The sequence below is a fragment of the Acomys minous genome (assembly GCF_964271855.1).
Source record: "Acomys minous genome assembly, chromosome: 11".
NCBI lineage: Eukaryota > Metazoa > Chordata > Mammalia > Rodentia > Muridae > Acomys > Acomys minous.
The window spans coordinates 82,487,936-82,560,024 of NC_140492.1; the positions used below are offsets into that span (position 1 = coordinate 82,487,936).

The 72,089-nt window shown below is 38.7% G+C and overlaps 1 long non-coding RNA gene and 1 pseudogene across 2 annotated transcripts; both read left to right on the forward strand.

Annotated features, from left to right (window-relative positions):
- The first annotated feature begins 4,889 nt into the window (after nt 1–4,889).
- LOC311608347 lies at nt 4,890–25,531 on the forward strand. Its single transcript, XR_014782914.1, has 3 exons — nt 4,890–5,085; nt 22,934–23,016; nt 25,425–25,531. It is a non-coding gene; the product is annotated as an uncharacterized lncRNA (long non-coding RNA).
- Nucleotides 7,531–13,869, forward strand: LOC311608833 (small ribosomal subunit protein eS25-like; annotated as a pseudogene). The gene is made up of 3 exons: nt 7,531–7,633; nt 7,915–8,026; nt 13,196–13,869. The product of its transcript is annotated as a small ribosomal subunit protein eS25-like (transcript).
- Nucleotides 25,532–72,089: the final 46,558 nt, after the last annotated feature.

Below are 72,089 nucleotides of genomic sequence, written 5' to 3' on the forward strand. Positions count from 1 at the left end.
ATTATGGTATAAGGAAAACTTACTAGGTCTGTAATGTCCCGTGTGTGTGTGTGTGTGTGTCATGCATGTTCTTGATGTTGTTGTACATGAATGTGGCAGATACATGACAATGTAGATGCACCCATTAAAGGCCAGTGGACAACTTCAGGTAGCTTTATCTTGCTTTATCACCTTGGGAGAAGATGTTTTAGTGAGTTACAGAATCACTGTTTTGGCAGTACTAGTTGACCAGGAAGCTCTAGGTATCTACCTGCCTATCAACTATAGAACCCAGGCACATGGATTACATCTTATTCCTTCACTGGCATATTTTTGTTTAGCTCTAATAATCATGACTCTTAATTTTAAAAAAACTGTTTATGTATGTATTAAGTTAAATTCTAGAGGTCAAAAATTACTAAAATGAGAAAACCTTTTTAATGAGAAGTAACTTTCGGCAACAACCCCCTGTTCAGATGTAGCAGATAGATGCCTCATTCTCCACATGGGAAAGGAGTGAGGGGCACGTAGTGGCTCTGACATGAACTCTGGTGCTCAAGATTTGACCATTTCCCCTTGGTAGGGAGGCTTTGTTGGCACACAGAGGAAGGGGATGAGGCTATCCCGATGAGACCTGGTAGGTTGTGGTCAGAAGGTAGGGGAGGAGATGCCCCTGTCAGAGGTATAGGTGAGGGAATAGGGCAAAAGAGGGAGGGAGGGCGGGAATAGAAAGAGACAAGCAAAGGGATAACAATGGGGATAGAATATGAGTAAACGATAGTAATTTTTTAAAGAAAAAATGTGTGTGTGTGTGCGTGTGTGTGTGTGTGTGTGTGTGTGTGTGTGTGTGTGTGTGTGGTGGGGGCACTAATAAAAGTTTGAAATCTCTAGGAATTCAAATCCAGAGACATATTTAGAAATTTAGCTAAATCCTAAAAGATCAAAAGGTTCAGTCTGTACTCAAATGATATTGTAAAGTGGCTTCAGTAGCTCCTGGCATCACATGTAAACCTGGCATTTATAAGACCAAACACCCTCTCCTTAAGACTGAAAGACCAAGGGAACATTTGACAGTAGTTACTCTAGATTGTCTCTCATAGACTGAAGTGGCCTTTCCTGTGCCAACTCTTGGCGTGGGAGAGTAGAAACATCGTCATTGTCCTGTATTAATCATTCATAGTGTGCTATTAGGACACCAACCCCTTCTGAATGGCGAGTTAAACTTGTCTTAATCTACCCATCTGTGTGATTAGAAGAATGCTTTTCAAAAGCTGTAGCAGGAAGTTAATTACTAAACACATTCACCTCTTCTCTCCATGGCTTGGCTGTCTGGATAAGTAGTTCAGCTGCCGAGGTACGTGCTGTCTTATCCTCATTGCCCGGCTGTCTGATATGATGAATGATTTATATGATCTATTCAACATTCTAAGAAATGTAACTACTGAAGTTTTTCTACCTTGTGTTTCTAGTACAGGCTTTCAATGCATAATATTCTCATGCCTGAGTGCCTGTGCTACTTCTGTTGCTATCTCTCAGGGCTCTCCTGGTAGTTGCTGTCTTGGAAGAGAAGCACACAGTTGACAGATAGGAGAGCAATATCCCACCTACCTCAGAGACTAACACCTGTGCTGTAGAAAATGATAGGCATGGGGCTCACACCGGGAGATTATTTGAATGAATCCAAAATAAAATAGAGAATTAAATAAGGATGAGTCAAACTTATTGATTTGAGTCATATGAAAGAATTTCTTTGCTTTTCTCTACAGGAGAATGATTTTTCACAAACTCCTTTAGACACCTAAGACTCCCAAGGAGGCATACTTATTTCCAGCTTTACTCTGGAAATTCAATGGGCATAGCTGATCCAACTGGAATCAGTGGGAGTTCCTGTGTTGGAGAACAGGATTTTCCTATTAAAGTTTTCCTTTAACCCTCTATATTTCCCTCCACCTGCTAGACTGTTTAGAGACTCTTACAAAGACTTTCTACTCAAAGAACAGGTGTTGAAATTGTGCAATACTTATAGCAGGATATCTCACACTTTATTTCATTAAATGCACATTAGCATGGAGGAGAGCTGCGCATATTTTCATTTTATTGAGAGAAACTGAGCCTAGAGAAGTGGGGTAAGTTGTAGATTACAGAATTGGCAAGTAATTGACCTAGATGAAATATGAGCCTGGACCAATCTTGTGAAAATTTATGGATGTAAATCTTATTTTACCTTGGGTTACCTATTGATAACCCAAATATTATGCCTATTCCAGAAAGCGGTATAAAGCTGCCCTAATAACTAGGACCAAATTACTACGAAGAGAGTTGAACTGTATTCAGTATTTGTTCAGAGTCAGAGGTAACAGCTTATTCTCTGGTAGTAAACAATGGCAGGAAGTGTATTTCTTTTCAGAGGAAATAACACTGTCTAGCTCATGCTCAAATAAGTTCCATAATACTGCATATTCATGAAAAATGGGAAGAAATAATCCTTTAAATTGTCCTAATGAAGTACAATGCCAAGCATATTGGTGTGTTGTTAATATCTACATAATCACTTTCATCAATCAATGCTTTCTTTATAGCTGAATTTATGGAGAATTTTCTTCCTAGAAATAGACAATACAAAAACTTTGGATATGTTGCATAGTTTCCCCTACATCATAGAAACATTTGTAAAAGTTGCATAAAAATAAGATGTGAAACATGTCTTTCTATATTTTTCTTCTTCAAAGTGGGCCTAATGTTCAAAGCCATATATAGACAACTTGGAGGCAAGGGGAGATATTCTAAACATATAAAGACAATTTCACCATGAAAAATCTACCAGATAAAAAAGAAGATTCAAAGACATGTATATTGCTCACTTAAAAAAACAACACAAAACAAAACTCTACGGTGAGCAAAGATGTAGTTAAGTTGTAAAGCACTGATTGCTTCATGCATGAAGCAGCACATACAGAGTGTGAGAGATGAACATACGTAATTCCAGTGCTCTGGAGGCCAAGGTGGGAAAATCAGAAAGTTAAGTGATCCTTCGCTACGTAATGAGTTTGAGGTCAGACTGAGTGCATGAAATCATGGCTCAAAACAACAACAAAAAATTTTAGTTGTTGTTGTTGTTTGCGTGCTTGTTTGTTTGTTTTGCAAAACAGGGTAGACTTTATAGTCCAGGCTGGCCTTGAATTCATAGTGTTCCATCTGCCTCTGCCTTCCTGAGTGCTGGGATTAAAGGCATGTGCCACCATGTCCAGCTTATATTATTTTTAAATACAAAAGCAACATGCAGTTTGCTGCTTTATACTGAATAGTGCAAAGAAGGTAAGATGTTACTAATTCATTATTTTTCCCAGTGTGCTACCATGAGTTATTTAATTTTAAAATTTTAGTGTACATTCATTAAGGTTTTCCTAAAAGACCATTCTAAATGAAAAGGTTATTCTTTTTAAAATGATTTCTCCAGCAGCATCATTCAACACGTGCATCTTTTCCGAGTGATGTATTCCTGGAACTCATTTCTACTAATAGCAGAAACACACTCTCAATACTTTACTTCTGTAATCATTCATCTATTTTCAGATATTTAGACTATGCTCAGGACCCTATGATTATAACTAAGTTAAAGTAAATGCCAGTGTCTCTGTGCCTTGCACTGATCATCGTTAGTTCTGTATTTTAGTTCCTGAAATGAAGACACGTGAGTAAAAAAGATGAACATATATGTTAGAGTCTAATGGATAGTGACACATGATTTTGTAAATGTTGACTCTAATAAGATGTGTCACTGACTGTCTAGCTTGGACTCTTTCTAAGAGGCATAAAAGATGAATGGGTTTTTATTTTAATCACTACAAAACTTATGCCACCGAAAGATTTGATTGTAACTTTTACTTTTGTTAACAAATGTGGATATGCTATTTCAATAATTGGTCAAATAAGAAAAAAACATGATGATAAAGAGATGTGGAGGAACTATTCCTATACAACCTTGCTAACTAACTAGAATAGATGCAAAGTCTCGACCCTTTTTTCTTCACTATATACATATGTAGTTCAGCAGCTCTGCTCATGTCAAGGGATACTTCCTAAAAATGGGACACCCAGTATGTTTTTGGAGGTCAATACAGCCCAAACAAAGAAAATGCAAGTCTTGGCTGTGTGTTCAACCCTTTCTCAGCAAATAGTTAGTAAAGGTGATAACTGGCTGATGTATTCATTAGCAATAACTAGTTGTATTCTGTACTGTTTTCACAAAGGTTAGTATCATCTCTCCTTTTAAAGCTGAGTCTCTCAGGGTTTTATTGCTGAGAAGAGAAACATGACCATGGCAACTCTTATAAAGGAAAGCATTTGATTGGGGCTGACTAACAGGTTGAGAGGTTTATTCCATTATCATCATGGCAGGAAGAATAGAGACATGGCCCCGGGAAGGAGCTTAGAATTCTACATCCAGTTTCATCAGGCAGCAGGAAGAGAGAGACGCTGGGCCTGGCTTGAGCATGTGAAACCCCAAAGCCTATCTCCAAGGCCACGCTTTCTCCAACAAGGTCATGCCTCCTAGTAATGCCATTCCCTATAAGGCTACAGGGGCCACTTTCATTAAAACACCACAGTGAGTGTGTAGTGAACTGTTTAGTAAAGCCTTTGTGTCTGGTTTATGCGAAATGTTTCAGTAAGGCCTTTGCTATGTTTGCACGAATCCCTAGATGCTGAAAATTTGTTTTGAGACTGTTTGAACCTTTAAAAAATATTGTCTCTTTAGAGAATCTGCACTTGATGATACATGAGAGCTTGAGACTGCACAGAACTTGGTCCTAAGACATTCCTAGCAAACCTGGAGTTCTTACTTTTGATTATGGCTAGCCATGGTCAAAAGGGACTGGGATTTGTGAAGGCTGTCTGCTCTTGTGGGCTACAATAGCAAGGTAACTTTGGTAGTTGGAACCTTTCCCAGCCCCAGTTAAACTTCTACAATGTTTGAATAAATAACTGGAGTGAGCTAGCTGGGTGTCAGTCTTTCACGAAGAAGCTGAACCCCCTGTGCTCTTTAGAGAAATGAAGGCTTAGCATCTGCAACCAACATCAATCAAGACGAGCATATTTGAACATGATGTAAGTCATTACTTTGTTTTAGCATTCAGTACGGACCTTCTCTGTGGGTTTGATCTTGCGTAGAAAGCCACAATTGTCAGCACCCTTCTTATGAGTGTGGCCTGGTGTTACAGAGCTGTGATAGCCTGTGTTGTCTCCCCTGTGTCTTTATTCCACTGTGGGTGTAGGATCTCCTTACTAAAGATGTAGGAAGATGAGATGATGAGCCTCACGCCCAGAAGCAACAACACTCAAGTTTCTAAGAAGCAGTGAATGAAAGCCGAATGAAGTAATATTTTAAAGTAGATTAAGATCAAATGGTGGGGCTGTTGGCAGATCTAATGCTATGACCTACTCCTAGAGCTACGCGAAAGCTCAGCTTGCATGAGCTGGATCATTGGAGAGTAGATGACTGGATCAAATGTTATATATATATATATATATATATATATATATATATCCTTCTCCTGAAGCAATGGCTTTTACATCCAAAATATAGATATCCTAATTAGGGTAAAATTAACCGAAAACATATTTATGAAAACCCTTAGTCTGTGATAAACATGGTTTTAGATTACATAGTATACAAATATATTAAAAATTGAGCCCTGACTGTAGTTTCATGAATAATGAAGACATTTCTTCAAAGCAACTCATATTCTTTTACCTACAGTTATTGATCATATCTCTCTTTTTTTTATTGGTTTCAACATAGCCTAGAGTCAAATTTCAGACATACCTTTAGCAACTGTATAGAACTATAGGGTAGATACTTTATTCACCAACCTGACTTCTGGCTTGATTTTACTCTTTCTTCTTTCTCTTTCCCTTGGCTTTTTTACACATTTAAAATTTATTTTGCCTTGCACACAAGTTTATGTTTTCACAAATAGTTTTTGTTAAAATTCAGAATACTCATAAATAAGTAACTGAAGCCTCAACTAGAGCTTCTCTATAAGGAAACACAGGTAAGCTCTTGCAAAGATAATTTGTTGAAAGGATAAGGTAGCACAGTAGCAGTAGCATTCTTGGGCAAATCATTCTGCCTAGGGTAGAAGGAGTAAATAAGGTGATTTCGAGCATTGTTGTTGGTAAGATTATTAAAATTTTAGTCACTGTTATAGCAGAGACATAAATCATAGGAGCAGACTGATGAATAGCATAGGGCTGATGAGTTCATTGCATCAGAGCTGAGCTACTGGTAAAACCAAGTCTCAATCTCCTTTGCTCCCTTTCTGGGAAACACGGTGATTGGGGATGTAAATAAGGGGGAATGGGGAAAACTTAACCAGAATTCATATCCACAGTTACTTAAGAAACTATGAAAGATGGAGATAAAGAGGATCCAGTGACAAATATTTTTAAAGGTGAAGCTTAACCTAAAATGTGTAATGTACATCTTTAAAAAAAGAAAAGAAAATAAGAGTCTAATAGCAACAGAAAATATGCTTTATATTGTACTATGTCCATGCATTGATGAAGAGTATCTATTGTTAAATCACTGTACTTCCAATTACTACTGACTTAGTGCACTTCAATCAGCAACCAAGTCAAACACAGAAACATTCCACACCTGTTTACTTCCATTCTAAAAATCTAGACTGTTCAATAAATAAAGAAGATGTTTCTAGGTCTAGATGGATGTTTTAAGTTGATAGAGATGAGATATGATAGATATTCATTTACATTCATAATTTTAGACTCACCCAGATAGAAAAGATTTTTTTTCAAAGCTGTCAAATACAAATAGCCAAAACACTATGAATGTAACACTTATATAATTCCTGACTGTTTCATAGTTCTTCTTGCTGTAAGTAGTTTATTGTATATATGCATAATAATATAAATGTACATGTAAAAAATCAAAATATAAGTGAGTATATACCATGCGAGTCTTTGTGCTTCTGTGTTAACTCACTCAGTATGATCATTTCTAGTTCCATCCAGTTGTCCACAAATTTTGGGATTCTTTGTTTTTAATAACTGAGTAGTGTTACATAGTGTAAATGTACCACAGTTTCTTTATCCATTCTTCAACTGAGGGACATAGTGGGGGAGGAGGTCCCCCTCAGTCTTAGACCTAAGGGAGGGGAATAGGATGAAAGGAAGAGACAGGGAGGAATGGGAGGACACAAGTGATGGGATAACAATTTAGTTGTAATCTGAGTAAATTAGTTAAATAATAATAAAAAGGAAAAAATTAAAATATAAAAAATTAAATTTAATTTAAAAAAACTTCTATACACTGTAAACTTCATGTAAAAAATGAAAGAAATAACCACTTTCAATCCTGTGTGATTAAACAAATGGAAAAACTATTTAATACAGTTTGTACAATGTTCAAACCATATAAACATGAAGGGAGCAAATACCTAGAATAGTGAAGGAGAGCTGTAATGTTTTACACTACTTTAGCAATCCATTATGTTGTTATTCATTTTCATGAGTATATATCAGGGAGTGATCATGGAATCTAGGTCAAGTTCTGGGATTTCTGGAAAGAATCCAGTGGGCCTTAGAAGCATGAAACTAGGACAAGTGAGTCTTGAGTCCCCGTATGGAATGACAGGTCAGTAGTGCCTATGGCTTCCATCTAAGTGCCTGGGTTCAAAGGATACATGAAATAAAGTCTGTAATGAACTGTATGAATGAATGAATGAATCAATCAATCAATCCTAGCAACTCAATCTACACTTGTACATTTTGAAGAAAAACTGCTGGCACTTCAGGCAATTTTAGTTTTTTGTTTTGAGGGGTTGGTTTGGTTTGGTTTGGGTTGGGTTGGGTTGGGTTGGGTTTGGTTGGGTTGGGTTGGGTTGGGTTTTTTGCTATTGTTTTCTTTCAAAACAGAGTCTCCCTCTGCCATGAAACATGGCAATGAATTTGTGATCCTCATCCTCCTCCACCTTCTGACTGCACTACAGATGTGTTCTGCCCTTACAGATGTGTTCTGTGTGCTAGGGTTAATGCCAGGCTTCTAAGTTAGAAATTTTAACCTTAAGGATATGCTTCCTTTTTCGACCATGCCAACCCTTTTAAGTTAGTCATAAATTCCCCTTCTATCACTCAGTATATAAAGGGATTTTGTCTCAGCTTATTTCCAACTGGCCATGTTTAAAATAAGAACTAAGATCATGAAGTCATGGAATATGTTTAAGCAAGCAGAAATATGTTCACAGTTCAATTTTGAAATTAAGGAGAGCACACAGAAAGATTGATAGCAAATAAATGTCTGACATTTTTTATAACCATTCCTTATTGAAAATTGTATCATTCAATCCATAAAAGAGGTCTTAGAAAACCACTTTCTCACGTTAAACCTGATCAGATGGGAGGTTTTACTTACATTAATAAATCGAATGAACAGTTTTAATTAAAAACTCATGCTATTTTCAAAATAATGCTGAAGAGTAGATTTCTGATCAATTGTAACTGCCAGATGGGAGATTTTCATAAGCTGTTTTTAATATTTCACTTTCATGAGCACATCACTTAAACATGCTGCCTACTTATTTCAAACACAAACGCTACTCAATCACAGTATTAAAATAATGCAATAACTTAAGTACTTTTCTATAATTTTTGTTTATAGACTTTAAATAAAAGGAATGAAATTCAATAATTGAATTACCAAAGCATTTCATCAAATTAATTAAGTCTCCACAGCCAGGGTGCTGATGAGGAATTATGGTGTACCGGTTAATAAGTTAAAATTGTGCTGAGATAGCAATTTAACAAGTGTCAGTGACAACTAAAATGAGAAAAAATAAGGCACATATGTATTTGCATGTGAATTTTATTTATATTAAGTTTTATGAAACTAAGTTTTATTCATATGTATAATTAAATATGTTGGCATTAGTGTGAAGAAGGAGACCATTACTTATGTAAGATATTTTACATTTGTCTGCAAATGACATTTTGCTTCTGGAGGTAGGCTTGAATGAACATTCATCTTTGGATCTGATTCTCACAGTATGACGCTGACTTAAGGGAATTATAACTTTCCCCGTTTAAACAGAAATAGTGAGAAGCAAGGTTTTTCAAAGTGGTTCTAATTACTGAGCTAAGTCTGGAGATTGCCATGATAGTAGCCTCTGCCTTCCCTCCTTATTCCATGCCTAAGAGGAGGCAGGAAATGAAGAACCTGGCTGGACACCAGGCTCTTGGGGTACACATCAAACAATGTCTAGAACCCTGTTTTTACTATCACTTGAGATTCTTCATAAAGCCATAACTTGTACTGATTTTCTGCTCCAGGAGGCAGCAGGAATGTTAGTACTATTGTGATTAATAAAATATCCAAGGCACAGCAGTCATAAGATAAGAGCATCTCGCAATAGGTCATTAAATAGATTCTCTGCTCATCTCTATTTACCGTCTCACCTACATCCTTCTTGTCATTTCAACTTCATGAGCACTCACACTCTTTTTTTTTTTTTTTACTATTTTTTAAATCAACACCTCAATGGTTATCCCATCCCTTGTATCCTCCCATTCCTCCCTCCCACACTCTCTATTTGAAGAGAAGTCATTTTAAGATTTTCCTGAAAGACTTAAAAGAGGTTTAACAAATTTACCTAATAAACTCCTAAAAAGTTTCAAAAGATACCAGTTACAGTGAAGCATTGGAGCAAATGGATACCAGATATAGTAAGTAAGCACAACTAGGAAAGAATTCATTAACAAATGATGTTTTCATCAAACTTCTTCCAAAGTATGGTCACGTGCCTAGCAAAAAGAATCCGGATCTGTTGAAATTGGGAAAAAGTACAAACAGTATAGAAGAAGTTTTTTCTACATGTTTAGGCCTCACTGCAGAGAAAGGAAAGAAAGAATGCTGTGTCCAAGGGGATTGGGCTATTGGTCAGTACCCAGAAGATCCGATTATAAATATCGCTTTAACGTGTTTTTTTGCAAACTGTCTATTCCCTATACCTTATTGTCCTCATTTGCATGTCACCTTACCAGGTTTATCCTGTCACCTTCTTTCTGTACCACATCTCTATTGGCTTTCTCTACATCTGAATAAGCAAAGCTTTGAAGGTTAAACCACCATCATTTCTACCCTAGGGAAGTTTAGAAGTGGATTATTTTGGTTTTAGCATGAAGTTGAACACAGGTTAAAAACATAAAAAGATCCTCAAGTTAAATATTAGTGACAAATTTTATTAGGCGGTTTGAATTCTCTGGTCGTCTAAAATAACTTCAAACACTACCTACCTTGAAATACTTTAAATATGTGAATTTTGTTTAATTTATTATGATAGCATAATAATTAATACTGTTAATTTAATATATAAACAATATAATTCAGCTATGTTGGTGACACTGGACTGAGGTTCTACCCCAGGTTAAGCAATGCTCTACCTGAGCTATGCACTCCAGCTCTGTCCAACATTTATAAGACACTCTTCACTGTGCTTATGAAGTCCAGTAGTAGCTGTTATCTCTTCCCTGAGCTCATATTCCTTTATGAGTAAATAAATTAAATAAATTAAATAAAAGAGTAAGGAAAACAAAGCATGATATCCTCTTTATTAAAGATGTCTACTTTAAGTGCCTACCATGTACCACTTAAAGAAAGACAACACCCAGAAATACATAGACTTGTAAAAAAAAATTCATAATTCAACCTCAGATTTTATACTCAAGTTCCTTTAAAGATTAAAGTAATACACTAATATTTATAGGCTAAAGTACTTCTGAAAATGTGCAAATACTTACACTATTTGCTAAGGTATATGCTTGTAATTAGATAAGAAATACTAAAATAGCATTTAATGAAATTATACCTCTCTAATCTGAGTGAATTAATAACTTTCTGGAAGCAACTTTTTAGTAAGTGCTGGGGTTTCTCAGGTGAAATGCTGGCACGCTTAATAAAGTAGCAGATATCATAACAATGAACACAAAATGTAAGAGCATGTCCATCTTTCACTGGGCATTTGGCAACTTGCAAGGGAAATCAAGACGTTGGGTCATAGTACACTAAATTATTTAAAAGTTAGGCATGCTTACCTCACGCCTCAGACTGAAACAAATTCCATCTGCATTAAAAAATTGAACTGGAAATGAAATTAAAAATATATGAAATATTCATCAAGTCTTTGAACAATGGTATGGCTTTCTAACTTTGACTATGAAAATGATGCATAAAGAAATATGTTACTAATATAATGTTTTAAAAACAATGCATACAGTAAACCTAGACACCCCCCCCCATTCAGATCTAGCAAATGGTCAATGCATTCTCCACAGTTGTGTGGAGAGCGGGGACTGCCTCTGACATGAATTCTGTTGCCCCCTGTTTGACTACTTCCCCTTGATGGGGAGGCCTGATGGCACTCGGAGGAAGGGGAAGCAGGCTATCAGGATGAGACCTGATAGGCTATGATCATATGGTGAGGGCGGAGGTCCCTTTCTGTCATAGATCTGGGGGCGTGGGGAGGGGGGAGAATAGGGTGAATGAGGGAGGGAGGAGGAAATGGGATACAAGTGAGGGGATAACAAACAGCATGCAATCTGAATAAATAATTTAAATATAAAATAAAATAAAAACAAGTAAACCAATGAAAATGGAAAGCTTAATGTTCTGGGAAATTTGCAACTGTGATTTTTTTTTTTTTTTTAGAAATTTGGTTGTATTTCTATATTTACAATTACAAAGTATAACTGATGAAAAGTAACTAAAATTTAACTTCCAAATAGGCAGGTACTTCAATAGATAATTAATATTAAATAAAATACAGTCATCAAATACAAATACCAAAGTGTTTTGACCTTCTTGCAGCCAGAAAAGGTAAACTTAAGCAACTGTCACTGATATCTAAACAACCAGTAAAATAAGTGAATACTTGTCCAAAATGCTTAATACATTAGTGAAATACGAATACTTTTTTTTTAAAAACAGAATCCCATCCCATAGAACAAGCTAGCATGGAACTGGCTCTGAGGCCAGGGAACTTACCTTGAACTTCTACCTTACAATGGCCGGTTTTACAGATGTGTGTTATCATATCTGGCAAGAACATTTTAGGTGAAAATGAATAATAATGGTTTTGTAAGTACTATCTTCTACTAGTTGGACCCACATAAATTTTATGTCAATCTAAAAACAATAACATAAGTGTAACCTTTTTTAATGCACACACACACACACATACACACACACACACACACACACACACACACACATACACACACACACAAAACATTGTCTCTATACTCATGGTTTAGGCCTGATCACTTAGGCTTAGGTGTAAATATAGTTTTTAATATCTTCAGATGGGGGGATGAGATGAGAACCATACAGAGACTTTACCGATACACCGCTTGGGCTGAGCCTAGAGCATTTCTCTCTATCCCTAGGACTAGCCCTGGAAGCTTCTAGACTCTCAACAATCTAACATTTTGCAAGCCCAGACCTTGAAGCTTCAGCTTCCTGCCTCCACCTGCTAACCTAGACCTAGAATGTTTCAGTCTCTGAGACTTTTCCTTTCTAGTTCTTTCTGAACTCTGGCCGGCTGGTTCAACTCAGACGTTCTGACTCAAAACTCCTCTCCAAGCTGACTGATTAAAACTTGCTTCTCTCTACTTCTCAGTTTTCCTGTTTAGAAAAACTGTCTCTGAACTTCACAAACTGACCTGCACCAAACTGCCTGCACTGAAATGTACTGTACTGACTGCACGATCTCTACTGCATTCTTGTATTCTATGACAGTACTGTGCTGCCTCCATGAACTCCCTGACTCCCTCCCTCTCTCTCTCTCTCTCTCTCTCTCTCTCTCTCTCTGTCTTTCTCTCTGTCTCTCTCTGTCTCTCTCTGTCTCTCTCTGTCTCTCTGTCTCTCTCTCTCTGTCTCTCTCTGTCTCTCTCTCTCTCTGTCTCTCTCTCTCTGTCTCTGTCTCTCTCTCTCTCTCTCTCTCTCTCTCTCTCTCTCTCTCTCTCTCTCTTGCTCTTAAATAGCTTTCCTCTCTTGTCTCTTCTCATGAGAGCTAGGCATACCCGATATCCGACTCACTCAGTTACTTTTTCTACCCCTTAATTAGATGTCATTGTTTGGCATTAAAAGTATGTACTAAGGAGGTCTCTGGGACTGTTAGCCAGGCAGGCTTCCTTTTTTTTCCAGCATCTTAAGTGAGGCTGCAGTGGTTGTCGACAAGAAGAAAGATGCTGCAAAGTCAGCCAAAAAAAGACAAATACCCAGTAAATAAGTCTGGCGGCAAGGCCAAAAAGAAGAAGTGGTCCAAAGGCAAAGTTCAGAACAAGCTCAACAATTTAGTCCTGTTTGACAAAGCCGTGTACGACAAACTCTGTAAGGAAGTTCCCAACTATAAGCTTATTACTCCAGCTGTGGTCTCTGAGAGACTGAAGATCTGCGGTTCCTTGGCCAGGGCAGCCCTTCAGGAGCTGCTTAGTAAAAGACTTATCAAGCTGGTTTGGAAGCTCAGAACCCAAGTAATTTACACAAGAAACACAAAGGGTGGAGATGCCCAAGCTGCTGGTGAAGATGCATAAGCAGGTTAAATCAGCTGTGCATTTGGGAAAATAAAACTTTATTAATTTTTTTTAAAGTGTGTGCTAAATTCAAGCCAGAGGGCTTAATGTTGTATAATAAGGGCATGTCTGTATTCCACCCAGGTCACACAGACCTAGGTCTTTGGATGTGATCCCTTATCTGAGCAGCATGTTTTTGGATTAAAGTTCCTCTACACTTAGGCAATTTATCAGAGGTCGCATCCCTGAGAAACTGACTCTCCTCTCCTCAGCAACCATTGACTTTGTTGCTCTTCAACTAAGACCAGGACATTGTGAATCCCCCACCCCCACAGCGTTGCATGCTCACTTGCACTAGTGTGCCTTTGCTCAGACACCCACGGCTGCTGGGAGTCCGTGGTTACAGTATCCCTGCTGTGTCCAGTAGACTATGTCATAGCCATTCTCCTGGCCTCTGACTCATACAATCCTTCTGTGCATTTTCAACCATATTCCCTGAGCATTTGGGGAAGGACGCTCCCTGGTCACTTTGACCAGTCGTGGTTGTATGTAACAGTCTCCACCTGCTGTGGAAAGAAGTTTCGTTTTATTAAGGGTGAATGCTGCACTCACTCACGCACATAAGGATAGGTATTTATAAGGCACCTGAGTAGTAAATTAACTTAGCAAAACGGAAACAGTGTTTTCTCTTCCAGGAGCTATCACTCTCAGCCAAAGATTCTTAGCTATGTTTACAGTAACAGCCATGAGTTCCCAACCATCCGAGCAGGCTATTTGTTACCCCAAAACTATTAATACCAGTACTACATCACTAAGCATATATTGTCAAGCCAATTTTTATTGTAGTTCACAGGACTCACAACTGAGGAGCTCTGTTGATGACTTTTCTCCCCCAGCAGCTTGCTAACTCTTTCCCACACAAAGAGAGCTAGCCCTCAAAGAGATTTCTCCAAATCCTGAGACCAAAGTGTGTTGTCATGGCTTCAGCACCAGAGTTCTTCCTCTGAGTTCTGGCAGGCAATTTAAAAAGCCTGTATCCTTTTGTTGGTCTCTTGACCTTCCCAATAAACAGCTTGAAAGACTTATCTCTTGCTTGGTGCTGGGATTGTTGTTATATTCTCTATGGTGCAAGGGGAGAAACTTTACCCAGTTAAACTGTAGTGCATATCTGTGGTAACTCAAGTTAAACCGTAGTCTACACATTTATAAGGAAATTTCCAGATAACTAGATAAAACTAAAAAATGTTATACAGAGTGAGGTAACCCAGACCTAGAAAAACAGAACTCTAACTTTTGAAGTTTAGAAAAATTCATGTCATTGAACAGTATAGTGATGCAAGGAGTGATAAACAAGACCAGGTTTCCAAAATGAATTAAATTAAAATTTCAAATGCAAATAGTGTTTCATAAAACTGGAAGTTAGTTTAGCCTGGGGTAGGAGAAGAGAGGCAAAAAAAAAAAAGGTAGAGATATGCAGAAAAACATGTATCTCTTCTTTGTTTGAGTGTTTTGATAAAGCCCACCCCTAGTGTTTATAACAATGATTCCTGCCCCTGAGCTACTACAAATATCTCTCCTGCACAACACTGGGCCTTCATAATGACTCAGGATGTGCAAGTGGAATTAAATTGATCTTGTTCATATGATTTGATAGATGTCGTAACAACTAAGCATAAAATGACTGATATTGGGACCTCAAATGTTCATTTTTCCCTTACATACCAAAAAAAATGTTTCTGGGAATTCAAATTGTATCTTTGAAACCTGGGAGCCACCTGAGTTATTAGTACAGATTCTGTGCTCTCCACTTCCCTTCCCTTCCCCAGTTACCATCTAGGGAGTGTCAGTAATAGCTACTATTCACTGAGCCCCAACCCTCCCATGTGCCAGGCACTTTTCATCTTTTATCTCATTTATCACTAACAGCAGCCTTGTAAGGCACAGACAGTGGTTCCTAGAGGGCTATGCATGGCTCCGCATGTGCTAACAGCAACTCTTGTTTTCTGCTTCTAAAACAAATTGGACCGCTTCTCAGAAATGCTGTGTGGGAAGCATTCTTAAGGATTTATACCTGTGCTGTGATCTCCTCACACCTCCTCTGGCAAACGATATAAGAAAAGTTGCAAAACCAGAAATAAGTAGTAGATTATTACAGCAGAGAAAAAGAAGCCTAGATATTGTCGATGACCTGGGTAACAGTCCTGCCTCTTCTTTGTTGCTTGGGTATCCTAGATGAAGTCTTTTGACCTCACGTCAAGTTCTGGACAGCTCGTTCTAATGAGCCAGAATGAGAATCATTTTAGCCAAGGGTTTCAATCATTGTAATAAAACAAAAGCTACCTCAAATATTCGTAGGCAAAAGGTGGACAGGTTTACCTAAATTTCTTCAGAATTTTGAGCCGGAACCAGGAACCTGAATAGGGGACTAAAAAAACCACAAGAAATCATAAATGTATACAGTAATTTTTAACATTAAATTATTCATCAGTGCTTACAAATTTGAAAAGCATGACTAACATAGTACATGTCCAAAGTATGGATGCACTAGATGATAAATGTGCTGCCATTGTTTTTTCACCATTGATAATTTGAAAATAATCATTAATGCATCTGCCCTGCAGAGGATATAGATCGTTTGGTACAGGAAAGCAATATGTAGACATTGCTACAGGTTCTGATATTAGAGCCAACTTAAGACCTTTAAAAAGTGACTCTAGATGAAAATGTAAAATCTAATGATGAAAATTAAATAACAATATTCATATAACATTTTGTTTGGTTCCTGGTGATTGGTAAATTTTCAGCAAGTATGAGTTATGAAGTTATTTTTGAAAGATTATATGTTTTTAAATATATCTTATTAATTTATTCATATTACATCTCAATCCCATCCCTTGTATCCTCCCATTTCCCCTTCTCTTCTATTTTCCCCTTACTCCCCTCCCTTATGACTGTGACTGAGGAGGGGCTTCCTCCCCCCGTATATGCTCATAGGGTATCAAGTCTCTTTTTGGTAGCCTGCTATCCTTCATCTGAGTGGCAGCAGGCCTCCCCATCCAGGGGATGTGGTCAAATATGGGGCACTAAAGTTGAATAAACATTCTAAGACAAAAGGATGGAAGACTTGGAAGAAATCAGACACGACCTTGACCTTAAAACTTCCAATGAGAACTTCTGTTACTTGGGAGCAGCCAACCTCACTTAACTGTTCTTTGATCCTTGGTACTGTTCCTTTTCACTAGTTTTGAAAAAAGAAGTAGAAATAAAGAGATAACTAAGGTGGCCTCATTTTAATGGTTTGCTGTACATTTTGAACATTATACCCTTTACCCGTTATCTTACTATACAGGCAAATTCTCAAACTCTTCCCCAGAAACACAGGAGGAACAGTGTAGAGACTCAGTCCACTGTGTGATACAGAGAGAACTTTTCTATATGACTCTAGACTTCTTACAAAATGTAGAATAGCAAATCAGAAAATAGCACCTCCATGTGGGGATCACTTGTTAGACTGAAAACTATGTCTGGATATTCAAAGCACAGCTTTACCTTAAAACAATAAAAATTGTAGAAAACGGGACCAGGCCATTAATACAGAGATTTTCAAAATGTTATGGAAGTGTTTTCCTGTAGCAGACAAGATAATCAAACAACTGTCCATTGTGTACAGTGATGTAAAAGTCACACGAAAGGAGGAAGATTAAAACATGCAGAGTGGGTTCCAAACAATTTCGTGTCTCATATAATAGGTACTTTAATGTTATCATAGCTTCTATTTCCTCATGCACAAAGGTAACACTGTGCATGTGCACACTCTCACAGGTGCACCTAAACATGTGTGTACATATGTGTGCAGGAAGTATGCCAGCATCACATATTTTCCTCTGTTGCTAATCCCAATTTGTGAGGCAGAGTCTCTTACTGAACCCAAGGCTAATTGACTCAGCCACACTTGGTAGCTGGCTAGACCCAAGAATTTCTTGTCTCTGCCTTCCAGCGTAAGTGTTAAGGGAACTTGTTGGTCCCAGCTTTTGCGTGGATCCTTCTCAGGATCTGAACTTGGGAATCTCATGCATGCGTGGCTGGCTCTTTACCAGTTGATGACTGAGCTCTGTCCTCAGCTCCCAGAAGACCTCTTTGTAAGTGGAATTTTATTCATAGGCCAAATGAAAGTTCAAGCATTAGTCAGATGACGTGTGTGAGAACTGGAGGCAGGGGGTGAACAGCTGTTTGCTCTGCTCCTTTATAAATTATCGAGGTTATTTCCTCAGCTAGAATTATAGAGCATTGATTACTATATTGTACCAGGCAGTAAACCTTGATGAATAGTAACTCATTCCAATCTTTTCAGCACCCACAGTGTTAACTGAGCTCACTCTTTCAGTCAGACAGGAGGCACTCAGTGGCAGCTGAGGTGCTAATCAGCATATTTAACAGAGAGGGTTGGGCTGGGGGGGGCGGGGACATACAAGATACTAGGAGGGGAAAAAATGGAAGCCCAATGGTAACATGGCCCAGATGAGATTTCTATTACAGAGTATACCAAAAATAAAGCCATTTAATACACTTTTGTCAGTAGATCTATGTCTCCTGCTTTGAAAACAAATGTGTTGGCTTTCTGTCAACATTCCCAGGGCTTAGCAGCAGGAGGTCATTACCCTTTGACAATGCTCAGTTACACAGAGATTATCTCCAATTAAGTGCTTTACTATTTCTGTGTTGGTGAAGAAGGCGGTGCTTTAAGATAAATAACTATATACGTTATTCAGTGGCATTGTCCCATGGATTGAGATTGGATGATTTATATGTATGCACAAGCATGAACCTGAATAAATAAAGTATTTTTAATGTCCTTGGACTGTTTTTAAGACACAGTATACAAATATTCTGACATTCAAGCAAACAATTCACAAAGATTTTCTCACTGAAAAAAAAAAACAATAAATTCATTCCTATGTTGATGCAGCCAAGACAGTCTAAGCATTTCAAATTTCAGAACTAAAGTAAATACAAATGAAACATTTATCAATTATAGCACATTATATTTTCTGACTCATTTTGGAAGGTATTATGGTAATAATTCTGGACAATGGCCAGAGGCTCAGAAAGAATTTTTAACACTCTCAATAGACACATTTGTAGCCTTTAACGGTACAGAGTGCTGGTCTTATCAGCACATAGCAGAGAGAAATGATTAAAATGTTCCAGGCAAATGCAAACTTAGTTGTCCTGAGGTAGAAATGTAGCATCATTCTGGGCTGAAACCTCCAATTATATAAGATAGGAAGTCACAGGAAGACATCAGATTCATACACTGTCAGTCTACACGACAGATGGTAGTGTCTGGCAATGCCTTTTTATAACAGAAAATATTATTATAAAAATATCCACAAAAGACATTTTTAGTTCTTTGACTTAATATGTGTAAAATTTGGAGATTTTTAAAGAAAGCAAATGTTTAACATTCAGCGGAATGAAACAATAGGTTTCTGTTCAATCTATGTATTAGCTATTGTCTCTCTCTTTTTAGGAAACTTTCTATAATTAGAAGCTATTTAACAGGTTCATATTTCCTTTTCCTAGTTATTTAAGTACAACACAAAACTATGTTTTCATACAAAATATCATACTTAATATGTTGTGGTATGCTATAAATCATAATGTAGCCCCTTTGCTCTGTTATTACAGAATTATTGTTATCTCAATAGCTCCTTACAGATAAAGTTTCTCGAAGGTAGAATTATCCAGAGAGCCACACTTCTGAGTGGCATGTTCTTAAGCATACTTTGTTAAGTGTCAGCATAATTAGCATATTCTTCTAGGGTGTAAAAAGTAACAATAGCTGAAAGGTGAATATGTAGGCAAACGGTCTATAAAACCATTTGAGTACTGGGAATCTTGTCCTCGTATGGAACAAGTGGGAATAGCAGATTTTGTGATCCTGTTTTGAAAATGAGTGGGGAAGGTTTAGAGTCCCTGGTGGTTAAGCCAGTCCTGCCTCATATGCAGACACCTTGTTCAGTGTTTATAGTTTGGGGAGGAAAGCCAGCCCAGGGGTCGCTAAAAAAAAAAAAAGAGAGAGAAGAGAAATGGAAACATTCCAGGCTGGTTTTGGCAAAGTACATAAGATATATCAATATAGCAAAGGAAATGTCCCCAAAGATTTCAAAGAATCTTATGAGCTGGAAAACATCTCTATTTTCAGAATTGTCACACTGTAGCAGTGTGTATTCTCAGACTTCCAGTGTTAGTTCTATCTCACCAGAGAGAGCCCAAAAGGTGGGCGATCATATCAGTCACAAAGAACAGATGCGAATGTGTGCATATCCCATTGCTAGGTGGAGAAAGAAAACACACCAGGAAAATAACTAGAACAAAAGTACTATTGTTAGGAGTTTTAACAACAGGAAGGTCATTTCAGCAACATGAGACAATGTTAATGTAGCATAAGGGCATGAGGGACAGTGTCCTCGTCATCCCTGAATGCATATTGGTATTCTGATAGCTGAATTCAACATAAACGACTGGAATGAAAATAGCCAGGCAGTTCCTGTAGCCAGATACTCCTTACATTAAGCTTTATCCTTGTGCATAAAGACTACTGAGTTTTTGAAAAAAAATTTATTGCAAATTAAGTTGAGAACTAAAAATAGTAGATTAAGCCCTGACATTTTTAAAAATAGAAAAGAAAGTCTTAAGCAGATTCATCACTGACTTGATCACCTGTGGCATTGTGTGTGTGTTTGTGTGTGTGTGTGTGTGTGTGTGTGTGTGTGAGAGAGAGAGAGAGAGAGAGAGAGAGAGAGAGAGAGAGAGAGAGAGAGAGAGAGAGTGCATACACACACACACACACACACACACACACACATCACCTGTCTCATATGTAGGCCTGTATAGAAAGTTCTGCCTCTTGGCTAAAAGGGCCGCTAGTATTGTCACCACAATTTAGCCTTCTAACATCATTCATTAAAAAAATGTGGCAAGCCTATTTCCCAACCACATGCAAATTGCTGATAAACTGCAAGACTTTAGAAAAACCAAAACTAAGAACTTCAAACTCACAGCTTAATGCTGTACGACCTCCCACTGATAATACAATATACATCCCTTTGACATAAACCGAAGTTCTGTACTCCGGTATCAACTGTAAAAGGATTTTATTTACCCCATTGCCGACTCAACGACTATTTCTTGTGGCAGAATCTTTCCCACAGTAACAACTCATTTATACATGTTTGTGACAAAATCCGTTGCCTTTGGAGACCAAGAAATATAATAGAAAAGGGCTCTGTGAAGTGCATTGCTCCAAACATCCAGTATTTATGTGCAGATTCCACCCTTGGAAACACATCATGCTCTACGTGGGGCATCTTTTGTGCTCCACCAGCTTCAGCAGCCTATGCACTTTGGAGACAGAGTCTTAAACATTCTAGAATTTATAGAAAAAAATGAGTCAAGATCAAGAAGCATATGGCTAGTGGTAGACTATAATACACAAATAACTTGAATACACTGCCTGGAACCCGTCTCAATGAGTTGCTGCCTAGGTTAGGCAGTTTTTAGTATAATATACCTTAGGGGCACACTCATTCTTAAAAACAGCCTGGTCAAAAGTTATTCATTGGGACAACTGAACCCTAGAAACATCCTTTACTAACATATAATTTACTTCTTACTTCAACTCATGTTTCCTGAGATCCCTAAAGTATAGGAAGCATTCCACCAGATGAGGTTAATGAAAGTATTCACTCAGAAGGAGAAAAAAAGTAAAGGGCAAAATGAGTCAATTGAACAAGTAAAGATTCATCTCCAAGCTGGACTATTTTTATTCCGGGTGTGCAATTTTTTTTTTTATGACAGGTTATTTCTAAAATATCATGGATTTCCTTTAAACTCCAGATAATCATCCCACCAAGAAAGGGAACAGGGGTTGTTTAGTGGATTGGAAGCACCAGAGGTACCCATTTTTTTTCAAATCCTGTGTCTCATTGCTGATATTCAGACAGGCTGCCGCAGGCTGGTCTCATGCGGAACTGGAGTCTGAGCCTCAGATTCCAGTTGCCCAATAATTGTTAATCATCACGTTCAAAGTAATTTTCAAATTTTTGACACAATAAAACATGACAGAAAATATATGGTATTAATGGTGTATACATTCTTGAGTTGATAGATGAAAATTTTAAAGAGCAAAGGCAGTAGATATTTAAAAAAATTTCTGAATCTGTGACGTTTTGTTAATCAATCAGAACACTGTTACTGTAACAAAATACATAGCATAACTGGCATTCAAAGAAAAATATCACTTTGTTTTATGGTTGAAAAGGACACAGTTATGATCCATTCTTCCCATTGTTAACCCCCACAGTCATGACAGAGGATCAAGGCCTCCCGTTTCATGGTCAGGATGCAAGAGCAATAAAGACTGATTTCCTACAGCCCTAACTGAGCACATGCCCTACTGATCTAAATAATACGTGGTAGATAGGCAATTTAATGTTTACCCCACTATCTTCCAATAGTACTTTTCTGGGCCTGACACCTTTGTAACATGAATCTTTGGGAGACAATTAAATCAAACTATAAAACCATTAAAACTCAGATTGTTTTATAAAACAAGTAGAAAAAAGATAGGTGATAGATAGACAGGCAGACAGATAGATGACAGATAGATAGATAAATGGATAATAGATAGATAGATGATAAACATGTGTATGTGTATTTACATTGCAGAAAACCATGTGCAAATTGTCACAATACTTTTCTTTATAAAATCTGCCTCATGATTAAAAAAATGTTTATCCCAGTCTCTATCATAGAAATAAATATTTCTTAAATCATTTATAAATGAAATGAGATTTTAACCATGGACAGTCGCGATAAAATTATGGAGTGAAAGTGGCTCTTACGCTTCTCCCTTTTTGCTTTTGTGAACTGGTACCTCCCTTACCTCTCACACCATGGAAGAGAGCCAAGCCCTGACACGATTGATGATTCTTTGTTATGCTTCCAGAAGGGAGCCTAGCATAGCTGTCCTCTGAGTGGCTACTCCCAGCAATGGGATGCTGGGACTCACAGCCAAGCATTGGGCAGTGTGCAAGGATTCTTCTGGGAGAATAGGGGGAAGAAAGAAGGACCCAGAGGATACAAGAGCTCTACTAGAAAACCAGCAGAAGCAACTAACCTAGGTCCTGGGCATGGGTTGCGGGTGGGGGGTGGGGAATAGAGACTGATGCACCAACCAAGGACTATGCGTGGACTTTACCTAGCCTCCCTATGCATGCATAGCTCATAGGCAGCTTGGCTTCATGTTAGTCTCCTACAAAGGAGAGTGAGGACTGTCTTTGATATGGATTTTGTTGCCTTCTTTTAGATCATTTCCCCATGGTGAGGTTGCCTTGCCAGGCCACAGGGGAAGAAAATGCTCTCAGTCCTGATGTGACATGATGAGCCGGGGTAAGTTGTGAAGCTCTCCTCATCTGAGGGTTAGGAGAGGGGCACAGGGGAAAGAGGAAGTGAGGATGGGACCTATAGGAGAGGAGTGAGGGGCTACAATTGGGGAGGTAAAGTGAATAAATATATAAATAAATAACTATTTTTTAAATATACAAAGAAGAAAGAAAAATATGACATGATATCTTTTAGAAAGTAGATAGAACTAAACATCATTGTGTTCGGTTATAAAAACCAGACACAGAAAGACAAGTACCAGTATTCTTTATCAAATATGCATTTGGGGATTTAAATGAGAGAGAGAGAGAGAGAGAGAGAGAGAGAGAGAGAGGGAGATGGAGAGAGAGAGTGTGTGTGTATGTGTTGAAAAGGAAAGGATGCTTTAAAGGAGAAATATTTTAGCAGGGAGAAAGGGAAGAGGCAATTAACTGGGACAATAAGGACAGAAAAGAGTCAGGACAGTGGGGAGGCCTGGTGGCACTCAAAGAAATAATAAGCAGGCTACCAAGATGAGACTAGATAGCCTATGACCATATAGTGGAGGAAGAGGTCCCCCTCAGTCATAGACCTAGGGGAGGGGAATACAGTGAAAGCAGAATAGAGGGAGGAATGGGAGGATGCAAGTGATGGGATAACAATTGAGTTGTAATCTGAATAAATTAATAAAATTAAAATAAATTAAAAAACAATTGTGATGTAATATGAATGAATAAATAAATGATTAAAAAAAGAAAGAATAGGGGAAAGGACTAATAAAAACCAAGTATATGAGGAACCACAATGACAGCTATTACTCAGGATGGTAATTTTAAAGACTCTTCAAATAAACACTATTTGATACTACTATTTGCTGTGATTGTATCTGATGATGTCCAAGATAACAAAATAACCTACAAGTAACATTGGAGTTCTTGTGTGACATAACTAGGTTCCACTGATGCTTTAGTACTAAGTCAGTGAAGTGAACTTGGGTTCCCATAATTCTCCTTGTCTTCCTTTGGAACATCTTTCTCTGGATGTCTAGTACATTTATTTACAAAGTTATGTAAAGAGAAGAGGAAAGGAAATGAGGAGAGATGAACACAAAGTGTTTCATGAATCTTCAGGATTTGTGAAGACACAAACTCAGTTGTAGACCTTTTTATCATCTCTGTTGTTTGTTACAATTGAATATATGAATGCTGTTTCTTATTTTTATATGTTTAATTCATTTACTTATTCTTAATGTATTCTCTTTATATCCCAATTGTAGCCCCCTCCTTCATCTCCTCCTGGTCCCACCCTCACGCCCATCTCCTCCTTCCCACCTCCCCTAGTCCTCAGAAAGGGAGAGCCCTCCTCCTCCTCTGCCATCTGACCCCAGCTTGTCAAGTCTCATCTGGACTGCCTACATCCTCTCTCTCTTTGGCCTGGCAAGACCGCCCTTCCAGGGAGGAGTTATCAATGAGAGGGTAGCAGAATCCATATCAGAGGTCAACCCTACTCCCCTTTTTATGGGACCCACATGGGGGGCTGTGTTGCCTATGGACTACGTCTGACCAGAGTGTCTAGGTCCTCTCTATGCATGGTCCTTGGCCTCTGCAGGCCCCTTTGGGCCCAGATTTGTTGGCTTTGTTGGTCTCCTTGTGGAGCTCCTGTCCCCTCTAAATCCTTCTATCCTCCAGCTCTTCCATAAGACTCCCTGTGCTCTGCCCAAAGTCTGGCTGTGAGTCTCGCCATGCGCTTTGGTTTCCTGCTGGGTAGAGTCTATGGAAGGCTCCCATCCTGTTCCCTCTCTTTAGTCTATTCCAGTGTCTATTCTAACTGAACACTGTCTCTTAGAGATCTATCCACTACATTTTTCCCTAGCCTCCAAGCCAGAGGATTAATACTTCCCAAAGGGGATCTCTCACTGCAAACCCCAGCTGCAGCATCTTTGGAATCTATCTTGCACTTTTGCCGTCACGACAGGGGAACTGGTCTCTAGGCGTGGCCACTTCTGCTGTACAGTGGGAAACATTTGCCCATCTCAGTGGACCTCAGCACAGGGCTAGCTAAAATTCAGTCTGAAGCTCCTTTCTTTCCAGGCCTCCATGTCCCCTCTTTCCACTTTTCCCTTTCCCCTCTCTTGAATTCATTTTACCTCCTGGGAGTCCTTTGGTCTTGTCATTCTGTCGTGATACCCGCTTCAGAACACCTGACAATGACACTCGTGATTACAAAGAATCCGGGAACGTATTTCCTTACTAAAATATGCTAAGATGAATAAAAGGGAGTGAGGGAGGAAAGGAGGGAGGGAGGAAAGAAGGAAGGAAGGAAGGAAGGAAGGAAGGAAGGAAGGAAGGAAGGAAGGAATGAGAAGGAAAAATACAAGGCTGTATCTGTTGTATTTGAACAAGCCGTAGGTGACCGGTACTCTTTCTACTCAGCAGATGGCTACCTATGTACAGTCAATGTTGTTCCATCATGTTATCACAGATGAGCATTGCTGTAGCAACAAGACGGAGAAGTATAAATATTCCTAGTATCTGTGCCAGAAAAGCCGGTATGTTCTCTTGTTTCGTGCCTACCTGGAAAGAACAAGCTGCACCTCCGTTTCCATGCTGCTTGTAAGAAAACCAAACCTGCTTCCTAGCTGAGCACACTTGCAGTTTTTGCTTACATTATAGATCCCTCTCAATGTATTAACTCACTAGCGAATTATCAACCAAAAAGAAGATAACCAATCTGAAAGTAAAGTTTAAGTGTCTCAGAAAATCCTTTCTCTTTTAAATTAAAAAAAAAAAAAAAAGACTAATATTATTGGGGAAAAAACTATCCACGCACAGAAGTGTGTGGCTTCATTTCACCGGCACCATTTCCTAATTCTTTTATAAACTTCTGTTTTTCTTTTGCTCTTCAACATGGCATATGTGCTTTTTAAAAATACTCTGGTAAGGCAACGTGACAGTTGGTAGCTGTCTGGCTGTTTATTCAACATATGTACCACTTAATGCACAGGTCTCAGTGATGCGGTCCCCAACGACGATCCAACTGGGATAAAAGTCAACAAATAGAGCTTTTCACAGAGTGCATTGACTTGGGGAGAGTTAAATATTTGAAAGGTGTTTAGCAGTTGAGATTTAAAGTGAATGTCATAAGAATTACAGGGTCAGTGTCTCCCCTTGCACAGCAGAGGCTCTTGATTTCACATAGGAGCCCCATATGTCAGGAAATCACCTTTTTAATTAGATCTCTGTAGCCTTGTTCTGACTTACCACTGTCACAAGCCTTGGATAAAATCCTATTCCCAGGAAACCTTTCAGCAAACAGTTAGCTGAGGGTTCTTATGAGATGTTGAGACAGATTCGCCCAGATTGCAAGCAATTTTAAATTAGCTGCTCTGGAAAGGGGTGGGTGTGGTGTTATCTCAACATCCTCATATGTTACCTGAGCCTGTTTCCTTAGGGAAAGCAAAACCTGTTCTCTCTGGTTTGTATTTCTGAAAGTAAAATTGGTCTGGGAATCTGTCACTTACTCTATCTTACCTGGACTAACGAATAAAGAAAGTGTGTGTGTGTGTGTGTGTGTGTGTGTGTGTGTGTGTATGTGTGTGTGTGTGTCTGTGTGTCTGTGTGTGTTTGTTTACAGTTTGTGGAAGGTCAAAAGACGGAGTTCTGTATCAGCTTTCACCTTTCACCTTGTGGAGAGTCTCTCATTGGCCTTGCCAGGCTGGCTGGCCCATAACCTTTTCAAGATTCTCCTGTATCCTCCTCCTACCTTAGTGTAAGAGAGCTGGGCTTACAAAGGTGCTGAGATCCTCATACTTAACACAACAAAGACTTCTCTCCTGAGTCATCTCCCCAGGCAAAGTCCATCTTTTCCACAGCCCTGATGAGATGGGTCTGAGTGGAAATGTGACTTGTCCACATGGCAAAGATAAACACCACAACTCTATTATATCTAAAACTGGACTCAAGTTTAAAGAGTGTAGTACAGTGCCCAATAATATCACATGTAATTATTCTAGAAGGTATAAGGCAATATCCTTGGCATGACGCCCTCAAGGGGCTGCTAGAGTTATTGTAGAGTTCAGCAATCAACCATTGTAAAACAACCTCCTCAAATTAGATGCATCAGACACAAACTGTTTTATTGTCTAGACTCCTGTAATCCCTTCCTCTTGGCCTACATTCCTGCAACTGAGATGAAACTAAGCATCATTCTTAGAGCCAAGCAGGTAAGTCAGCCAGCCAAGTAGCTAAAGGATGGAGTCTCTGTACTCATAGATTCTGGTGGAATGCCCCTTTGCATAAAGTGAGATCCAATACAGCACGCTGTGCACATAAGCAGAATGACCTCCAACTGACTGCATGATACGACCTGGAAGTGTCGGGGGGGGGGGTGGCAGAGTTAACTAACTCCCGGTGAGAATAAGTTTGAACAGTGAACAGGGATGACAAGACTAAGCAGATAGAAGTCTTCCTCTTTCCCTAAACCCCCAATATGGATTATCCCATAAGAAATCTGCTTTGTGCTCAATGAGTACTACTTAAGCCACATCATGGCTCATTATAAAGCACTGCTCATATGTGGACAGAGCATTTTAATTATTTCTCACATCTTTTCTTTCCCAGGCTTTCCTTGTGTTGCTCATTCTTCCTGTTCTTGATTTGCATGCTGGAAATAAAGATTGGCTCTTAATTCTCACTCTGAACTCCATATTATTGGGGCAATGGCAAATACAATCATGTTACCAAAATCAGAATATTACATGGGATAGTTGACTTTCCTCCATCTTAGCATGGAAAATTTTTCAGGTTATTATTGAATTTCAACTGTTACCCTTGTTTCATTTGAACATAAGTATTTAGATGACAGCACCTATAACCTAATTTTATTTGCTCAAAGGGGAGAGAATCCTATTAGCTCTCTCTCTCTCTTGCTGGCTAAGGGAAGGAGAGTTGTATTAAAACCAGTGATGCACTCAGAGGCAGGGAGGGAGCTATAACTTATCTAGTGCAATTAAAACACTGCTGCCAAACTTTCCCAAGCCTCCTTGGAAGTAAGAGATACCACCTGCTGACCTCTGGTTGGCATTGGAAATGTATTTTTAAAAGAGGGCAAATAGGGCTGGATTGGTATCTGAAGTAAATGTATTTGTCCTTTCTAAATATGACACTCAGAGCAATAACTATCTATCCCACTAGCTTCAACAACCACCTAGTCACCATAAAGAAAAAAGTAAGGAGAAGCAGAGTCTATGTGCTGAAGGTATTGAATGAAAGAAGTTTGACCATGTCCCCTGGAGGGGGAGACCTGGTGGCACTCAGAGGAAGGACAGCAGGTTACCAAGAAGAGACTTGATACCCTATGAGCATATACAGGGGGAGGTAATCCCCCTCAGGAACAGTCATAGGGGAGGGGAATAAGGGGAAAATGGGAGGGAGGGAAGAATGGGAGGATACAAGGGATGGGATAACCACTGAGATGTGACAAAAATAAATTAATAAAGGAGAAAAAAATTAATTAAAAAAAATGACAATCTGTGTGCCTACTCCTCCCTTCTCACAGTATGGGGAAAAGAACCAAATCTCTAAGCCATTGAAGCTAAGTCTCTTGTCACTTGTAGCCTAATGCATTGTAAGTTGACAGAGATTCTGAGTCTTTGTGTCTCTTTGACAACCTCTTAAATAAATGATTTGCTATGTGAAACTAATATAACAATGACTTTGAGTTCATATCATATCAAAATAAAAGCACAAAAAAGAAAATTAACTGGCAGAGCAGAAGTGGAGCATGGAGTACAGAGTGTTGTGTCATATAGTCTATGCAATTTAAACACAAGCACAGGGTGTATTTTGTTGTTGTTTTTGTTTTTCCTTTATTAATTTATTCTTGTTACATCTCAATGGTTATCCCATCCCTTGTATCCTCCCATTCTTCCCTCCCTCCCAATTTCACCTTATTCCCCTCCCCTATGACTGTTCCTGAGGGGGATTACCTCCCCCTGTATATGCTCATAGGGCATCAAGTCTCTTCTTGGTAACCTGCTGTCCTTCCTCTGAGTGCCACCAGGTCTCCCCCTCCAGGGGACGTGGTCAAATATGGGGCACCAGAGTATGTGAGAAAGTAATATCCCACTCTCCACTCTACTGTGGAGAGTGTTCTGTCCATTGGTTAGATCTGGGTAGGGGTTTAAGGTTTACCGCCTGTATTGTCCTTGGCTGGTGCCTTAGTTTGAGCGGGACCCCTGGGCCCAAATCTGCCTATCATAATGTTCTACTTGTAGGCTTCTAGGACCCTCTGGATCCTTCTACTTTGCCATTCTCCCATGATTCTCTCATCTAGAGTCCCACTAGAATGTCCTCCCCTCTGTCTCAGTTTCCTGGTAAGTGAAGGCTTTCGTGGGACATGCCCCTTGGGCTAATATGCAGATATAAGTGAGTATATACCATTTGAGTCTTTCTGCTTCTGGGTTAACTCACTCAGTATGATCATTTCTAGCTCAATCCATTTATCCACAAATTTTGGGAATTCCTTGTTTTTAATAGCTGAATAGTATTCCATAGTGTATATGTACCATAGTTTCTTTATCCATTCTTCTACTGATGGACACTTAGGCTGTTTTCATGTTCTGGCTATTATGAATAAGGCTGCTATGAACACTCCTTCATTGCTGGTGGGAATGCAAACTAGTACAACCACTTTGGAAATCTATCTGGTGCTATCTCAGAAAAATGGGAATAGGGTCCTCAAGACCCAGCTATTCCACTCCTTGGAATATACCCAGAAGATGCTCCAGCACACAGCAAGAAAATTTGCTCAACCAGGGTGTATTTTGAAAACGAAGATTGGTTTACAAGAAGGCACCAAATTTTTTTTCCTTTAGTATTAGCATTAAATGAATGGTTTAATCATTATTTAAATAAGAGTATCTTAATATTACAAACACATAGTTTTGCCTATATGAGAATTTCATTAAAAACAGGATAGAAGTCTTAATAAATGCTTTATTTTAGACATTATAACAAGCTCGAACATGTTTTGGAAGCATAGCTTTTCTTTCTGTACTTCTTCTCTTAGTCGCCAATATCTAATTCATGTTCTGAGTCTGAGAAGAAATACATACTTTCACACTTGTTTTTTCAGGTCCAACTTCTCCCCTAAGTTATATGAATCTATATCTTACAGAACACTATACATTCTAGAACAACGTTCAGGGGAGGCAGATCAGGAAATACTCACGCATGGACTCATGTCCTGTGTGAGATCCTGGAGTAATTACTACAATGGTTCACACAAACAGATACATTTCTTATGACTTTTTTTTTTTACATAGGACTATGCTTCAAAATTTAGTTTTGCTACCAGACACTCAAGGCTTCTCTATGAAATCTTCTGTGTGCCTCACTTAGTCACTCTACATCTTGTCATCATTATTCAAAGTCATGAAAATCAACAAAAGCATAGGTAGGACTTACTAACTAGCATATGCTCACACATGACCTTACAGTTATAATAAAATTTAAGTTTCTGGCTTCACTTAATTCCAGCTCTGTGGATTATCCTTCTCTAGATCATTCAAACTCCTTCCAACAGTCAGGAAATGGATATGTTAAGAAGCTAGATAACGTTAATTTTAAACTGACTTCTATTCACACTTTCTTAAGAGAAGAAATAGCAAATATTTTCTATGAATATGTCACAGGCATAAATCATATATTTAAAATAAAACACAAATTATAGGCTTTCTGATTAGTCTGAATGTTTTTCTCTCATTTCCAGTTTTATCAGAACTGGTACATGGCCACACTGAGTATGCAGGATTCATTTAAATTGTGAGTCTTGCCTCTGATGAAATAAAAAAAAATCTATGTAGACTTATCATATTACAGTAGATAATAAAAAGAGAAGTGTTCAAACTCTATCTAGTACAATGGCTTTCCCCAAAACAGATCTTTTCCTTTCAAGCACCAGATCAATAAATGACCCCTTTTATCTGAGAACAAACTAAAACCTCTTCTATATTTTGCTTGTTACTTTCATTTTTCCCCAATAAAAGATGAAGCCACTTAAGTGGCAGGCCACAAAAGCACCATGACACTTTTGTAGTAGCAAAGAGTTCAAAAAGTAAATAAAACTTTTGAAACTTAGAGCTAAGAACAAAGTGAGCACCCAGTAGCTCGGTATCCCCTTGGGGTTAGGGTATATCCAATGCATCAAGAATCACTATTTCCGTTTAAATATCCTAGTGATCTGAATAGCATTTGTGGGATGTTAAAAGTCTTTTTGAAATAAAAAGTAGAGCAAACTACAAAAGTATGAATTCTAAGTTTTTCAACAACTGTATTACTTCATAGAAAGTTTGGCCAGGAAGAGGAATGAAAGGCCATCACCTCAATCAATTATGAAGTAACCAACATGGCAATGACACAGGAATAAAGAATAAAGCAATTCTTCTCTCCTCTTTAGTTCAATTTCTGTAGGTTTGAGTAGGAGTCCATTGGACGATGGCAGAACATAATATTCTGATTAAATGCCTTTGCTAAACTAAGGACTATTAAAAAGAGTATAAGTGCTCAAGAGTTGCAATGTACATGGAATACAAGTCGTCACCCAATCTGGATGTTTTCGTATATACTAGATATCTGAAGGATAAACAAACACAGATGTTTCCTTTAGGAGGCTACCTGAGGCATTCAGTACCTAAGGGCTATAAATATATTTTTTCTGTGGATCTTACAATATCAAGAAATACTGCAAACTTGTACAAACATTTTGGAAATCAAACTGGCCCTTTCTCAGAAAACTAGGAACAGTTCTACCTCAAGAGCCAACTATAACTTCCCTGGGCATATACCTGAAAGATGCTTCACCCTATGACAAGGACATTTGCTCAACCATGTTCATAGCAGTTTATTCATAATATCCAGAATCTAGAAACAGCGTAGATCTCCCTCAACCAAACAATGGATAGCAAAACTGTGGTATATTTACACAATGGAATACTATTCTGCTATTAAAACAAGTAATCTTGTAATTTGTAGACAAATGAATTGAACTAGAAACAATCATCCTGAGAGAAGTAACCAAGACCCAGAAGACACACATGGTATATAATCACTTATAAGCAGATATCAGCCACATAATACAGGAAAACCACACTACAATACACAGACCTAAAAAAAATATAAATAACAAGGAAAACTCTAAGTAGAATGCCTAATTCTCATTCAGAAAGGCAAATAGAATAGAGACCTCAAGAGGTTGTAGAGAAAGAACAGGGAGCCTACCATAGAGGTCCTCTGAAAGACTCCACCCAGTGAGAGATCCAAGCAGTGGCTGAGACTTGCAGCCAAAATCCAGGGTGGAGCAGAGAGGATCATAGGGAAGAATTGGGGAATAGAAGGACCTGGATATGGCAGGAGCTCCACAAGGAGATCAATGTGGCCAACAAATCCAGGCATTGGGGTTGGGATGCTGCAGACACAGCTGCACCAAGCAAGGACCGCGCATGGTGAAGGACTAGACACCCTGCTCAGGTGCAGTAGATAGGCAGCACAGACTTCCTGTGGCTCCCATAATGTGGGGAGTAGGGGCTACTTCTGACCTGGATGCTGTTGATCCTTGATCACTTTCCCCTGGCAGGGCAGCCTTGTCAGACCACAGAGGAAGAGGATACAAGCAGTCCAGATGAGACTTGATAGGCTGAGGTCAGAGGATAGGGAAGGAGTGCTCCCCTTTTCTGAGGACTAGAGGAGAGGAGGGATGAGGGGTGGAGTGTGGGATCAGGAGACAAGGGAGAGACTATAGTCTGGATGTAAAGTGAACGAATTAAAAATAAAATAAATAATTTTAAAGGAAAAAAAGAAACACTGGTTTTTAATATATTTTAAGTGGAAGAAGTACAGACTCTCTCCTGATGTCTCATATTCCAGGGTGTTGGCAAATGAAGGGATTCATAATGGTGCTGAGCAGGCAAAGCAATGGAGAATATGGTCACTTCTGTGTCAGAATTAGACTCACTGACTCAGTAAATGGTGAAATTTACCTGGGAAGAAAAACAATAGATGCCTATTTATATGGAAAATGTGCCATGAAGAAAAAGCCACCATAGTGTCAGAAGAACCCCCACCAGAAGCCATTTTGTATCTGGGCACTTCTGACTGTAAATGTTAATTGCAGAATGTGCGGAGTGAGATGTGCTGAACGGACACCAATATGAACTCATCACATTTGCTGCTTTGCCTGGTCTTGCATCTATGCTGAAGTCAGAAGGAGTGGTAGTCTTGAATTATTTCTCTTCACAAATTCTCTTTTTCCCCTCTTTTCCCTCCATTATGGGTTCTCTGGCTTCAGACGCCATTGTTTTCCCTGTCTGGAAGCCCTTCTGGAATTCTGGCTTTCTGTAACACTATCGTGAAGGGTTTCTGGGTTCTTTTCCTCTCCACTTGTATACTGTCAGGGGACTCTTTTGAAGACCTGACTTTTACCATCCAGAATGAGTGAAGGAAGGCAGACCCAGCAGCCTTCAGGGATTTAATTAGAGTTCACCAAGTTAGAATCTCCAAGCTCTCAAAGACCTAATTTAAATATAAGTTCACTCACTTTTTTCAACTGTTTCTTAGGCCCTTATTAAAATTTCAGGTTAATAAAGAGAACATCCTGTGTTTTACAATACGTAGAAAATAAACCCTGGTTATGCAGCGTCTCAAACATCTCCAGCTGCAAATGCAAACTCCTGTCAACTGCAAGGAATATAATAATGAATTAGTTTATAAATTATTGAAGCCATCATTGTAGAATTTTGTCAATCATGATCAATTACATTTATGTGGGTAACATTTACTTTACAGAAACTAAACTTTGGTAGTAGTAACAGAATTTTGTATACTTGTGTCCAGTCATTGCAAATTTGTTTTCTATAAAAGTGATTATTAGTTTGAGTGGTATTAAGTCAAGACGGTGTTATTTCCCTTTTGTTAGCTGTCAGTCAGAAACCTTGTTAAAGGTTGATGACTAGTCATATCAATTTATAATTTTTTTCTGGGTAAGGCTCTGTTACACAAGGCTGAAAAAAAAAAAAACCAACCCAACTCGGTTGACAACATTGCAATGCAATTTGATGAAAACATGCTGGCCTTCCTTTTGCCTTTTTACTTTCTACATTAAGCATGATGTGTTACCTTGAAATGGACATAAAATAAAAACTGATTACATCATGATGTCAAATGTTAAATGGTTAACCATGACTGACATCCACATAGCTCTGATATGCAGAAAAGGCCATGAGGTTAAGTATTCCTACTGCAAAGTCTCTCTCTCTCTCTCTCTCTCTCTCTCTCTCTCTCTCTCTCTCTCTCTCTCTCTCTCTCTCTCTCTCTCACACACACACACACACACACACACACACACACACAAACACCTACCCAAAGAAAAAGCAAGTAGGTGGTTCTAAAGCATTTAGTTGTCAATGCCTTCTTATACAGATTACTCAAACCAAATGGAAAAACAGCATAAAGGGTAGAGAAATGGAAAGAAAAAAAGGCGCTATCTTACCTTGGGATTGATTTGTGGGTACCAATTGCAAAACATTGACAAGGCTTCGATGTAGATATTTTAGTATGATTTTTCCCTTGTTTCTTTCATTTCCACTACAAAGAACATTTCATAGTGAAACGATTGTGAGGACTCTAGAACACTCACATTTGCAAGTATTTTACAGCTCACATTCCTGCAACATTATCATACAACAAGTGCATGAACTTTCTCAAAGTTTAATCCTTACTTGGCTTTAAGAAGTGGATTAAAGATTTGGAGTTTGTCCCAGAGCTGTAGAGCCAAAGCAATTTGTCAGCTCAGTTCTACCCTCTGCTTGCCTGTCTCTCCTTTACTTTCAACGTGATAGATGCTGCTGTGCCCTTCCGAAGGACTTCCTGGTAAGAGGAGTGGCCAAGGGCTTCTCCAAGGTGATTGTAGAAGCATGTAGGATGTCAAGCCACTGCTGCAGAAGCAGCATGCCAACAAGCAACGAGCAGCAGATACAGCAACGCGGTACAGACTGCATGGTTCATGTCCCCAAGGAGTGACACGTCCTATCTTTCTGGCATGGTAACCTGGCTAGTGTCACTAGGTATTTCTCTGAATAGGCTCTCAATTTGCCTTCAGAGATAAATACACATTTTCCTGGGTGACGTGGACAAGAAGAAGCAGTTTGGTCACAGCTTTTTACAGGGAATCTAGAATTAGTTGGTATCAATAAAGCCATGCCCTTGTGTTTTGTGTTCTGCTTATTAATAGAAATTATTAGCTGAATTCGTTTCCAAGAGGATGATAATAATGGGTCCCGATAATATTTTTTTATTTCAGACGTTCCAGATTTAAAAATAAGTTGGAGAAAAACCATCTAAATGTGAACAACAGAAGATGTGCGGTTTTCTAGAGAGCTAGTTCTGAGATTCAGAATGGGTCTCCATCATCATTTTAAGTTGAAATTTATATTATTTATGTGCTTTTAGTAGGCATAAAATCATAGGTAGTATTTTATTCATTTCATTTTAAGGAAAAATATAGCAAATGATATACAAATATGAAATCCTTTATGCTAGTTTACACTATAAGTCAAGTCATATTTTAAACTTGATTATTTTTTGGCATTACTGCAGAGGAAAATAGTAAAGCTATAATCATATAAGGCACATTAGTTCTCAGTTACTACATTACAAGACTAGTTCTTTGGTATAAATTCACAAGCACTTCTCAAAATAAAATATTTTTTATAATTTAAAATTTTAAAGTTATAGTTGATAGTGATCATCCTGGAGTGGGAAAAGAAAATCTGTTTCTTCAAGAGATGTGCTAATTTTATTTCCATTTTAGTTTTACCAAAAGATCATGTTTAAATACTTCCATTAAATATAAAATATTTGTTATATTTTTCTTTTTATTTAATGAAATTCAAAATCAGTTTTCAAAGACAACCATCTTAGTCCCCCCCCACCACCACCCATCCAAAGAACTTGTCATTCCATGACAAACATAGATTTCCTGAGAAATGGAAAACATTTGCTGTGAAAACTACTATATTTATCCTTGAGACATATTTGGTATAATTCACTAATTTGCCCAGTGCATAATTTCAGTATGTTCATGGAAAAACAAACTGTCTTACCCATAACTTTAAAACAGAATCCCTCTGCTCTTAGAATTCTATTGAAGCAAGTGCTATGTAAATACTAATGATTGAGTATGGTCTTCCCAGGCAGTGGGAGTGAAAATACTCATCTTGGCAGCACACACACACACACACACACACACACACACACACACACACACGTGCTCAAAAACACACAATTATACAAACAATTTTTTATTAATTTATTCTTGTTACATCTCAATGGTTATCCCATTCCTTGTATCCTCCCATTCTTCCCTCCCGCCCATTTTCCCCTTACTCCCCTCCCCTATGACTGTGACTGAGGGGGATTTCCTCCCACTGTGTATGCTCATAGGGTATCAAGTCTCTTCTTGGTAACCTGCTATCCTTCCTCTGAGTGCCACCAGGTCTCCCCCTCCATAGTTATATTTACAACATCAATTTATAAGTACATATTTAAGTCAGGATGCACCATATGATATGAAAGCAATTGTGTTGTGATTATTTTTCTTAGTGATGTAAGTCAGGGCTCTTTGACTTTCAAATATTTTCTGAGGCTCCCAGGCTTTGTTTGTTTTGGTTTTCTTTGTTTTGTTTTGTTTTATTTATTTTGTAGCACAAATTTTTCTTCAATAACATTTTATAAATCACAAAGTTATATATCTTTGGTTCACTCTGAGACACTTCTTTAGCAGAAATTTATGAAAAGCAAACTGTGTCCAAATTTTACAATGAGTATGAACTTGTGGTTTGGAAGAATATTTCTCAATCTTCTCCATCTGGAAGAGTTCACACACCTCAAATTCCTAAGCAGATTGCATTTTGTTCATTATAAAGAAAAAGCCATTCAGAATTGAATTCACTCCAAATTAGAACTACGATTAGCTGTTTTTATTTGATTCTGACTTCTTGCATATGAACACTATGTATTTTTATAAATATTACGTAGCAGATTTCACAAGTAAAATGAAATTTAAAAAAGACCATGAAATAAAATAATTTATTCATGTATTTTACTAACAATTCCTACATCTAAAGAGGCAGAAAATCATACCCAAATTAGCTGATATTGAGAGAAGGATCGATGAAAATAGATGTTAATTCAACTTAAATACTAAACAGGTCAGGGAGCAATAATAACAGCCAAAACTTAACTCTTAAATGTGTGACTTTGAGGACAATAACACTAAGTGTAGAGTAGATACCTTTTTTTCACTACTATAATGTCTGAATTTATAGTGTTCTTCATGATCAGTTATAAAACATTAATTATTTTTTTAATTAATTTTTATTGGTTCCATCCAACAAACGCAGCAGAGGAGAGGATGCTGCATTGACAGCTACAGTAGCCAAGGACCCTGCATGGTGCTGACCTAGACCCTCTACTCAGATGTAGTAGACAGGCAGCACAGTTTCCTTGTGAGTCCCATGATATGGGGAATAGGGAACTTCTGACATGGACTCTGACCCCCACAAGTTAATCACATCTGTCTGGTGGGGCGGCCTTACCAGGCCACAGAGGCAGAGGATACAGGCAGTCCAGATGAGACCTGACAGGCTGAGATCAGATGTTAGGAGAGGAGAGCCCCGCCCCCCTTTCTGAGGACTAGGAGAGGAAGGGCCAGGTTATGAGGGAGGGAGGGAGGATAGGCTAGGGAGGGGAGTACAATTGAAATGTAAAGTAAACAAATTAAGAATAATTTTTTTTCTATAAGCATATGCCAGGGGAGGAGGTCCCCCTCAGTCATAGTCGTAGGGGAGGGGAGTAGGGGGAAAGCGGGAGGGAGGGAGGAATGGGAGCATGCAAGGGATGGGATAACAATTGAGATGTAATATGAATAAATCAATAAAATATGTAAAAAAGAATAAAATTTTTAAATTAAGTTTAAACTAGATGTTATGAGATACAACCATAAACTTGGAATTTAGTACTGTAAAGAAAGGCACCAGCCAAGGACAATACAGGCGGTAAACCTTAAACCCCTACCCAGATCTAGACAATGGACAGAACACTCTCCACAGTAGAGTGGAGAGTGGGATATTACTTTCTCACATACTCTGGTGCCTCACCTTTGACCATGTCCCGTGGAGGGGGAGACCTGGTGGCACTCAGAGGAAGGACAGCAGGTTACCAAGAAGAGACTTGATACCCTATGAGCATATACAGGGGGAGGTAATCCCCCTCAGGAACAGTCATAGGGGAGGGGAATAAGGGGAAAATGGGAGGGAGGGAAGAATGGGAGGATACAAGGGATGGGATAACCATTGAGATGTAACAAGAATAAATTAATAAAGGAGAAAAAATGCAAAAAAAAGAAAGCATCAGCATTTTCTTGTACTTTTAAAATGTTATGACAGTGATTTCTTCACACACACACACACACACACACACACACACACACACACACACACACACACACACACACACACACACACAAAACTTTTCCAGGAAAAGTTCATAGCCCAAAATCAATAAGCATGGAAAGGCTATGCATAGAGATTACTAAGTTGTAGGTTAATTTTCACATACTGTGTTCATCATCCAGGCAACTGCTAATTGTTTAGAAGAAACATTTTAGCATTTTCAGTGAGAAACTGACATTCATAATATACCTTAGGTTTATCACTTCTTGATGTCTCTTCTGCTTTTTGCTCTCTTGATTTTGACTCTGAGTTGTTGTAACTCCCACTTCCACTTGGGTTTAGAAAAAGAATGAGACACTACAGAAGAAAAAGCGCCCCCTCCTGTTAGTTGTCAGGTTCTTGAATTTATTCTTCAATAAAATAATATATATATCTTTGCTATTGACTATCAATGTGTAGACATGTGACTGAATGTGTTCATTTTCTAATATTACTTTTACACTCGATAATAGAGAGAGATCTATTGGACCAAAACCATCAATAGGGACTGAGAAGATGGCTATTCCAGTAAAGTATCTACCTTACAAACATGAGTACTGAGTCTGGATCCCCACTACCCTCATGTAAAAGACAGACTTGGTCGCATTCATCTGCAACCCTAGGTGGGGACTCGGGATAGAAACATGAAAAGCTCACCCATTTGACTCAGTTGGTAAGTTCTGGGTTCAAAAAGAGACCCTCCTGCTTTCAAAAATTAAGGGGTAACATAATAGAAGACATTTGGTCTTTTACCTTCGGTATTTACACACATGTGCACATTTGGATGTAAAGTGAATAACTGATAAAATATAAATAGGCAGATAAATAAATCCAAGCCAAAAATAGAAAAGCAGACTGCCAAGCGCAGTTTACTTCCTAAAGTTTCCTTCAATTATGCCAATCACACATTATTCTTCATGAATTTTGTTCACTTACCCAGAAATCACTGATGCACCTGAAAATGTTAACGCTCCTCTCCTCCTCTGTGAATTCACTCTCTAGTTGTTAACGTTCGTTTTATCCTCTTGAAATGGCATCATGCCATGCTTGCCAATAAGATGGGGAGAGGACTCAATAACACACTGTTCTCTGGCATATGGCTAAGCTGTGACTAATAAAGCCCCACCCATAAGTGACTTCAATATAAAATAATTCGTTATAAAGGTAGCCATCTGGAAAAGGCCTGTCAATGCTTTGATGGAAGCACTGCTGGAATTAAGGCATCCCAAATCCTCCTTCTTCCTTCTTCACATAATCCTTACCTTGCCCCAAGCTTCGGTGCTCCAAGATGGCGCACCGTGACCCAGCCACATTCCAAACAGCAGGACAAAAGGAAAAGAAATGGATGGGCAGGTTTTCCATTGACGTTACACTTCAGCTATAATACTCCTCGCTGGTTTTTACAGCACGTTGCCCTGAACTTAATTTTAAGAAGCTACACTTAGCCAGGGAAGAAGCTAGAATATGCAATATTTATTCCAAGCGGCAATATGTTCAGCTAAAATGGGACGTTTTGTTACCGAGGAAGAGTGAACACATTCGGAGATGACCCAGATTGTAGTATGGAAGGCTACAAAGTTAACACTAAACCCAGGCCTCTCTAGTGCTGCACGCTTTTTACTCACTCCACTCTAGAATTTTAATCTATTTTCAACTACTCGGTTTCTTCCTTTTGCCGAGGCACACTCTCTGACTTCCCGTGGTTAGCGTCTATCTATCTTTCATTCTTTAACCTAAGGTCACTTCTCCTCCAGTAAGCACTATTTCCAATCTGGGACATCTTACTACAAATCCAATAGCACTCTTGATTACTCCTTTGATGGATTCATTTGACTCTATTCATTGTTACTTTTTTTTTTTATTGGGCAGCCCCAATCTTTGAGGGAAGCTCAGTGCAATGGAGGCTCAAACAACCTTGAAAGCATGTAGTAATGAGAAGAAACTCATCATCAGGTTAGACATGACTTTAAAGTTCAAGTGAAAATTGAATGATGGTCTGCATAGACAGAGATGACGTAAGAAACTCTCTAATGAATGCAGGTCGTTTATTGAATGGGATGGATTGATAAGGGATCAGAAATGAACAAGTTGGGTTTTTTTGTTTGTTTGTTTGTTTGTTTGTTTGTTTTTTATGGTCAGTTCAGCAATCACTCTCCTTGAATCCATTGTGGACTGTCCCTTAGTAACATCTCAGAAACATTCTCACAGTGAAAGCCCAGGGAAACATCATTTAAATGCCCAGCCAATTCTAACAACTCCATAAATTCAGGCTATACCTGACCTAAGTGGCTCCAAGCCACTATTCAACCCCAAAACTATAAGTGAGAACATGGTCTTAAATCAGCCTTACACTGTGACCCTGGTACACCTTGGACAGATGTGAAATCATTGGTATATGTCTCTCTTTTGATATGGTTTTGTAGATTCCACAAACATAATTCTTCTGAGATGCTCAAATCCTAGCTCCCATGATGGTGGTTGTGGTTACCTACTCACAGGTCTTCTGTCCATCCATGCTTCTGCTGAGGCATGTTGCATAGACCCCCCCCCCAAGTTCGCTGAAGTAGAATTTCTATAAACGCTACACAGTTTGGGTATCTTTAGTGAGATTTATATCTTCTCCTCACAGAACATATTTTTTCACATTCTTCACAAATCTGTGAACTGTAGTTCATGTGAATATAACTGCACATCTTTGTAAAGTCAGGGGGAAGGGACACTTTCAGCCAGATTCTGTCCTCATAGGTAGAGACAATGAGTCATCAGATCTTTCAAATATGATGAAAGTCCCCAAAACTATCTGTACTGTCCCTTTGAAAGTCCTTTCACTTGATCTGATGTAAAAAAAAAATTATCTTCCTGTGCTCTGTGAAAGTGATGGGGAATATAGGGCAAGTAAAAGTTCTCTTTAAAGAACTGTCCCTACCTCAATGCGCACATGCCTTCTATCTTAGCTCAGCTGTGGGTAGTTGGACAGTGGTAGAGTGACCTTACTGTCATAGCCTGGTGTACAGGAATGATAAAAACTATAATTATGTCGAGGAATATTTTTCTTGCTGTTATAGCTTTTGTGACATCAAACGCATATGAATTAGCAGCAGTCTTTCAGCTGTAATGTGTAACTTAGTATCAGAGAATCTCTATCTCTTTATTGTTAGGATGTTTCTAAATAATCTAACCTAACATGTTCGAAAAATTCATAAATGCATGAATGAGTGCATGCACACACATACACACACACATCAAAAAAACAGTATACCAAATTAAAATTGTATGGTTATACCTAAAACATCATTCCAGTGGTGTGTGTGTGTGTGTGTGTGTGTGTGTGTGTGTGTGTGTGTGTGTGTGTCAGACAGACAGACAGACACAGAGAAAGAGACAGAGAATCTTACTATATAGCTCAAATTGGCCTTAAAAATCACTGTGTAGCTCAAGCTAGTCTTAAACTCACAATTCTCTTGCCACAGTCTTTCAAATGCTTAGATCACAGTTGTAAATCTTATGAGCTGGGACTTGGCCCTGAAAGATGAACAGAATGGCCATAGAAGTTAGTGTGAGATTATTTTTTTAGAGCATATTATATTTCCAATCACACTTTTGTAATCACTTCAAATCCTGAGAAGGATAAAATTTGCTGGAGGGACACTTCTATTAGTGGCTCGATTACAGTGCGATAGAATTGAATGGTCCCACTGGGTTTAAATAACTCTTCATTTTCCTAAAAAAAATTATATAGTTTATGAATAAAATTATAGTTCTGTGTAGATTAAACTAATAATACAATAAAAATTCTTTTGTAAGATGCTACAGACATAAATAAGAATATTACCCATGAAGACAGTATAGTACCTTTTAATATGCTTTTTCAATTGCAGTGATGTAACAGAGCAAAGAAGGTACAATGTAGACAAATCCATAATATAAATTAGATAGGTCAGTATTAATGTTTCCTAATGAACAGGTTTTTTTGAAGGGACTATTCCTATCATTCAATTTTAAGTCTTAATAAAGCAGAGGAAGATAGAGTTGGGAAGTCATATGATTTTATTCTACAAGAACCAGTGAGTAAATCTGAATAATACTGGCATAGATATGATAATCAAATCCAGATCTATTAATGATACTGCCAGGAGAAGCATATAAATATAAAAATAAAAGGAAGAGAGAAAAGCCCTGAGGGACCACACATTTTACAGTAACAGGTTCTGATGAGCTGTTCCCCAATTCAGTGTGCTGTGTCGGCTGACAAAGATAATTACATCTCAAGCCAGTTTAATGCTTCCTCGGAATTTCCAACTCATGCTTCAGGAAGATCCAACGGTGTCTCACTGTCTCCCATGCCCAAGGTGAGTGATCAACCTAACTTTGAGGGTAGGCACCCATTTGTCCCCAGCAACATTCAGTTACCATTGCACATAAACAAGAAATGGTAAGAATGGCATCATTCCATTAAATATTAATCATAGATAATGGTGTCTTCAGGCAAAATGTCAAGAACATCTCCATTACTTCTATCTCGCTTTAAAAAAAAAAGAGAGATAACTAATAAGTTTGTGTCAGAAAATGGCAGCAATGTAGCAGAAAATCCCTGTTTGTAGAATAAATATATGTAAGAACGTTGGTTCAACAGATTCAATTTTGTTATTATTTGATGAAGTAATTAAAACATTTTAAAAAGATTATTTTTAGTTATGGTATTATTTGCATTACAATTTTCTTCTGCCATACTTGCTCAAGTGCAAATAGAAACAAATTAGATCAGAACCAAAATAAATAGAAATAACTCAAGCCAAGGTCTTCCCCAAATAAAATTCTTAATTCTTAAAAATGGAGATTGTTTTTATAAACCTAGGCAGTCTAAACCCATAAAATTGATATCTAAGGAGAACTTTTATTGTTTTCTTTCATGAATAATATCTATTCCTCTACCTGGTGGAAATCTGAGAGAATCAACTCCTATCACCTACTGTGCATCCTGAAAAATCGCAAGACCATTCATGACTTTCAGCCAACAACAACCCACATGGATTTTGGCTGTCCCCATCCTGCTGGTCCCTAGGTGTTGCCATTTCTGCTGCTCTCGTGACCCTCTTAGAGATCAGTATCCAACTTTCAGGGTATAGACACCGACATTACCTTACAGTAAAGGGTTGGAAAATGATACACCATGCAAACAGACCTAAGAAGCAAACGCACATGGCCATTTTAATATCTAACGAAATAGACTTCCACCCAAAATTATTCAACAGAGATGGAGAAGACACTACACATTCATCAAAGGAAAAATCCATCAAGATGACATTTCCATTCTTACCATATATGTCCTGAACAGAAGGGCACCTAAGTCTGTTAAAACACACACACACACACACACACACACACACACACACACACACACACACACACTACTACAACTTAAATCACATATTGACCCTCACACACTGATAGTAGTAGTGTGGGACTCCAATACCCCACTCCTACAAATGGACATGTTATTCAGAGAAAAACTAAACAGAAATGCTTTTTCAAAAATCTAAAATCTAAAGAAAAACTGCCCTTAATAGGTAGCATTTACTAAAGTAATATCAAAGTCATATCTACCATTTAAATATACCTATAAACTTAGTGAAAGAGAAGTACTCCTTAAAAGTCTCCCAACCAAAAAAAGTCTAGGGCCAACTGGTTATGGTATAGAATTCTACCAGACTTTCAGAAAAGAGTTAATGCCAATATTCCTTTAAAAAGTTATCCCACAAAATAGAAACAGAAAGAACATTGCTACATTTATTTATGAGGTACAGTTATCCTGCTACCAAAACCACGTAAAACTCAACAAAGAAAGAATTACAGGCAAAGTTACCTTATCAACATAGATGTAAAAATACTCAATAAAATACTTGCAAACAGAATTAAAAAGCACATAAAAAAGATCAACTACCATGATCAAAATAGACTTCATCCCACAGATGCAGGAATGTGGCAACATATGAAAATCAGTCAATGTCATCTACCATATAAACAAACTGAAGGAAAAAAAATGATTATCTCATTGGATGCAACACCCCTTCATGATCAAGCCTGGGGGAAATTAAGGATATTAGGGATAGAAAAGGCTGTCTACTCTCTCCATACCTATTCAATATAGTGTTGAAGTTTTAGCAAGAGGACTAAGATAACTGATGGAGCAAAAGAGAATACAAATTGGAAAGGAAAAAGTCAAAGGACCATTATTTGCAGACAATATAATAGCATATGTAACTGTCCCAAGGAATTCCACCAGCATTTCTACAGCTGATAAACACTTTCAGCAATATAGCTGGATACAAAATTATCTCACAAAAATTAGTAGCCCTCCTATATACTAATGACACAGGGACTGAGAAAGAAATCAGGGAAACAACATTTCTTAAGAGTTTTACTGCTGTGAAGAGACACCATGACCACGGCAACCCATTTTTTTTAAACTTTTTTTTTACTAAATTTATTCATTTTACATCCCCATCACAGCTCCTCCCTCCTCTCCTCCCTGTCTCAGACTCTTATCCCTTTTCCCCATTTCCTTCTGCTCAGAAAAATGGCCACCACCCCACACAAACCCACCCCAGCATATCAAGTTACATAAGAACTAAGCACATCCTCTTTCACTGAGGCCAGAAAAGGCATCCCAGGTAGAATAAAACGATCCAAAAAGCAGGCAACGGAGTCCATGCCAGATATAAGCTCTGTTCCACTTTCTAGGGAACCCACATGAGGACTAAGCTGTTCATCAGTTACATACTCGCTGTGGGACTAGATCCAGTCCATGCATGCTCTTTGGTTAATGATTCAGTCTCTGTAAGCCCCTATGGGTCCAGGTTAGTTGACACTGTTGGTCTTCTCGGAGAGTTCTTGTCCCCTCAGGATCTTCTGTCCTTCACTCACACCTTCCACAAGACTCCCTTAAATCTGCCTAACGTTTGGCTGTCAGTGGATCTGTTTAGATCCACTGCTGGGTGGAGCCTCTCAGCGAACAGTTAGGCTAGGCTCCTCTCTACAAGCATAGAACATCATCATTAATAGTGTCAGGGGTTGGCTGTCTCCTATGGGTGGCTCTCAGGTTGGGCTAGGCATTGGTTGGCCATTCCCTCGATCTCTGCTCCATCTTTATTCCTGCACATCCTGTAAGCAGAGTAAATTTGGGGTCCCAAGTTTTTGTGGGTGTGTTGGTGTCCCACTCTTTCCTCTGCGAGTTCTGCCTGGCTAGGAGGTGGCCACTTCAACCTCCATGTGTCCCCACAGCTAGGAGTCCCAACTGTTAGAAAGGAGAACGTTTTATTGAGGCTGCCTTAGAGTTTCAGTGACTTAGTCCATTATCATCATAGAAGGATGCATAGACAGCAGCATGCAGGCAGACATGGCGCTGGAGAAGCAGTTGAGATCTAAAGGTGGCAGGAGACTGCCACACTATGTGTGCCTTGAGCATAGGAGACTACAAATCCTGAGCCTACAGTGACGTACTTCCTCCAAAAAGGCCACACTACTAATAGCCCCACTCCTTATGGGCCAAGAATTCATACACAGAAGTCTATGGTCCATACTTATTCAAACCACCACACAATGCATTTCACAATTTTCTGAAATAATATAAAATATCTTGGGGGTATCTCTAACCAACATAGTGGAAGAGTTGAATAATAAAAATGCAGATCATGGAAAAAATAGAAGATAGCAGAGGTTTTTTAAAAAAAAAACTCCCATGATCATGAGATTAACATGATCAGTCCCCATAAAAATTCCAACAAAATTCTTCATAGATCTTAAAAAGGCAATTTCCAGATTCATACGGATGTATACATACACATGCATGCCCATACACCACACACACACACACACACACACACACACACACACACACCAATACCAAGTTGTACTATAGAGTTATAGTAATTAAAACAACATTTTGTGCTAACAAGCACAAACTCAGTCAAGTTGATTTTAATAGAATCAAGTTGAAGACCCAGATGTATATCCACATACTATGGAAAGCTGATTTTTTATAAAAAGGCTAAATATACACACTGGAGGGGGGGCGCGGCGGATGACAGCATCTTCAAAAAATGATGCTGGTCAAACTGGATGGCTACATGTAGATGAATCCAAATAGATCCACATTTATCACCCTGCACAAAACTCTACATGAAATGGATCAAAGGCCTCAACATCAAGAAGCAGCTAACTCAATCTTGGGCATACTTCTAAACAGTTATTTATCATACAACAAAGACACTTCTTCAAACATGTTCATTGCAGCTTTACTCATAATAGCCAGAAATTGGAAACAACTTAGATATCCTTCAACAGGCAAATGGATTTTTAAAAAGGTGGTATATTTACACAGTGGAGTATTACTCAGTGGTTAAAAGAAAAAAAATGACACAGTGAAATCTGCAGGCAACTAAATGGAACTATAAAAGAAAGAAGGGAGGGAGAGAGGGAGGAAGAGATAGAGGGAGAGAGAGAAGAAGAAAGAGATCTTTCAGAGTGATGTACTGACAGTTTTGGTTTCTTTTAAAATACAGCCATGGTGTGTAAACATGTTTTTGCTTTAATCCCAGCTGTGGGATATGGGGCTGCTTCAAACTGTCCACAGCAGCGGGCTATTTGCCTCATGCATGCTCTGGCAGGAACATGATTCTGACAGCTGAAGATAGTTTACTTCTGGGAACTCTAGAGAGGGTCCTAAAAGCAGGGGTACAGCTGATCCCCCTGTTGGTTTCTGTTCCTCATGCTGCCATTGCTGGTTTGTCAAGTGGTCCTGAGAAAATAGACAATAAGAAGAAATTGGAGATGTCCTGATGAGAGGAAGATGGGACTTGCCCCAAGAGACTCAACACCCCTAATCAACAGGAAGTAGCCTACAGAAGTCTCTGTGCCTTTCCCCTTCTAACCTTCTGTGTCTCCTACATGGTGTTGGAGTGTTGGAAAGGACTGGGGTGGATAGAATAGGTAGATACCAGATACAAAAGGAGGACTTCCTAAATGGTGGTGGCCAGGGCATACCTTATCTGAGTTGCAGAAGGACAAAGACTACAGATCCAGCTAGTAACCTGGCAGCTGTCTCTAAAACAACGACATAGGTGTTTCTTGAGTAGGAGGGGATATCCCAGGTGCCATGGATGCACAGTTCCAGGCCCCCTGCAGCCATCTCCCTGGTCCAGGAGAGAGCCACAGTACCTGCCCAGCACTTTCTATGCACACACACAATACCAAGCACTTTTTGCCTACTCAAGTGAGGGTCTGCAGTTCTAGAGGTGCACTGCTGTAGCAAACAGACCTCGGATTCCTCAGCTTCACCAAGGGCAGTGCCTGCATACCAGAGACAGTACCTTAATCTCCAATCCATAATCCCACTGCTCCCCTAGGGGAAACTGGCTGGAAGATAGAAGAGTACAGGATCACAGGTCCAAGATGGCAGAGCCCAGGCAAATCTGAGTCTGGAGCACAGTGTCCACTCAGCGAGAAACCTGCTGTGCTGATGACTCCAAAACTTGCCGATGGCCATTCCTCTGGACTTCCCCCACCATCCTGAAGAGGACTCTAGACTTCAAAGATGTGCAGATGCAGCCTTGCTTTCAGCTCTATTAGGCCTCTGTCTTGAGGGGTCTGGCAGGACCTCACTGGATCACAAAAGCTTAATCCTGATGTAATGGATGAGCTGGGGTAGGTGGGGAGGGGAGGCTCCCATTTCCTGAGGAGTAGGGAAGTGAGAGGAAAAAGGAAGGGTAGGACTTGGTGGTGGCTATGACTGGGATGTAAAGTGAGTAAAGTATTTTTCTAAAGATCCCAACAAAATATCTTTTAAAAAATCTCCAGAAGAGTGAGGTATCCCTGACTCAGTGAGATGAATATGGTATGTCATTACTTCTGCGTAAATATTATCCGTGAAGTCAATGATAGCCCAGCTATAATCTGTAGATACAGAGAAGATGGGTAAAGAGGAGTGGTTTAGGAGAGCCATGAAAATCCCTGGAAAAGGAAAATAGAACAAATTTTAAGGGTAACCTGGGAATGGGTGGTGAAAAAATGTGGGGGGGGGATCAGGTATAGGGGAGATAGGATGGTGGGAGAAAGTATAGGGACAGATGAATGGAATTGGGGGACAGTTGGTGGGTGGTGTGGAAGCCTAGCGCAGCAAAAACTTCCTGAGGTGTATGAAGATGATCATAGTGAGGACTCCTAGTAATGGGCAAGATGTAGTCTCTGCTTCCTATCTCTTGAATGCAGGCAAGTCTTCCTGTGGAGGGACTGGGTTGCATTCCATTGAGTTGTTAGACAAAGTGGTCCCATAGAAATCTTCAAACAACACAGGCCAGTGCTAAGGAAAGGGTTGCTCTATGCAGACTCATAGTGGGGGCCCCATGGCAGAAGACAACATCGAAACAACTCATTGAATATGAAGAACGGAAACTGGTACCTACATGAAGTCTTCACCCTAAGTTCTAGTCTCTTTGTTAGGGAAAAGTACTCTCCAAGCTATTGAAAATGAAACATGGATAGCACTCCATCCACCAAACCTTTGTCATACTATCTGCCCTGCCTGCAAAATACCCTAGGCCAATGGGTATTGCATAAACTTTGTGGGAGTAGCCAACCAATGTCTGATTTGACCTAAGGCCCACCCCACAAGAAGGAACACATACCTGATACTGCTATGCTAATGAAGAACCAGAGACATAAAGTAATCCCAAACGCTACTTGTCAAAAAATGCATCGATAATATGATTCCTACTTATATTCTTTTATACTCTTAGATGGGTGCTTCATTTAGTCACTGTCACAGAAGCTTCCTCTGTCAGCTGATAGGAATAGATGCCGAGACCCACAGAAAACCATTAAGCTAAGAGTGAGTCTATGTGGGAGTTTTTCGTCAAACCTGTTGTCTTAGAGCTTAGGGGATTCTGTGGCGATTTTAAGAAGCAGAGGGCATAAAGAACACCAGGAGAACAAGGCCACCTGAGTTAACTAATCAAGGTGCATATGAGCCCACAGAGACTGAAGCAACAAGCACAGGGTCTACGCCGGATCCTCTGCAAATATACCACAGCTGTTAGCTTAGTATTTTTATGGGATTCCTGACTGAGAATGAGTGGCTTTCTTTTGACTCAAAAGAGAATGACTCTTGTGCCTTCTCTTCAGGCTCTTTTTTTTTCCCCTCCTGTTGGGTTGTTGTACCCAAATTCCATATGAAAGTTTTTTCTTTGTCTTATTTTATTTTACTTTGTCATGTTTGGTTGTTATCTCTTAGAAGACTGGATGATGAAGAGAGGAGCAGAGGTGCACAGGAACTGGGGAAAGTAGAGACAGGGAAAACTATAATCAGGATATGGTGCATTAGAAAACAATCTGTTTTCAATAGAAGAAAATAAGGAAGACAGAAAAAAAGGATGAAAGAAAGGAAGAAAGAAAGAAAATTCTCCCAAAAACCAGGACACACTGGACCAAACCTGTAAACTAAGTACTTAGTTTGTCAGGACAAGAAAAGCACAAATCTGAGGTTGATGACTTTAGGTTCCATAGCAGGACACTGTTTCAAACAACAACAATGACAACAGCAGCAGCAGCAACAACAACAACACATACACACACACACTCACACACACACACACACACACACACACACACACACACACACACATATATATATATAAAGATGGTACTGGCCATTTTTGTTATTTATTACATTTATGTACATTCTAAGGAATAACCCATTGTTCCAATAAGATTAAAATGATTTAATTATTCTCCAATTTATTGCTTTTGCACATTTGCCAACAAAATGGCCTTATTTGTGTAAATCTACTTCTTTATTCTCTGGTTCTATTGATTCGTGCATCACTTTCTTTGACAATACTATATCATCTTCATTACTGTCTGTGATGTATGCTAATCAATTAGGTTTTGTTTGTTTGTTTGTTTGTTTGGTTGGTTGGTTGGTTGGTTGGCTGGTTGGTTGGTTTTTTGAGACAGGGTTTCACTATGTTATCTTTGCTGTCCTGGACTCTCTCTGTAGACCAGGCTGGCCTCGAACTCACAGCAATCTATCTGCCTCTGCCTCCCAAGTGCTGGGATTAAAGGCATGTGCTACCACACCCAACTAATCAATTAGTTTTTAATCAAATAAATGTACCTATTTTATCAGCACTTTTCTGTGAGTAACCAGTGTGATCGGAGCCCTTAGGGAAAAGAAAGGGACTTGGTAGAATATGGACATGGGAAATGAGTTGACCACTTATTATGATGCAGAAAGAAAATGTAGGACAGGACCTGTCCTCCAGTCCTGGAGTAAAAGTGAGCATCCTGAAGGACCATAGTGATGGCCAGAATCTCTTAACTAAGTGGCACATTATGCCCCTGTGGTGCGGCTGCCCGGTGTTGTCTTCACATGCAGCTTGACTTCAGAGCTTCTGTAGAGGCTTCTCTACCTCCGCTAGATTCTGGTTTTGGAACATTTGCAGAAACTGCAAGGGCTTGGTTCGCTGAGGTCTGGCTTCCATCCCATCAACCCCAAGGCCTGAAGCAACATCTTCAATGTCCTTGTCCGTTGCACAATCCAAAACCTGCCACCAGGGAGAATCCACCATTTTTAGTAATATTGGAATTGTTTGCACATATGTTTTACGGATAACCAATTAAATTATTTAAAATAGATACACATGAATATTTGTATGAATGTATTAGTTAGGGTTTATATTGTTGTTATAAAATACCATGACCAAAAGCAACTTGGAGGAGAAGAGTATTTATTTCAGTTTAAGCATCCAATAGTGCATCACTGACGGAAGCCAGGACAGGTACTCATCAGGGTAGGAATCAGGAGGCTGTAACTGAAGTAGAAATCATGAAGGAGGGTTGCCTATCAGCCTGCTAGTCACTGTGTCCTTAGCATGCACGTTTTCTTATACCATTATGGACTCTGTGACGAGACCACCCAATGTGAAATGAGTCCACCCTCATCAATAGTCAACCAAGGAACTGAACAGGCTTTACCACAGGCCAATATAGTTGGAGACATCAATTCAATTGAGGTTCTCTTTTCCAAAATGACTCTGGCCCATGTTAAGCTGACATAAAAACCAGTCAGAGCCATGAGCAAGTTTCGCTATGTGACTTCTAGACCATGATGTATCAATTTTCTAAGGCACATTTTTGTGACATAATTACACTATTATCATTCTTTCCACCACTGAATAAAATTTTACTTGCTTCACATTCTCAATTTTTCAAAAATGTACTTGTTGTTTAACTCTATGATGCATAGCATGAATTTGTATTTCTCTAGTTATTAGACACTTTTAAATTTTTAATTAATTTGCATGTCTGCTCACATATGATGTACATATGTGTGGACAGCCTGTGAAGATGCTCAGGCAGAGGTAAGAAGACAATTGGTAGTGTTGGTTCTCTCCAGCCACCTGTACATAGACTCCAGGAATCAAGCTCAGGTCAACAGGTTTGCACAGCAAGTACCTTTACAAAACATTACATGCATACACTTCACAGGGCCAAATATTTAGTATTCTGCTCATTTATTTCCACATATGTCTATGCTTTGATCTTAACTGACTCTTAGAAGTAGTTAAACTTGTTTGTTTTCTTTTTTAGTTTGAAATTGTCTTATGTATTCTAGATAAAATTCCTGTCTCTGATGCAAGTCTTTGTAAAAGTATTACTTTGTCTTTTTTAAAAGATATGTTTAAATTTTTTTAATTTTTATTTTAATAATTTATTCATATTACATCTCAATTGTATTCCCATCCCTTGTACCCTCCCATTGCCCCTTCCCTCCCATTTTCCCTTACTCCCCTCCCCTATGACTGTGACTGAGGGGGATTTCCTCCCCCTTAATATGCTTATAAGGTATCAAGTCTCTTCTTGGTAACCTGCTGCCCTTCCTCTGAGTGTCACGAGGTCTCCCCATCCAGGGAACATGGTCAAATATGAGGCACCAGAGTTCATGTGAAAATCATATCCCACTCTCCACTCAACTGTGGAGAATGTTTTGTCCATTGGCTAGATCTGGGTAGGAGTTTGAAGTTTACAGCCTGTATTGTCCTTGGCTGGTGCCATAGTTTGAGCGGGACCCCTGAGCCCAAATCTGCCTATCATAATGTTCTACTTGTAGGTTTCTAGGACCCTCTGGATCCTTCTACCTTGCTATTCTCCCATTCTTTTCTCATCTAGAGTCCCAATAGGATGTCCTCCCCTCTGTCCCAGTTTCCTGGTAAGTGAAGACTTTCGTGGTACATGCCCCTTGGGCTAGTATGCAGATATAAGTGAGTATATACCATTTGAGTCTTTCTGCTTCTGGGTTAACTCACTCATTATGATCATTTCTAGTTCAATCCATTTGTCCACAAATTTCGGGAATTCCTTGTTTTTAATAACTGAGTAGTATTCCATAGTGTATATGTACCACAGTTTCTTTATCCATTCTTCTACTGAGGGACACTTAGGCTGTTTCCATGATCTGGCTATTATGAATAATGCTGCTATGAAAATGGTTGACCAAATTTTCTTGTGTGTTGGAGCATCTTCTGGGTATATTCCAAGGAATGGAATAGCTGGGTCTTGAGGAAGCCCTATTCCCAGTTTTCTGAGATAGCACCAGATAGATTTCCAAAGTGGCTGTACTAGTTTGCATTCCCACCAGCAATGAAGGAGTGTTCCTCTCTCCCCACATCCTCGCCAGCATGTGGTGTCACTTGAATTTTTTATCTTAGCCATTCTGATGAGTGTAAGATAGAATCTCAGAGTTGTTTTGATTTGCATTTCCCTGATGACTAAGGAGGTTGAGCATTTCTTTAAGTGTTTCTCAGCCATTTGATATTCCTCTGTTGAGAATTCTCTGTTTAGTTCCAAGCCCCATTTCTCAATTGGACCCATATTTGTCACCTTGCACAAAACTCAAATCCAAGTAGATCAAAGACCTCAACATAAAACCAGAGACACTCAGTCAGTTAGAAGAAAAAGTGGAGAAGAGCCTGGAACACATTGGCACAAGAGACAACTTCCTGGACCAACATCCCACGCCTAAGATCAACAATTAAGAAATGGGACCTCATGAGGCTGAGAAGCTTCTGTAAGGCAGGAGACACTGCCAAGAGAACAAAGCGACAGCCTACAGACTGAGAAAAGATCTTCACCAACCCTACCTCTGACAAAGGTCTAATATCCAAAATATATAAAGAACTCAAGAAATTAAACACCACCAAACCAAATAACCCAACTGAGAAGTGTTTAAATTTTTTATTGCATTTACATGTGTGTATGTGTGTAAATGTGTTTACACGTGTTTATGTATGTGTTTATATATGAGTGTATGTATATGTGTATATGTCCTGTGTATTTTTATGTGTGTATATATGCATGTGTTTGTGTTTGTGTGTGTGTGTGTGTGTGTGTGTGTGTGTGTGTGTGTGTGTAGAGAAAGAACAGCTAGAGAAATTATGAAATAAGTGTGGGCAAAGGTATTGAACTCAGGTCATCAGGTTTGGCAGCAAATGTCCTTACCCACCAAACATCTCATGAACTCTATCGTTGCCTTTTCTTAAGAATGTCTTTCACTGATTTCTACATTTAAGTTTGGTAAAGTCCAATCTTCAATTTTATGGTTTGTGTGAATTTAATTTATTCTTAGCTCAGAAATCTTTACATAAGTCTACACATGCTTCTTGAGTTTTTCCCATAGTATGTTTCACATAACTATACAGTAACTTTTGAATTAATTTTTAATACATATAAAGAATTTTGTTTGATTTGTATTTGTGAGTGCATATGTGTGTGTAAAAATTCAGTTGTTGATCCCTATTGAATTTCACTTATTTCTTAATTAAAAAATAACTAATTGTTCTTGTATGAGTCTATCTCTAGACTATTTCTCTTCCACCAATCTATCATTTCATCAATAATGCATTGGATAAATTGTTCTAGATTCACAACAAGTCTTTGAATAAGACAATGAGTTCTATACTTTTTTCCTCTTGTGATCTAATAATTCTTTTGCCCACCTAAATAAAATTTAGAAAATATTTTACACTCCTAAAGAATAACTTGGATATTTGTGAAAGGATGTTTTAAATCTATAGATTATCCTGCAGAGATAAAGTCACTACTTTATCAAGTCTTCCAATACAAAAACACATTTGTCCATATTTGTCATTGTCTTCTATTTTCTTCTTTTGATTAATTCACAGCATTCAATTCTTACATATATTTCATTAGATTTGTACATTAAGTTATCATTTCTAGTATAACGGTAAACAGCTCTTTTTCAATTTGTGGCCATTTATTAATAAAATACAGAAATTTAAATGTTTTGTACACTTACCTATCAACATACAATTAGCTAAATTCAGTAATTTTGCTCACTATATATTTTCCCTACATTGAGAGTTTGCATTTTTAGCCTTGCTGCTCTACATAGAAACTCTAATAACTTGTTAAACAGAAGTGACAAGAATCATTTCTATTAGTCTCAAACTTAAATGAAAACATTACTCTTTCACCAGTATGTATAGTGTCTACTGACAATTCTGTATGGATCTTCTTAAGCAGGTTAAAGATGGGCCTGTCCTCGCTTCCTTTACAGAATGTGTGTAAACAGTGAGTGGTGCTGAGTCTTGTCAAATGTCTCCTCTGTACCTTTAACATGGAGGCGCAACGGTACAGCTGTTTAACACTTGACATTCTGGGGCAAAGAGAGCATTCGGCATTGCTCTAGCACACATCCTTCTGCAAGTATTTGTTCATGTTTCTCTTTTCTACTCATAGCTCTTATCATATTTTATGGGAGGGTTAAGAGCTTTCATGTTGGCGTTTTCATATATCTTAAATGAAATCCGTTTTGCTTTTATGAGTGCAAGAACCATACTGTTGGATCTTTCTTTTTAAAACAAATAACTAACCTGTTGGTGTAACAGGAGACTCAGCTAGCCTCCCTTCTGGGGCCTTCAGGGGCCTAGCAATGTCTAATCGTCTGAGGTCACCACTAGGTGCACCACCAGCAAGAAGGACCCACCCACCACCGTGCACACTCTTTGTCTCCCTGTCTCTCTTTCTCTGTATCATGAGCACCCACCCCTTTCCCCTCCCTTTCCTCTTTTCCACAATATAAACCTCCTTTACACCAGATCTGTTGTGTGCCATCTTAATCATTGTTATAACTAAACCCATCTGAAGAAGTTTGAGAGTATTAAACCATGTACATCTATTTTCTGTTGGCATTTCAGATAAACTTAACAAACAGCGATTTGTGTGTTGTGGTTACCTTTTTTTTTTTTTAATAACAATTTTCTTCCTGTGATACAACTTTTCCATTAGAAGTTTTATTTTCTAGAATTCCCTTTTGTGTCCTTCTTTGATGTTAGACAGCGATACTATCTTAAAAATTCCTTTAGGGTTCTTTATTTATGTTTTTAATCATCGCTTCTATTTTCAAATAGGATGCCACTTAATGCACAAAAACCTTGAAACAGTACATTACGATTATCTCCTTCTATTTGGTGTTCTCGCATTTAATTTCATCTGCACTATAAATAGAAGACATCAGTATTAATTTGTTTTAAACTGTAGATTACCTTCTAGAATAATTTTAAAATAAGAAATACATTATTTTTATATTTACTCATATAGCTGTCATTTTTAATGATCTTCATCTTTGTGTAGATTTATATTTCCATCTGGCATAGTTTTCCTATTGCCTGAAGGGCTTCTTTTAGTGTCTATTCATTCAAAAATGAAGGCAAAATAAAATTTATTTTGGATAAACACACACATACATACACACACACAAACACAGAGGTTACTATTGTGCAACTGCCATATAAGAAAAATCCAATTCAAGCCACATATGTAGTGGTTAATTTTATAATGGATTCTTTAGAAACATTTAAAAATGCATTATGTCATTAGTTCTAACACCATATTTAATAAATTCAAAATTCTGTAGTTTTATTATATAATTATTAATAGTAAAAGACTTTACAGTGTTGTTCTAAGTCTTTAATTACCAATTACAGCATCTGTTAATTTAAACTGAATATATTTTGTTTGCATGAAAGCTGCATGTGTGTATAAATATCTATTTTACAAAGAACTTGAAATACCAATTAGTGTTTCTTCATTGCATTTACCACTTGTGCATGTTACTATCATATTTGCATTCAAAATAAGTACGCATTATTATTTGCATGGAAATTTTTTTGTCAAATTTTAAAATGACCTTACACAAACTGTATTCCATTATCAACACTAACATATTCAATTGGTCTTTAGGTAACCTCTCTCATATTAGCTTAAAATTAACGTTTTTTAAGATATGCTTTTAAAAAATAGTTTAGGTTGTTGTTAGGGATTATGCTGGTTTAGTATAGTTATGGTGGTAGTTCTCAAAAGTCACAATTTCACTTGCACTGAATAATCGGCTAGGTTTCCAGCACAAAGTGTGGCTTCACTCTTGTTAAGACAGTCTTAAGTCCAGTTAGAGAGCTATTGGTTACGGCCAAGTTACGCATATCTAAACATTTGTCTCTATGTACCCACAAATACAATACACTTAGTCCTTACTCCTCATCCAAAAAAAAAAAAACATCTCTTTGCAGCAAATGGAGGTGATTACAGAGAGCTGCAACCGCTCAAAGTGCAGCGCTGTGGAGCTCAGGTCCAATTGAACACATCTACAAAACTCTCCTGCATCTATGGCTTAGGTAATATTGCACAAGATGGTGCTGAAAGCTTGTAGGAGCCAGAGGATCTGGGGGCGGTGCTGTGAGAGCAAGAACTGAAATGCTAGTGTGAATAGGGGAAATTCCTGGAGGCCTCAACTCTGCACAAAGAACTGCAGGCAGCTGGAGAAAGCTGGGGGTCAAAGGAAGGTTCTTTTCCACGGAAGACCATGCTACCCAATATCACGTGACCAGCCCTGAAAACACACATACAAATAACGCATACAGACTGAGCGGATGGTACTTTGAAAAATATATATGTACATACACAGACACATGCAGATGGTACTTTGAAAAACATATGTATGTACATATACACATATGCATGTAGTAATAATAATCGATGAAAAAAGAAGCTATGAATTTTTGAAAGATAGCGAGGAGGGGTACATGGGAGGACTTGGTTGGAAGGAAAGAGAAAGTATAATGATGGAATTATTTCATAGTCTCAAGACAGAAGAATAAAAGAGAGGGTTGTGGGAATAAGAACTTCTAAAATTTAATATATATATACATATAAAATATCAATGAATTTAAGATAAAGTTTTAAAAACACAGCTGAGTTTATAGCAACAAGGCATGGGAAGACGTTTGTCAAGCTAACAAAGACCCACGGACCTGAAAAATTAGAGTTCACCTAGAGAGGAGTACGAGAACTTAGTGGGGAAGAAAAGCGGTGAGAGAGCATCACTCAGTACGATCAGAGACGGAAAGAGTAGTGAGGCTGGTAACTCATGATAAAATAATCCATAAAGTGCATCATTATGTGAAAAGGTGAAAGAAGAGAGATATGAGAGAGTGCATTTATCCACCTTTTATTACAACATAATTGCCCTACCTCATAATTGTTGTTTTAATCTCCTATTATGTTGATTTATAAAGTAAATTGCATCAGAGGTGTATGAAGGCTCCAGTTTCATCCATGGTGGCAAGCCTCTACTGGGGGGGTCTCAGGACACAGACTCTGAACACTAGGTGAGGGGCTACTGTATTCATGGTGTGTCCTGAGCATATTTTAGCAAGCTTCTTGATATAAGAGTGATTATATCACAGTTTTTAAAAATAAACTTGTGCTTTAGGGTAGAATCTTAAAGTTGAATATTAATATGCTGAATAAAAAATCACTGCCACCCAGGACATGAAATGTAAATGAATAAACAGAGTAATGATGGAATGGAAGTGACAATGTTGCAATTTCCTCTGAATGCATAATTCCTACCATAATAACAAAAGCATCCATTTAAGGACAAACCTGTTACCTTGGTCCATGGAGGTGTGTGGATAATTAATTACCTGTTAACTTCCTAAAGTAAAATTTTATTTTTATATTATTGCTCTGTATCATAATCATACTGAGATGATAGAACACATTAATGATTATCCCTGATGCAATTATATACAAGTTGCAAATACATGCTGAGGAGAAAGCTCTGCTGGTGAGTACTTGTCACACAAATGTGACTACTGGAGGTCAGAGCCATAGCAACCAGATACCCTGAGTGGATGTGGTGGCCAGGCTGTCATTCCAGTGACAAGGAGGGTGTTGGGAACCTCAGAGCAATCGCTAGCTAAATTAGGTGTATTATCAATCTCTTGCTTTGACTGAGAGACTGCACCTCAATGGATAAGATGAAGGAAGACTGAGGAAGGCTTCAGACATCAACCTCAGAACACACACATATCACACACACACACACACACACACACACACACACACACACTTGACATAGGTGTGTCCACACAAAAACACATAAGAGGAAAATGAAAGAAGTTGCAAAGGCAAGTATGTTTTCCCATTTAGTTTGAATAGGGTTTTATCCTTATTTCTTAAGGCTCTGTGAGCTTTAGAGGGTACACTTGCATAAACTCAGCCTCTGGATTGCAGTTTTTCACTTCAGATGGATTTTTCTCTACAACACTTCATTATCTTCAAAGCCAACTACCCTTCCTAAGTAGAAATTTGTTGAAGACACATACCCACCATTTCTCTTGGTTCTACTATTACTGCATTTATCTTATTATGTGTTTAGAATCATTTTTACATGATTCAACACCAATAGAACTACAAGCAAGTTTATATGCTCTCTCTCTCCTTCTGTCCCTCCCTCTCTTTCTCTCCCCTCCTCATGTTGAATGTTTCACAAATCTATATTATAAATACACTTCTAAACTCTTTCCTACATCTTTCTTTTGATTATGTTTATTGGACATTAATTTGCAGCTAAGATGGGCTTGCATGTGTGTGCTTCACAGCTCCCTGGCTCCCTCATCGCATCGTCAACACACATTTCCAGGAAGCTCAGAATCAAATGAGGGCAAAAGAGAAGATTCAACGATTCAACCCAATTTCTCTTGACTTTTCTCCCTCAGGTTTCTGCCTGAGGGACTCAATGAATTAGTAATCATCTGTATGACATGTAAAACAATAGAAAGTTGTCTTAATCCAAAATTTCTCAGCAGGAACAGAATTTGCTGGAGTTACCTGGGGGGAAATTTTCTTAATTTCATAAATCAGTCTCTTTCTACACTGTTTCCAAATGGTATTTCTAATAAAACTAATGTTTTAGCATACATCTATAGATTCATACATGTATATGTTCTTATTTATGGCTGTACATCTCTAATTTTTTTTTCAAAAATAATTTCTATCTGGGCATACATTTACTGTTATAAGCTCAGAAACCACCGTTAGTCTCCTTAGCCAGATAAGCATCTACTATATTAGGTTGCTTACAAATTTATCTAAATATCATACTAATCAATGAGTCAATATAGGAATCCAAAATAGCATGCAAATTTTGTCATAAGAACAGAGTCAAATCCGCAAATACCAGATGCTGCTCCTGGGTGGCCACAGTGGTATTTTAGGGCACTCAGAATCTGCACTGGGCATACATCCTTTGATCCACCTGCAATTCCAATAGTGCCTACAACTGGACATTGTGTCCTAAAAAAAAGAGCTACCATTCTGGAGATTAACTACTTCCCATTTCAGTGCTTTGTAAGATAACTCGATTGCTCTAGACAAGCCTGAAAGAATGTGGGGAACTGAAGTGTATGACAAACGTATCTTACGTTTGAATTACAAAAGTGAGTAACTGTGACAAGGGACACAGATTCTGGGATCAGGGAGTAGAAAAAAAAAGCGTAGATAATTTTGACTGCTTACTAACATGAAAATGTTGTTAACTTGTTGTTTTTATTGGATATATAGATATAGATATATAGATATATAGATATATTTTTTTAATACACATAGTTGGGGCCAGAGATTGAGAGCATTGTCTGTTCTTTCAAAGGTCCTGAGTTCAATTCCCAGCAACAACATGGTGGCTCAAAACCATCTTCACTGAGGCCTGGTGCCCTCTTCTGGCATGCAGGCACACATGAGGGCAGAATACTGTACAAATAATAAGTAAAATTTTAAATAAATAAATAAATACATATAGTTGCTAACTCTAATGGAGGTTATTTTTAATTATAGAATATATGTGGTGGCAAATTTTGATTGTCAGGTAGATTATATTGAGGATCAATTAAAATGCAGGCCTGTAAGGAATTTTTTTGGAAAGATCATTTCAAGGTGAAAGTTCTTCCCTAAATATGAATGGCAACTTCTGCTGACAACCCAGGTAAGGAATTCCATAATAGTGAGTAGAATTATTTGGTACTCATCCCATTTATCCTGTCCTTAATTTCTCATATAAGAAAACTGGTGTTGGCCTGAGAACAAGGAGGCCCAGACATAGCCTTGTTTGTGCTACTTACATTCCTGGAAGCCATTTGTTTTCACTGTGTTTCCTTCGATAAAACAAATGATATTTGATTTAAAAAATAAATTTGATAAAACCAAGAAGAGACTTGATACCCTATGAGCATATACAGGGGGAGGAGGTCCCCCTCAGTCACAGTCATAGGGGAGGGGAGTAAGGGGAAAATGGGAGGGAGGGAGGAATGAGAGGATACAAGGGATAGGATAACCATTGAGATATAATAAGAATAAATTAATAAAATAAAAAAATGAAAGTGTCAAGTCTGGTATAAAATACCTCCCAGATAATATAAAGAGTGACATTCCCCTAGCATGCTGCTGTTTCGCAAACAGCATCTCTTCACAGTGAGCCTCCTCCTAGTCTGCACTATCTAAATTAACACTAACTAGAGAGTTATCCTACCATTACTGTGATTTCAGTGTGTGTGGAACTCTCCACAGTATATGTTCTTCAATGTCTCGACACTATCCAAGCCTAAGTTTCCACAGTAAAAGTCTCTTCTTTCCTAAAGCGACACATCTAGAGTATATCACGTAGCAGAAACTCAGCAAGCATCTGTGAACACTCAGACGAGTGGGACAAAAGACACGGAAGCAACGCCGCAGTTAAAATGTCTATAGGAATTAAAACATCCACAGAGTAATTCATTTTTCAAGAATTGCTACAGCAGTTATCTTTTTTTCACCTAAAACACACATCGGAGCAAACAAAAAGAATGCAACATTTTGCCAATGACTACAAATGTTCCCTGTTCCTATTCTGGCAACAGAAATATATATTTTACATGCAAAAAATATTGTATGTGTCTCTTTCGACATATTTTTCTTTCACTACCGGAAGAAACTTTCTGCCATACAGACAAGCTACTTGTGATGAATAACACCAGCTCAGGGGAGGGCAGTGGGCACTAACTCCTTTCTCTGTGGTTCTGTGGGTCACCTAATGTGCTCTCATTCTTTCTTCCTTACAGTGATATACCATAGCTCTTGGCCTTCTAAATGCCCCTTTAATTTCTTTCCCCTGCTGCACTGTATGAGTTTTATGGGATGAAGCAAGAATTACTAGTCTATTTTGATCTGCAGTAAATCTCTCTTTTGCCCTTGTTGCTTCTTTAGTGTTCTTTTAGTCCTGTTTTCTGAAAATGATTAATTCAACTGAAAAGGTACTATTTTGTAGCATTCTTGGATAACACCTCTTCTGTCTGACTAGCTGCCGCAGCGGCTATGATTTATGTGTGTTGTACTTGGCTGAGCTTTTGATACCTTCTCTGATCAGGCAAAACTATGGGTATAGAGTCCTGGTGAATAGTCACCGCATGCAGGACCTACTCGAATTCCACCATTACACTTCCCTGTTAAAGTACATAAAGTATTTTTCCTACTAGAGCTCAGTTTAATTGTTTATAATATACAAATTTAGATTAAGTTTGTATATATTCCTGTAAAAAAAAATCCTTACTCGTGTTTTATGTGGCCTGAAAACTTTGGATATGGGTTAAGATTATCTGTTTTAGGAGTGGAGAAAAATTACTGTATTGTTAGCAAACAAATAAAACTCAATTAATTTCTTTTTATATGGAAAATAAACAGAAAACTTTGAGACAATGGTCATTTCGGTAGCCTGGGGTTGGAAGTCTGTTGTGTTTCTCTTTCTAGGTGGTCTATATCTATGAATCCCTGAAGAAGAAGTCCCTGAAAAAAGAATATAAGGCAGACCTGATAAATGCTTTTACCCACGTCCAGCTTGAGGAACCAATGAGCTCATTTCATGGAATCACAGGATCTCCCAGGCAGTTCCATGAACAAAAAGCCCCATTATAGCATGGGTGACCACTCGGGAGATTTTCATCATTAGAGTTCCCTGAACAACTTGCAGGTAGCTACACAACAGAAGAAACCCCTGACAGCACTTGTTTATCACTTTATAACGTTTGGCAGGGAGCTCAGCTCATGTGTCCTGGAAGTTTCGCGTGAGTTCCTTGAGCTCCCTTCATATGCACGAAAGAATCTTTTCATCTACTGAAAATAGCCACAGACCGCCTCATCCACTCTTCTGCCTCCTGCATCCAGCTCACCTCTCCACCATGCCCCAGGGGCCTCGGAGGAGGAGGAGTGGGATTATTTTGCCATTGACTACTGAGCATTGGGAGAGGATACAATGAGGATACTTGCCTGTCTTCAGGAGTTGACGGTTATCAATATCTGTGGTAACTGTCACTTATGGGTGGGTTTGTGTTTGTATGGGGGGGGGGGAGGGAAATCCTGATCAAAGCCAGAGCAGCAGTAATCTGTAGGCATAAGCACAAAACATAAGAAAATACTTCCCCAGGCTCATAGTGTCCTTATATACATAAAGCTCTTTCATTTGAAACATTTTTTTTTTATAAAGAGTGCCAGGATCTCTGAAAGCCCATTATCATCCATTCTAACCAAGTTCAAATTCTTCTTGGAACTTATCAGCAATTAGAAATACAAAAAAAAAAAAAAACAATTAAGAAGTTCTGATACAACATGGAGAGTCCCATCATTGACATCTGTTCCATCAAAGAAACAATGTGGGGGCACAACAGTACCAATGGGGCACAATAGCTCATTCAGCCCTCCATAAGTCAGACCCATTCCCCATGAGCTATCTGGTTTGGCACCAGAGTACGTGTGAAGGTCAGACCCCACTCTCCACTCAACTGTGGAGAATGTCCTGTCCATTGGCTAGATCTGCGTAGCGGTTTGAAGTTTATGGCCTGTATTGTCCTTGCTGGTGCTTTAGTTTGAGTGGGACCCCTGGGCCCAAATCTGCCTATCATAATTTTCTTCTTGTAGGTTTCTAGGACCCTCTGGATCCTTCAGCTTTGCTTCTCTCATGCTTCTCTCATCTGGAGTCCCAATAGGATGTCCTCCCCCTCTGTCCCAGTTTCCTGGTTAGTGGACCTCTCTACATGTCCATGCACTTGAAACCTCTGCAGGTACGGGACAGACTCTTTAAGCCACCCAAACGCCCAGGAGAAGCAGGTTTCCCAGCATGGTACTGAAGCTCCCATCTCTACATTTTAGCCATACCTGGCTGTTGAACACGGAGCTGGGCTGAGGATCTGAACCTACAGCATATAAAATATACTCTCTTTGGGTTTACTATTTGCCCCGTTGTGGTGGTTTAAATAGATATGGCTTCCATAGACTCATGCATTTTCATGCTTGGCTCACTGGGAGTGGCACTATTAAGAGGTGTGGCCTTGTTGGAGAAAGTGTATCACTACGGGGGTGGGGGGGGGTGGGCTTTGAGGTCTCCTATGCTTAAGCTACATCCAGTGTGGCATAGTCTCCTTCTGCTGCCTGCAGATGAAGAAGTAAAACTATCAGCTCCTTCTCTGGCACCATGTCTCGCTGCATGCTGCCATCTTTCTCACCAATAAAATAATGGATGGACCTTCTGAAACTGTAAGACAGCACCAATGAAATGTTTTCCTTTATAAGAGTTGCTGTGGACATGGTGTCTCTTCATAACAATGCAAACGCTAAAACACGCCCTAGAACATAATCTTTCTCACAAGTATTACTGCATCGTTTATTCTCTACCTTTATACTACGATGACCTATTATTTAGACTGTAAAGTCTTCCAGAGTCTTACAAACAGTAAATTTTGCTTCTGATATTGTTTCTCCTCACCTTTTAGAGGCACTCAGGCTGGCTGCCTGTGTGGACAAGCCCCATTATCACTTGTCATGTTTTTTTAATCCTCTCCTTTCCTAAGTGTTTTTTTTTTTTTTTAGCACTTTACACATCTTATTTGCAAGCTAGTCTAAGTCATGCAAATCCACCAGAGTCTCTGTTACATCATAAAGCTATGTCACAGAGTAGGCTCACCAAAGCCTCTAAAGGTCACACCAGTCCCAATGGCTCTGCTAAACCAACTTTTTTCTTAACTTATCTGTGAATTTGATGAATACATTCCTGTTTGCTCTGGTAAACCTGGTATCAAACACCACCTTTTCTCATACCCAATTATCCTAGTGTCACATGTCACCCTTCTTTGTATTTCCATTTGTGATTTGATGAGGACTCCAAAAAGTGATACTTAATTGCCCTTGCATGTTCTTATGAATCTGTCCACCAAGGACTTCATATTACCTTGAACACAAGATTTTTTTTAAGGAGAGTTGGTTAGTTGTATTAAAGTTCCTCAGATTCCCTGGCACCCAGACTGAAATGACAACTTTACAAGCTAGACTACGAAGGGCACTTTCACATCTTGCTTCTAGGCACTTCTCAGTAGATCAATTCAGAGATAGTATACCCATAGATTACCATCCTGTACTATTACACTATTAAAGTTTCATGGTTGATTATAGATGACCCCCCTTCTTTTTTATTAATTTATTCTTTTTTATTTTATTTTATTAATTTATTCATATTACATCTTAATGATTATTCCCTCCGTTGTATCCTCCCCTTCCTCCCTCCCTCCCATTTTCCCCTTATTCCCCTCCCCTATGACTGTTCCTGAGGGGGATTACCTCCCCCTGTATATGTTCATAGGATATCAAGTCTCTTCTTGGTAACCTGCTGTCCTTCCTCTGAGTGCCACCAGGTCTCCCCATTCAGGGGACTTGGTCAAATATGAGGCACCAGAGTACGTGTGAAAGTCAGACCCCACTCTCCACTCAACTATGGAGAATGTCCTGTCCATTGGCTAGATCTGCATAGCGGTTTGAAGTTTATGGCCTGTGTTGTCCTTGGCTGGTGCCATAGTTTGAGCTGGACCCCTGGGCCCAAATCTGCCTATCATAATTTTCTTCTTGTAGGTTTCTAGGATCCTCTGGATCCTTCAGCTTTGCTTCTCTCATGCTTCTCTCATCTAGAGTCCCAATAGGATGTCCTCCCCTCTGTCCCAGTTTCATGATTAGTGAAGGCTTTCATGGGACATACTCCTTGGGCTAGTATACAGATATAAGTGAGTATATACCATTTAACTCTTTCTGCTTCTGGGTTAACTCACTCATTATGATCATTTCTAGTTCAATCCATTTGTCCACAAATGTCGGGAATTCCTTGTTTTTAATAGCTGAGTAGTATTCCATAGTGTAAATGTACCAGTTTCTTTATCCATTCTTCTACTGAGGGACACTTAGGCTATTTCCATGTTCTGGCTCTTATGAATAAAGCTGCTATGAACATGGTTAAGCAAATTTTCTTGTTGTGTGCTGGAGCATCTTCTGGGTATATTCCAAGGAGTGACCTCCCTTCCTACATTTTTCTTTCCCTCCTTACTGCTTGATTCTCTTGCTTGAGTTCCAAGTTCTTGTATGTCAGGAAAGGCTCAATAAAACATATCAAATTCGTTTTTTTTTTTCACTTATACAGCATTTCTTATAATGTAAGAAATTGCAAGCAACATTTCCAATTTATCCTCCAACTTTTCACCTTTTCTGCCAAGGTAGGGGCTACTACAGAAAGCAGCATATGCAATTCTCTTTCCCATTGTAGTCTACCCTTTACCAGGCTAATTTTTTTTTTGGAGTGGCAGCTCAGCTTCAGTTGTGTGCCTTATCACCTGCAATAGGTGGGCCCCACATAGTCTGCCTACAACTCCGTCTGCTACATGCAACTTTAAGGTATTACAATATATTCTCTGGTTCATCACTGCTCTGAGGACATCTCTCTACTCCCAGGAGTAGAAAGAGTATACTCATACAGTATAGATCTTTTTTCCTGAAAATGTGCTACTTCAAAATACATGAAATATATGACCTTACTGAGATTTCCCCCAATGATAGTAGTCCATCCTAAATTTCTCTCTAAATGGTCATCCTGACCCTAGTAGTATGCATTTTTACCCCAAATCAGCACTCCCACTTCATACTACATGAGAAAGTAAATCCATATTAAAATTGCTCGTATGTACATTTCTCCTAGGCAGTTTAGCATAAATAGCATGGTCCTTTCATCTGATCCTCCCAGTTTTATTTTTGGTTTGGCCATTACTGTGAAAATATCAAGTACTGTATGACTGTTCTTAGAGAATCTATGTCTATTACCCCAAGCTAAAGTTGGCAACAATAGGATATCCTCCCCTCTGTCCCACTTTCCTGGTAAGTGAAGATTTTCATGGGTCATATCCCTTGGGCTAGTGTCCAGATATAGAGAAGCATGGGAGAATGGGGAAATAGAAGGATCCAGAGGGTCCTAGAAACCTATAAGAACATTATGATGGGCAGATCTGGGCCCAGGGGTCCGGCTCAAACTATGGTACCAGCCAAGGACAATATGTGCAGTAAACTTCAAACTCCTACCCAGATCTAGCCAATGGACAGGACATTCTCCACAATTGAGTGGAGAGTGAGATCTGACTTTCACATGAACTCTGGTGTTGGCTCAGTTTATTAACAATTAAACTTTATTATACAACCCAACTAGCATATACAAGAAGGAAAAAAAGGTTAAAGGGACAGAAGATTAAAACCTCCTGGAATCCGTTCGGCAGGACGGGTCCTTAGGTGTCTCAGTCCCACGAGCTGGTCCGGTCTTTTCCTCCCTTTCCGCGCCTTCTCCTTCTCCCCTTCTACCTCTTCAGTCATATGCAAAGGGCGGTCCCTTCTCCCTTCGAGGGTCAATTAGGAAAACAATAGCCACGGTGGAGTTCCTAGGTAGGCTTCCTGAATTCCAAGCCCAGGAAGGCTCCAGTCTCTCACAAGGTATTCATGGTGTGCCCCCAAGGTAAAGCCCGCCAAGACTGCTTCCACCTGAGACAAAGCTTAATCTTTCCTACACCTCACCCTTCTCTCTAAAAAATTAAGAACTATATACACATAAATACATATATACATATATACATACTCATCAGGAATCAAGAACATAACAAAGTCCTTTTATACTTGTTAACCTAAGGGAAAGTATACCACTATCCTACCAAAGAGAGTCCTTTTCTTTCATGAGAAATTGTAATTATTAATCTACTAAAGCTTCTAGTAACACTGTGGCTATCTAGTCTTCAATCCCATCAGAGACCCAAGAAGGAAAATCTATCTAATAAAGGAAGTGCTGGCAGGCAACTTCCAAGTTGCAGAGTACAGAGAGAGCAGACTGCCTGGATAGTCACCGAATTCTCTCCTTCATTGGGGCAATCAGTCTTCAGCCTTTCGGCCCAAAACATCCAACGAACTGCTTTTTGAAGCAGGAAATCCGACGGTCTGGTCCATCTATTCTCTTTAAAGCTGGACAGTCATCTTTCCAGCATCATTGTTGATCGTTGCAGACAGTCAGCCTGTCATCAGCCGTAGAGATAAGAGCAGTAGCAGAGCAGTTTTTCCGTCTAGTGACCATTCTGTCACCAGCGTCTCTTGAAGCCCCCATCTTCAATGATGCAAATGGAGAGGCGGCCAGGAGCGGATGTCTCTCTCTGTCAGGAAAGCCCTCATCATTAAATGCCATATTCTGTGGATCTCTGAAGAGTTTGAAGAGCAAATCTATCTATTCTTACAGTTATCAATCTATTCCTTTGAAGACATAGACAAGCTATTAAACAAACCTGCTCTATAACAAAGTGAGTATCTAATAGGATTTCTACGTAACTAAATACCAACTTTTATCCCCGATGATTCCAAACAGTTTTTTATAAGACATTAGTGGTACAAATAATACATCAAATAAACATTGAACAAAAAGAACGTAAATTTCTAACATACAATATACAATATTTTGTCAACATATAACATACAATACATAAGGCAAAAATGAATGGAATATACAATTTAAGTTCATATCAATGTGAAGCAAAAGTTGAAGTCTTAAATTTCCGTCAATCAGAAGTCTTAAATTTCCATCAATCTACAATACCAATGTAGAATTTTTTAAGTTAGTAGATTCAATAATCTACCTTTTATTCTACAATCCTGTATCCTCCCTTCCTTCCCCCCTTTTTCTTAATATTAAAAGGGATAGAAAGTAAGAGAGAAAGAAAGATAGAAGAAAGAAATCTCCAAATGAACTTTTATTAATTGTAAATAACCCCGTTAGGCAAAGATGAGCATTGGTAACCCACCAAAAACACACATCCCACCTACTGGGAATGGGGGCGTCGTGTTCTCAAAATTACTTGATGCTGTTTAAGAGAAAAATATTTTTCGGGTACCCAAGAAAAATAATATATTGGCCAAGCGCTGGAAAAGCTAGCTGGTTTTTGTCCAGTCCTTTTGGGATCGATCCTTTCGGCTAGCCGATTTATTGTTAATATGCATGCAATTTCTGGAAGAAGTAGTAGTGTCAGAGGCAGAAGATCGATCTTCATAATTGTCCTGTTTTTTGCTCTGAAAGTAAGCAGACTTTATAAATCATTAGTACAGGTATGTTAGTACATATATAATTTTCAAGGGAACATCATTTGAGGCATCTTGCTCGAGCCAACACTCTGGTGCCCCATATTTGACCATTTCCCCTGGATGGGGAGGCCTGGTAGCACTCAGAGGAAGGATAGCAGGCTACCAAGAAGAGACTTGATACCCTATGAGCATATACAGGGGGAGGAGGTCCCCCTCAGTCACAGTCATAGGGGAGGGGAGTACGGGGAAAATAGGAGGGAGGGAGGAATGGGAGGATACAAGGGATGGGATAACAATTAAGATGTAATATGAAGAAATTTATAAAACATATTTTAAAAACACAAAAGTAATTTTAAAAAATAAAGTTGGCAACAAAGACCACAGAAAACATCTAGCTATGTCCAGCTTAGTAAACTAATAGGTTCACTTATCCTACAGAATTAATTAGTTAGGAAGTTCTTACCTGAGCATCAATGGTGGATGAGCAGTTGTATTACACAAGCATGGGTGAGGACTCATGAAAACATCATCACTGGAGTTCCCAGTGCAACTTCCAGGCACAGCCACCAAGAAAAGCATTCTTCTTCACTGGTATTTTTTAAACTGATTATGTAACCCTGAGGATAGGGAGAAACAACAAATCTTCTAAGTCTCTTGTGAACTTCATAAACCTCATAAACATTTCTACTTCCTGTCATAAGCAAAATTTTCAAGTTGGAGAAAATAACTACAAAAAAATCACTACTGTCTAGTGGAGACTAGACAACCAATTCACGAATCAAACACTTCCGGATTAATTTCTAGAATGAACACCATTTTTATAAACCAGATTTATGAACCATTTTATGGCTTGGATATAAGACTAAAAATATTTTCATCTAAGCTATATCAAAAATTTTTTTTACTTACAGAAAGGGTGTTTATTCTTTTTTTTATTAATTTATTCATATTACATCTCAGTTGTTAGCCCATCCCATGTATCCTCCCATTCCTCCCTTCCTCCCACTTCCCCCCTACTCCCCTCCCCTCCCCTCCCCTAAGTCTGTGTCTGAGGGGGATCTCCTCCCCCTGAATATGCTCATACGGTATCAAGTCTCTTCTTGGTGACCTATTATCTTTCCTCTGAGTGCCACCAGGCATCTCCATCCAAGGGACATGTTCAAATATGGGGCACCAGAGTTTGTGTGAAAGTTAGATCTCCTTCTCCACTCAACAGTGGAGAATGTCCATCGGCTAGTCCGGGTAGGGGTTCAAGGTTTACTGCCTATTTTTTCCTTGGCTGTTGCCACAGTTTGCGGAGGACCCCAGGGCCCAGACTCGCCTGTAGTTTTCCAGGACCCGCTGGATCCTTCTATTTCCTCTTTCTCCCAGGCTTCTCACACCTAAAGTTTCAATAGGATGTCCTCCCCTCTTACCCACTATCCTGGTAGGTACAGTTTTTCATGGGGACGTACACCTTGGACTAATGTCTCCATATAAGTGAGTATATACCATTTAGCTCTTTTTGCTTCTGTGTGAACTCACTCGTTATGACAATTTCTAGTTCAATCCATTTGTCCACAAATTTTGGAAATTCCTTGTTTTTAATAGCTGAGTAGTATTTCCATAGTGTAAATGTACCACAGTTTCTTTATCCATTCTTAAAATTTTAAAAAATACTCTCTGTATGGAAAAGTACAGCATTCACCAGTAGAATCCCTAGTAGGGATATTCAAAGGAAGCAGAACCAATAGGAAATATATAGAGCTTTATAGTGGAATTGGTGCTAGAGACATGAAACTAAGAATTTCTACCAACTTTAAGCTAGAGATGTAATAGAGTCCAAGCGAAAAGTTCTGTGAATAAACAATGCAATGTTGTAAGCCCTAGCTCAAAGACCTGAGAACTGCAAGAAGAAAGCAAGGTCAGTGATGAGAGTCCCAGAATAGGAAGAGAGGTTCAAAGACCTGGAAAGCCTATGTCCAAGGGCAGGAGATGATTGATGACTCAGCCTCAGCTAAAATAGAAAGAGCAAATTTGTTCTTTTTTCGTAATGTTCTATTTAGGTCTACAACAGATTGATTGTGTCTGCCAGCATTGGGAAAAGGTCATATTTACTTAGTTTACCTGTTCAAATGTTAATCTCCTTAGGAAACATCTTCACAGACACACCTTATAACAACATTGTACTAACTATCATGAATTACCCTAGCTGAGTGAAGTTGACACATATAATTAATCATTGTAGTTCCTATTAAGCAGGATACCTCCTCCATAAAAAAAAAAGGATGACAAAGGAGTTACTAAACATTAGTATGTGTAGTCTAAAATAATCAGCCCTTATTATCCATGCCAAGTTCCAAAGAAAAGAAAAAGAAAAAGAAATAAGGAAGGAGGAGGGAGAGAGGAAGGAAGGGAGGAAGGGTTAGGAATGAAAAGAAAAGAAAAAAAAAACAAAACAAGACAAGACAGACCTAAATGTAACACACGAACAAGGCACAGGATATATCACAAAGATGAGAACATCATAGGATTTCTCTATATCAAGGAGATGATTTTTTTAAAAAGCTGGTGAAGTTACAATAGGCAAGATTTTGAAGGAGATGTTTATTTAACATACTTTATGTTTTATATAAATTTATATGTATATAAATTTTTACATATTTAAGTTTACATAAATTTATATTTACATATAATTTTTGGCTGTGCTAAGGGTCAAATAAATTCA